This window comes from Manis pentadactyla, chromosome 14, assembly GCF_030020395.1.
Source record: "Manis pentadactyla isolate mManPen7 chromosome 14, mManPen7.hap1, whole genome shotgun sequence".
Taxonomy (NCBI): Eukaryota; Metazoa; Chordata; class Mammalia; order Pholidota; family Manidae; genus Manis; species Manis pentadactyla.
Window position 1 is genome coordinate 3,172,353 of NC_080032.1, and position 68,859 is coordinate 3,241,211.

The 68,859-nt window shown below is 59.7% G+C and overlaps 3 protein-coding genes across 5 annotated transcripts in view; all 3 read right to left on the minus strand.

Moving 5' to 3' along the window:
• The window catches only part of TBX1 (T-box transcription factor 1), an 11,151-nt gene extending 8,747 nt beyond the window's left edge, over nt 1-2,404 (minus strand). The window contains exon 1 of the mRNA XM_057491573.1: nt 1,914-2,404. Within this exon, the coding sequence (XP_057347556.1) occupies nt 1,914-2,260 (347 nt within the window). The 5' untranslated portion in view covers nt 2,261-2,404. The remainder of the gene's footprint in view (nt 1-1,913) is intronic.
• Nucleotides 2,405-28,149: 25,745 nt separating this feature from the next.
• On the minus strand, nt 28,150-29,380 carry GP1BB (glycoprotein Ib platelet subunit beta). The gene is made up of 2 exons (XM_057491367.1): nt 29,249-29,380; nt 28,150-29,041 (listed from the first exon to the last, which is right to left on the minus strand). The coding sequence occupies exons 1-2, from the start codon at nt 29,256-29,258 to the stop codon at nt 28,443-28,445; spliced, it is 609 nt and encodes a 202-aa protein (XP_057347350.1). The 5' UTR covers nt 29,259-29,380; the 3' UTR covers nt 28,150-28,442.
• Nucleotides 29,381-29,520: 140 nt separating this feature from the next.
• Nucleotides 29,521-38,007, minus strand: SEPTIN5 (septin 5). Of its 3 annotated transcripts, XM_057491364.1 has the most exons (12): nt 37,878-38,007; nt 37,733-37,743; nt 33,335-33,431; nt 33,143-33,229; nt 32,752-32,875; nt 32,510-32,644; nt 32,267-32,384; nt 32,046-32,147; nt 31,192-31,288; nt 30,965-31,100; nt 30,646-30,748; nt 29,521-30,551 (listed from the first exon to the last, which is right to left on the minus strand). In XM_057491364.1, exons 1-12 carry the CDS (start codon nt 37,918-37,920, stop codon nt 30,495-30,497), a joined length of 1,110 nt encoding a protein of 369 aa, XP_057347347.1. In that variant the 5' UTR covers nt 37,921-38,007; the 3' UTR covers nt 29,521-30,494. The 3 variants fall into 3 exon arrangements, with proteins under 3 accessions (XP_057347347.1, XP_057347348.1, XP_057347346.1); XM_057491365.1 differs by lacking the exon at nt 37,733-37,743 and having other exon boundaries at nt 37,878-37,972; XM_057491363.1 differs by lacking the exons at nt 37,733-37,743; nt 37,878-38,007 and adding an exon at nt 34,031-34,338.
• Nucleotides 38,008-68,859: the final 30,852 nt, after the last annotated feature.

A 68,859-nucleotide genomic window follows, 5' to 3' on the forward strand; every position in this document is an offset into this window, starting at 1 on the left:
ACAGACTGGCTCTGGGGCCTAAGGCCTAGGACACAGCAGGAGGCCAGGTGTGCATGCGGGCAGTGCTGTGTGAGCCCCTCCCCACCTCCCAGGCCGCCGCAGTTGTGGACTGTGGAGGGGAAGGGGGACTGTTGCCAGGGCAGCTCTCGGCCTTGAGTGACCATGACAGTGACAGTGACCTGTGGGCCACAGGGCAGGTCTGGGGACGAGTGGGGGGCGTGACCATCCGGGCTCCAGGCCCCTGTCCCAGGAGGAGCTGCTGCAGCTGGGAGGCGGCGGGGGTGGGGGTGGGGGGCAGGTTGTGGTAGTTTTGCAGGAGGCATGCCCGGTGCTGGCCATCCACACCTAGAGAGGCCTGGGCCCTGCGGGCTATGCCTGGGGCCCTGGGAGGCATGGGAGGGGCTCCCCCATATGCTTGTGCATTATCTGGGGTGCACGTGGGGGTGCTGGTGGTTGTGTCCTGTGCACCTGGGGCAGCCTGCCATGATACCAGGGCACACACCTTGAGGGCAGCTCCCAGATGTTGAGTCTGAGAGCAGTTCCAAAGTTGAGAAGAGAGAAGTGAAAGTGAAAAGCTCTGTGGCTCCTTGGATCGGCCTGGGCGCTGCCTTAAGGCCCCAGGCCCTCTCTGTCTGGGGCCGTGGAGGGCGGAGCAGTGGTCCTCCCAGCCCCTCAGCAACCCTTCATGCTGGAGCTGGGACCCCAGCAGCCTGGCTGGTGGGCAAAGGCAGAGGACTGTGGGGTGGGCAAGCCCTGATGGATGAGAGGGGCGCTCGGAAGAGGTGAGAGGGCCCACCAGGCCGCTCCGATGCCGCACGGCGACCCGCGCTCCATCCGCTGCGCATACTCACCCTGGCGATTGCAGAACCCCCCGACCCCACTGCTCAATGCCCGGGCCCTCCTGCAGCCCTCGACCGCTGAGGCTCAGAGCGGCCCGATGCCCTCGAAGCGCGGGGCTGCCCGAGCCTCCAGCCAGCAGCGGAGTCTCTGCCTTCACTGCCCAGCGGGACTGCGCTCCTGGGACCCTCCCCCGGCCCCTGGGACGGCGCCGCCTTCTCGCCCGACGCTTCGCAGCGCCCCGCCACCCCGCGACCGCCCGCCGCCGCCCCAGCCCGCCTGCCAGCCCGCAGCACGGAGGGTGCGCGCCCGCCCGGCGGCCCGGCGCCCCGCACAGCCCGGCCCGCAGGCGCACGCCGCGCCGCAGCCCGAGGGAAGGCTTCCTGGAGCTGCACCTGGACCCGGCGCGGCTCCCTTCCGCCTCGCTCCCCCTGCCGGCCGCGCCTCTGTTACCGCGAGGGAGGAGGCCTGGCTGGGCGGCGGCCTGCGCGCACCAGGAGGGCTGGGCACGGCCCGGGGCCTGGAGCCGCGCGGGCTCTGCTCCTCAGAGTGCGGGGCGCGGCCGGGGTCTGGGCTGCGCGGTCAGCGCCTCTGTCTGGGACGCAGAGAGAAGACCAGACTCGCATTTTGCCGCGTCGGCCGGCTGCAAGCTGGGGGCCACAAGGGGTCCATTTACAGCCCTAGAAACGAGGCTGGACTCTCATTGGCAGCGGCAGCCGGGCACAGGAGGGGGACCGAAGCCTGGCCGAGGGCAGGAGGTGGGAGGGGTGGGACGGGGCCGAGGCGCGGCCAGCCGTTGGCGGGGACACAGCCTCGCCCTCGGGACCCTGAGCGGGATACCACGCGGGCGCGCACTGCGCCCCGGCACCGTCGGGGAGAGCCTTGGGTGCCGGGGACCACTCGCCCCCGCCCCCTTCTACCGCACCAGCACCTTGAATGTTCCGCTTGAGAAGCCCTATTTCTGATGTTTTCTCCCCTGACCGTGGAGAGCCGTCGCTGCCTCGCTGCTGCCCCAGCTCCGCCCCCCTAGAGCGCGCCTGGCCCTCCCAGGGGAGCCGTGGGGACGGGCCCCTCACCTTCCATCCACTGTAGAGGCGCATCCGCAGCGCTGCACCCACCGCTCAGAATTCACTCCGCTCGTCTCCGTTTTCAGCCCTGGAAGGCCCTGCAAAACCTTGTGCTTCTCTGGCGGCGCAAAGCCCACGGATTCTCGAGACAAGTAAGTGCTCCTCGAGGTGAGGTGCACACCCGGGAAACCCCCCTTTGGGGGCAAGTGTGCACATGGGTGGGTATGTACTGGAGGCCTACAGGATGCGAGTGTGTGCTCAGGGAACCCTCCCCTAGGACTCAGAGTAGGAGCCAGGCAGCAACGAGCAGCATCCCCCACGGGCTCAGAGAGGGGCTGGGCTTTTCTCGACCCCATTACCTCGTATCAGGATTGATTATCGGGGATCTGCCTCCAGCGTCTGCGTAGACGCGGCCTCAGTGGTGGAAGGTCCCACACCAGGTGCATCCTCCCCCTGTCTTTCTGCCCCAGTCAGCAGCTCCCCCTGGACCTGGAGGCTGGAAGGCTGGCCTTCGGGGCCCAGCGGCGGGGGTGGATGGGAGGAAAGCCACCTTCCCTGGAGCCAGAGAGGCGGGCGAGCCACAGAGGCCCCGTCCTCCCCTCTCGGCTCCGCCCCATCTCTTGGCTTTAGCGCACTGCAGGGCCTTTGCACAGTACCCCGCCCCTTGGGAGTGCCCCACCGTTCCTCCTCTGTTGAAGGTGCTTGGAACTATGATGTGGATGAACTCGACTTTCTGGATGGCCCTAGTGGATAAGCAGCAATCCCAGCCCTGGAGGCAGGCAGGTGGGGACCACTGTGCCATCATCACTGTCCTCAGGGTGGCTGAGCTGCCCAGGTCACCAGCTGCCCAGGCGGGAGAGAAACCGCACAGCATGGTGGAGCAGGCACGGTCCCTGCTGGGTCTGTATCAAAGCCAGGGTGGCACAATTTGCCAGCCCCACATGGGGCACCACTGGCCTGAACACAGTCTGTGCACACACTGGGTTTGCAAACCCTCGGTGGGAACTGGGGGCTTGCAGGGGCTTGCCTGTGGCTAAAGGGGCAGAAGCAATTTCCCTGGCCTGGCACCTGCCATGCACATCTCATGATCTCTTGTGATACTGCTCTGCAGGGATTGAAGAAAGAGGGGACCCTTCTCCCCAGCTTGGGGTCTCAATGTGCCTGGGAGAGCAGCGGCTCTGTTGGCCCCTAATTGCCCCCTGGACCTCCTTTGCCATGACCTCCCCCCCTAATGAAGCAGAAGCCCTTACTAGCACCCCCCAAGCCTCCTCCTCGGGGGCCAGGCCCTTACCCAAACCTCCTGCAGGGCAGTGTCTGTGCTCAGCCCTGAGTTCTGTGGCTGTGGCAGACAGCAGGCAGGAACCCTGCCTGGGAGCCCCTGGGCACACAGCAGGGTTCATGTGAGGGGGACTAGAGGCTCTGAGAGGATGCCCCAGTGACCCCACCAAGCAGACCTGATGGAATTCTTGCAAAGGCCCAGGAGTGCACAACAGCCTGGTGTGTGCACTGCAGCGGCTTGGAGAGGACGTGGGGTGAGGCGAGCCGACGCATGGTCAAGGAGGGGCCTGCCCCTCAGCTCTCAAGAGGCATCACCTGAGACCCGCTTGTCCCAGCCCCACCTGCCTCCTGGTCCCAGGGCAGAGCCTGCTGCCTCTCTGGAGTGCCGGTGCCTGGCCCTGAGTGCTGGCGACTGAAGGATGGACAAAGGGAAATGGAGCTGCTGAGAGGGGTGGACACGTGAGGGGTGACAGAGGGGAGAAGGCAGGAAGAGGGGCACGTGAGCCCTGTGACACCGGCTCCTCAGAGCTGGCAGGGGAAGGGCCAGGGCCCAGGCAGCTGTGGGCGGCCAGGTCACAGCCTCCTGTCTGCCCCAGCTGAGTCACACCGCGTCACTGTGGGTGCCGGCCTCCAGTAGGACAGAGTGGGTCATGGTGAGAGGGATGGCCGGGCCGGATGGGACTGTCAGCTCAGCCTGGGGGACAGCACCCCTACCCCCACACCAGGGCCCCCTGCGGGCTGGAAGTTCCCACAACTCCAGAACAAACAAACAGACAGACCAACTCACAGCCAGGCTCCAGGCCCCTCTCCGATTTCTGAGCCTGTTGATTTAGCTGCCCACTTGACAGGGGGACCCAGCCACATGGGGAGCCGCTGTCCATCTGTCTATCTATCTACTGGTCACACTAGTCCGTCCACCCCACATGCCATCAGGCAGAGGTGGGGCTCAAAGACTCAGGTGACCTACATTCAGGCTGCACACTGGGACCTGAGGAAACCAGCTCCACTGGTCCCCTGGCTTTTTCTTTGTGGCCAGGGCAGGAGGACCCACACTCTCCAGGGAGAGGGACAGACCCCAAAAGCTCTCAGGGTATGTTGACTGAGAGTGAGTGGCCAGAAGATGGACACCTGCAGACCTCTGCTAGGACCCTCTAGAGCTGCCGGCTGGGTACTGGTGCCAGCTGCCATGAACCCACATGACACCCACACCATTGCACACTTGTAAGCATGGACATAAGTACACATGTGTGCACACCCACATGCATAGACGAACACACAAATGAATGTGCACACACCTGAGCATACCACACACATGAGTGTGGGCACATGTATGCATGCACACACTGAACACAGACACACCTAGAAGCATGGGCATGCACACACATGCACACTGGAGACACACATGAGCAGGAGCACACATGCTCACACTGTGCATGTACACAGACACTGGCATGGGCCAGAGTACACATACCAGCATGTGCAAAACACACACAAGGTCGTGCATGTGTCTGCAGGTACCTCCCTCACGTGGCCACCGTGACAAGTCTTCAGTGTCGATGACACTCATTTTAGTAACTCAAGTTCACCTTAGATTTACTTGACTTAGATGAGGTCCATGTGAAGCCTCAGGTGACACATGATGAAGGAAAAATAAAATATCTCAGTCTACTCTTGTTGGGTCATTTGCTGAAGGTGACAGACTCAGGTGATGTCCCGGGGGGAGGACCGATGGTTGGGTGGTGCCTGGACACTGGGTGCAGGAAGTCTCCCACACAAGGTCGCTCAACAGGGACCCCTCCTGGTGAAGTCACCTGGGAAGTCACTCTACGCTCAGACCCCCAACGCTGACTTGTGCCTGGTGGGTAAGATGAGCCCTGGGGAGCTCTGAGAAGTAAGGAACTGGGACAGGGCCAGAAGCAATGAAGAATGTCTGCTGAGCCAGTGAATTGCCATTGTTAGCAGGTCCCAGTGAGGACGTGCTCCCCATAGTCACTGGATATGTGTGTTTCCCTTTGAAGATGCTTAGAGCATCTAGGATGACTGGGTATATCTGACTTGGAATTTCCATTAAATACTTAAGATAGCAGAGAAATTCAAGTTGTCCATGGATTCACTGTGACAGCAAAGTGGGACCACAGGGAGCAGTTCTTATAAAAATCTGGCCCAAGTGTGGTGGAGGACTGGCTGCCCCAGGGTCCCTCTCCTGTCACTCTGCTCCCTGGCAGAGCCCCAGGGCTGCTGCATGGCCCCTGTTAGCCCAGGCACGGTGCTCCTGTGCCCACTGCCCCAGCAGGCCCACCTGGGCTCTCCTCTGCCTGCTGTGACCTGGGGCTGAGGACAGGAGGCAGGTAGACTAGGAAGCCTGGGGCAGGTGGCTGGGAAGCCGCTGTCACATCAGAGTCAGTGTGAATGCAGAATAGTGTGACAGGCAAGGCCCCAGCCTAGGAGTCCCCTGACGAAGGCCGGCATCCCATGGACAGATGTGAGGCTGAGGCTGGGGAGATCAGGAGAGGCAGGCAGCCCTGCCAGGTGGGCAACCCCCAGTGGGCCTTCTGACCTGCCTGGTCCCTTGCCTTCCAGAGGAAGGAGCTTCTGGGCAAAGGTGGGGATAACACTTTGGAGGCCTTGATTCCTTCGGGCAGGCTTCCCTGTGCCCTCGGCCCTTGGTAGCAGGGCAGAACCAGGAGTGACTCTGTTGCCATGTGCTGGGACCAGGTGTGACCCTCACCCAGCGGTGTTCTGTGTCCGGGACAACCCTGGCCTCTCCGAGCCTCAGTGTTTCTGTCTGAGAAATAGGGGGAACACTAGAGGCCCCACAGAGCGGCATACGCTCGAGAGTCGATGTCAGCTCTGGAACGCGGCCCCTCAGCTGATGCCACTGTTGCTGCTGCTCGGGCCTCCTGGGCTGCCCCCGACCCCAGCTGGCTCTCCAGGACTGCGGATAGGGCAGCTGTTGCTTCTGTACTCCTGTGGGGCCCCCGGGTCTGGCCTGGGGTTCAGTGGGGCAGGGCCAGGGGTCCTGGCTGTGCCCCCAGGAAGCCCCGTTACGCACACTCTGCCCAGCTTCCTTACCTGACCTAGGTGCCCAGACTCAGCCTCAGTTTCCCTGTGTCTGCAAGCACCGCCCAGCCCCACCACAGCTGGACAAATCCTGTCCCTTCTCCAGGGCTCTGCTGAACCAGGTTGGAATTTCTCAGAAGCAAACAAACAGGCGAGTTTAGAGTTGCGGTTTTCAGAGCTCAGATTCCTCCTGTCCGTCTGTCTTAGCCAGCGTCAGGCCCGTGGCAGCTGATCCCCAGGCCGCAGGCTGCAGGGCCAGAGGTGGGGGGCCTGTGCTCAGAGCCTGCCGTCCATCCCCGAGGCACTGGCCCTCCCGTTCCTTCTGAGACCCCAGAGGATGGCAGGAGGCCTGCTCCCACCAGAAAGGATGCTGGGCCTGGTGGGGCGAGGCAGGACACGAGCAGGTCCTCCGTGGGGACGGTGGCCGCTGACCCTGTCCTTCCCAGCTGCATCAGGCAGGGCTGGGGGGCTACAGCCGAGGAGGACTGGAGGGGTTGGAGGATCCTCCACTGGGGGGTCCCCAGGCGGCCAGCACAGAGGCAGAGGCATGGGGGCCGCGTGGGAACGTGGGGGTGGCCAGGCGGCGGGAGGGCACCTCAAGGGGCCCGCGGGGCTAGGAGGGAGGGCCGGGGCGAGGGGAGGGGCTGGAGGGGGCTCTCGCCAGGTGGTCTTAATCTCCTCAGTGAAATAGGAGTCCTGGGGGCGGGCGGGGAGGCGGGAGCCTGAGACAGCTGTGGGGAGGGGAGGGGGCCTGACCGCCCCGAGGCCCCCCAGGCCGGGAGCCCCTGCCTGCGGGCAGCTCCCTGAGTCCGTGCTGGGGCAACCAGGCCGAGGCCCCCCCCCCCCACCCCGGTTCTTCCACCCACCCCTCCCCCCGCCCACTCAGCCGCCGGGGCCCAGGGGGTCTGTCCCGCTCTGTGTGTGTGGGGGGAGGCTGGCCCTTCCTGCTGTCTAGGCGGCCACTGGGCCTGGGTGGGGCAGGGCTGGCTCAGTTCTGCCTCTCCTGAAGCCCCCTGACCTGGGCGCCCACTGACCCACTGGCTGTGGATGGCAATGCCAGCTGGGGGCAGAGAGGAGAAGGGACGGGCCCTTGGCCGTGGACCCTCAGCTTCTCCCGGCCAAGCCAGCGCTGGAACCAGGTGGGAAGGGGGCCTCTGGGTGGCTCTTCTCTTCTGCCCACCAAGGGGCCCCCCAGAGACGGGGAAACTGAGGCCGAGATGGCGTGGGTGACCCTGGCCGCCAGGCAGTGGGGACAGGACGGGGCGTGGGTAGCATGGAGGCGCCGGCTGCCGCAGCCTGCTAAGTGGGTACTTGGCACCAGCTGTGCTGGGCGGACAGACAGACGGATGCGAGCTTTCCCTGGAGTCCCAAAGCCAACCAGCCCCTCCCTCCGGTGTTTGCCAGGACTAATGCACCCGGCAGCCCCGTGCTGGGAGGGGTGTGGGCGGGCGCCGGGCTGTCTAGGGCCTCCCCGGCATGGCCAGGCCCCAGGGCCGGTGTGTCCGAGGTGCCCACCGGAGAAGTCAAGGCAGCCCCCGAGCAAAGCCAGCGTGGAGCGGGAGCACCTGGGGCTTCCTTGGGCCAGCCTGGCTTTCCTTCCAACTCCCTGGCAGGCCCCTCTCCTGACTGCCAGGCTGCCTGGATGCTGGCCCCCGACTGGGTCCCTGGCCATGGGTCCCTTCTCCCTGGCTCTGTGCCACAGTTCTGCCCCCTAACAATCAGACCCATCTCAGGACTGCACCCCTTTGTGCCCTGCTGCGCTGCCTCCGCCCGGTGCTGAGGCCTGTTGGGGAGGCAGATGGCCCTCAGCCCACGGCATTTGCCGGGCCTGTCCCTGTTCTCTTCCTGGGCATCGGGGGGCAGGAAGGGAGTGAGGAGGCCAGCCTGGCTTGTGTGTGGGCGCGGCAGTGAGCAGCGAGGCAGGACCATGCCATCCGGGGGTGTGGCATCGAGTGTCCATGGGGAGGTGGCCTGTGAGGGGGGCCAGGCATCCGCAGGGGAAGGTGCGGCTGGTCCCCGAGAGCTGCTCTCGCGGCCTCAGCTGTCCTACCCCCCAGAGCACCTCCCGCCCATCTCTGCACGTTCAAGACAGGATTTTATTAGTCACTCACGCCTTCGAGGGGATCCGGGCAGATCCTTTCCTGACATGGGGAAGCCCAGCCAGTCTTACCTCAGAGGCCAGTACTTTTCAGTATAGGAAGATAGAATATGGTGATATCCTGCCCATGCCTGTGGGTTGTCCCGGGGCAGAGGAAGCAGCCCAGGTCTAAGGGAAGAAAGTTTGGAAAGGGAGGTGTTGCTCACAGATGAGGAGCCATGTGATTGTCAGGCTGCCTGGGGCATAAGCAAAAGGGGTGGCCATCGGGGAAGGTAGGAGGGCAGCGGTGTGTGTTGGCAGCGGTTGGCGCAGGGCCTAGGGGGGCACTCAGCAGCAGGGACTGAATCTTGGGGCATTTTGCTGACTCCAGCTTTGGTCTTCTGGTTTTGCTTCCTGCCACGAGGCCCCTACAGATGCTCAGTCTGAATCTGTTCTCTGCGCAGTGTCCGCTCTGGGAGCAGAGCCCAACCAGCTGTGGCGTGGATACTGTGGACTTCGGAGCTCGCTTCCCTTGTCCACACCCAGCAGCAGCCTGGGGCTCTCCTTGGTAGGCCAGGATGGGGGCAGTGAGGAGGGACCGCGGTATGGCTCAGGGGACAAGAGCAGAGATCTGGGGCTGCACTGGTGAGGTACACCCCAGCTCCACCCACGGGGCCTCAGTGGGTGGGGAGGTTACGAGAAGCAGTCAGTGATTGTTGGGTGCATAGCACCTTGTCAATAAATTATACCTGTTATGTACACACATCACGAAGCAACAGCGGTCACTGTGTAGAAGCTGAGGACACTGCCCTGGGGTCTGGTCACTGCCGTCTTGGCATGGCATGTCACCTCCTCCATTCTACATATGCTGTCTCTCTTAATGTGGCCCCAGGTGTCCCTGGCTCTAATCTTGACGCTGGACATCTCCAAATAGTGCCCAGGCCCTTCCAGACCTCCTGTCAGCCCCCTGACCCCCACCAGTTGGCCTACGGCCTGGACTCAGCCCCAGAGTAGCTTCCCAAAGCCAGTATGGACAGCCAGCATCAAGCATCTTGGATTTCTGACAAAGACCCACCACCTGGTGGCAGCGGACACCTGAGTCCACCCCACCCAGTGGCAAGGGGCAGGGGTGAGTGACCTGGCTGGAGCCAGCTGCCATACAAACAGCCAGAAAATCCCAGCACCCTCTGCCGTGGCGCCAGGAGGGAGGCTGAGGCAGAGCAGGGCAAAGCTTCCAGCACCAGTGGGAGGCCTTGTCTGCCCAGGGGTCCTGCCACACCCCATCCTGGCCCTGCCCTGATGCCCCGCACACCTCCGCTGTCCACCCGCCCGCCCAGGCAGAAAATGGCTGTTTCCTCCAGCCCTTGCCCCAGGGAGCGACACGGAGCTGGCAAAACAAACAGGCCGTTTCTCCTGTGGCTGCTGGCTGGTGATGGATGGCCAGAGGGGCTGGCCTTGCTGACGGACGAGCGCCCATCATGTGTGGGCTGGGGCGGGGGCCCGAGGGGGCCCCGGACCCAGCACAGATTCACCCTTGGGAGCCCTGGTGCCATCCTTCTCCACCCTGAGACCCTCCTGGGCCAGAGACCCAGAGAGGCTGAGACCTGAGCTGGTCAGTGCCCCCAGCCTCAGTCTCCCCATCCAAGTGGTGGGGATCATAGTCTAGGATCCCATTATGGGTGGCAGGTGAGCTAATGTACCTGAGGGTGGGGTCCTCCATGGCCCTCCAAGGCTCCTACTTATCGCCCAGAGGGCAAGAAACGCCCTCTCTCCAAGGCCTTCTGCACTGAGAGAGCTGAGGTCCTTCCTCAGCACGGGTGTGGGCAGGCATGGGCGCTAGGGCCTCTGCAGCCCCAGCCACCCAGCAGAGCCTGAGCAGGCCATGTGGGGCCTGGTGCCCAGTCGAGAAGAAAAAGCCCTGGAGGGACCAGGTTCCTGAGCTCAGGGAAGCATCAGGAGGGCACACCAGGAGGGGCTGAGGTGTGGGCAAAGCTGGGCAGTAGGCCTGGCCTTGGGGGCCTGACGGGGTCTGGACCCACTGCGCTGACCCAGGCGGCCCCTGGTGTCCCCTGCCGTGTCATCCCAGCTCCAGCCGTCACTGGCAGCGCCTCTGTCTGTCAGGGCAGGGAGTGTCCTGTGTGCGGACAGACTGGGGAGGGTCCTGGCTGAGGGGGCGCAGGCCCCGGCTGGGGTGGGCCCTGCTGGCCGCCTGACCCTGCCCCCCCGCCTGATGGAGAATCCCGGCGGGCAGGGCCAGGCGTCCCAATGGCGCTGATGGGCCACAGCAGCCATGGCAGGCGTGCCTCCTGCCCAGGCAGGCCCAGAGGCCTCACCGCCGGCCACCTGCAGGGCCTGAGGGACACCAGTTCCCAAACCCGAGTCCTGCAGCTCAGGCCACCCAGCTGGTGACCGGCTGCAGGAGAAGGGGCACTGTGGCCAGGCCTCTGACCCCCCAGCCATCCAGCCCCACCAGGAACATGTCTGGCCGAGAGGAAGCTTCTGAGACCCCCACTTCCTGAACCTCAGAGCAGGCTGGGCCGGGGCCGCCCACTTCCCTCCAGAGCCGCCAGCCCTGCCCTCAAATACTCCAGGCCTGGGCCCACAGGCCCCAGCTGCGCGTTTCCTGGGGTGGAGGGAGGAGGTGGCCAGGAGACTTGCCCTGATCTGGGTGGGCAGGAAGCCCCACCGAACGGGCGTGAGGACCTGGAGGGTGGGGGCCGGGCAGAAGGTGGGGCAGGGCAGGCCCAGCCCTGGAGATGGGGTGCACACAGAGCAGGGTCATGGCCCTTCCGTGAGACCCCGTGGGGCCAGGCTACCCGCTGGCTCAAGGCCGGCCCTGTGGTTGCCAGACGGGCCCACATCTGCTGTGGCCAGGGGGACGCTCTGATTTAGCCACCCATTTCCATCGCCATGTTGAGGACAACTGAGGTCACGGTTCCCCACTGAGATGGACTGCGGGCGCAGCAGGTGATGCCAGGGCTGGGCGTCTGAGAGGTCAGTGGGCAGGGGCTCGGTGCTCCGGGTGGAGGAGCTCAGGCCCTCAAGTCCGGCAAGTTCGGGCTGTGCCTCCGGGGCTGCAGAGGCTGAGACCTCCCTGCCCCTCTGCACGGCTGGGGCAGGAAGTCTGGGTCTGCCTGGGCTGGCAGGATCGGGGGCAGGACCAGGGCTCACGAGGGGCAGGAAGTGGCCCTGGGCTCCAGTAGGGATGGGGCGGCCTCCGAGGGGCTGTTTCCTCCCTGGGAACATCCTGCCTGGGCAGCAGCGGGGAAGAGGGATCCAGTCTGGCAGGCAGGAAGGCCGGGGGCTCAGCACCCCCTCGGCAGGGTCCCAGGGAGTCCCGGGGGGAATGACCTCACGGAGGCCCGCGCCTCTGGATCCGGAAGGCTGGCTGGGCATCCCACCCCTGCCCTGGAGCTTCCAGCACCGGGAGCCTATCCTTCCGTGGCCAGGAGCGCCCACCCTCAGTTCCCCATGTGGACTGTGACCTGAGCCCACACCTCCAGCCTGAACGCAGCTATGAACAGAAGGCCAGGAGCCGAGGAAAGGGCCCCGAAGGCAGCAACCTGCACTTCAGAGCTCAACCCGAGCCCTCCAGCTGGACCCGGGCAGACGGCCCAGCTCCGGGCCCCAGGAGGGGGTCAGCAGCCCAGTGCCCCGCCAACCCCATGGCCTAAATATAACCCGAGCAGGCGCCTGGCCGGGAATAGAGACCTCTGTCAGCCCCTGGCAGGTGTGGTGGGGGGAAGGTCAGCATGATTGGCAGGGGTGCTGGCTGGGCGGGCAGCCAGACACGGGTCATGTGAGTGTCCGGTGGCAAGGCCCAAGGGTGGGCCAGTGTGTCCTTACAGGACAGCTGAGGGTCCAGCCCTGGGCCCTGCCCTCACTGTCGCTGCGGGTCTGAGGGTGCTTCCAGCACCGGCCGTGTGGCTGAGGCCCCACGTGGTCCCACCTGGCCCCGCAGCCGCGATCCATCTGGTCATCTGGGGGCCCTGAGTAGATGCCTGGAATGCTGTCTGACCCTGCCCACTGTCCCTCCCTCCAGTGCCCCTGCAAGGTTCTTCCGTTGCTCTGCTGCCCCATCCTGCCCCGTATGCTTATCCTTGTGCCACCCCCCAGAACCCTTCGACTCCAGGTGGTTCACAGACAAGTAGCCCAGCGGGTGGAGCCCGACTCCAGTGTCCCCCAGAGACCCTTCCAGACCTCGCCTCCTGTCCCAGCCTCAAGCTGACCCTGAGCTGTCAGGTGAGGTCCCCCCGGGCAGCACATCACTGGAGTCAGGGCTCTAATGCAGGCAGGTGGGGCTCAGGTGAGGACAGAACCCCTGCCCCCCCACCCCCCACTCAGCTGCCCTCCCAGTCCGGGGTCCCGAGTGCCGCCCCAGCCTGTCCCCCAGCCCAGCTCTGCATCCCCCTGCTGGGAGAGTCCTGGCCGCCCCTGTCTGTGGAGAGGAGACTGTCCGGCTGAGAACCTGCAAACGTACTGACAGGCACCAAGCAGCGTGGCAGAGACGGGGCCTCCCCCGCCTTCCACTGGGGTGATTCCAGTTACTTGAATCCAAACCAACAGTTTCTCCCCGACCCACCTGATTAAGATCAGGTGCAAAGGGCTTGGGGCAGGACTGGCAGGGGCAGGACTGGGGAGGTCAGGCGCCCCAGGGCTCCCATGGTCTGGCCGACCCTCAGAGGGGCACGGAGAGGGCAGGGGCAGGTAGAGGGGAGAGTGGATACCCACCTGCCCCGCACACTGGGGTGTTTGTTGATTGGATAAGCAGATGTTTATTCAGCATCCACCACATGCCCAACACATGCCCCATGACACACGCTGCCATCTCAGAGGTCAGAACCCCAGAACCCTGGGCTCTAGGAGGGAGTGTTGGGTCTGGGGACTCTGTCTGAAAAGGAAGTGGGGGAAGCAGCCATTCCCCCCAGCGCTTTCTCCCTGTAGCCCCCTGGCTGGGGTTTCTGGCCCAGTTCACAAGCGCCTAGTGACAGGAAGCCCACTCCTCAGAGGTACCAGGACAGTGGGCCTTGCAGCCCCTGCTCTGCAAGCTGGCAGCTAGGAAGCCCATCCTGGGGGTGAGCAGGGCCCGTGCAGGGTGGGGGGCAGGCAGGGGCCGCCGGGGGGCGCTGGGGGCCAGCTGCCGAGTGTGGGCCGTGCTCTGTAGCCCCTGCCCAGCCACCCCGACCCTGACCTAGGGAAGGGGGGCCGAGGTCCACGGTCCTGCCTGGGATGAGCGTGGTGGAGGCTGCAGTGTGGGCTTGTTTGTTTTTCATCTAGTTTTTCTGGTTTGGAGCCTGGGTGCCCAAGCCGGGCTCGGGCCTGGGAATGGGTGGGAGGAAGGGACCCTGGCCAGCGTGTGGCTGAGCACAGTGATCAGGCCTGGGTGTGAGGCCCTCCCTGGGCCTGCCTCCCTGCCACTGCCCTATCCAGACCTGCCCTCACCTGTGGACAGGCGGGTGAGCTCCCCCAGGGCGGCCCACGTGGGCTTCCAGGAGGAGGCCTGGTCCTGACCCCATCTGCTTCCATCCTCTGGCCCCATCACAGGCCAGGGAGGGGACGCAGGTGCAGCCTCAGTGGGCAGAGAGTCAGGGGTGGGGTGGGTTCCCAGGGACCATCTGGCATTGGTCCTTGGCCCCTGGCCTCCTTTGCAGAGGCCTGAGTAGCAGGCTCTGTGCGTGGGGACAGCAGGGACAGCAGGCGGCGGGCCTCAGAGCACTTGCTGGTCACACAGCATCTGCCCGCCTCTGGTTTAAAGCCAGGCTCCGCTGCCTCCTCCTGGCACCCGGGGCTCCTCTGTGCCTCCGAGGGTCCGCGGGGGTCTCCCTCCCCTCTCCCCTCTCCCCTCTCACCCCAGCCGCCCCAAATGCCTGGGGCACCCTCCCCTCTCCTCCAGTCCAGTTCTGCCCACGTGGTCTTCTCCCAGATCGTCGTGGGGACCCTGAGCCCAAGGAACGGCTGAGTGCGATCTGAGCGCTAAGGGGCGGTGGGGGGAGTGGTGAGTGGGTGCTGGCTGTGACCACCAAGGCGGCGGGGGCTTCTGGGCAGCTTGGCTTCCTGCGAGGGGCCACTCTGCAGCCCTCAGCCCCTGGTGGGCACTGTTTCTCAGCCCCCCAGCCTGATGGGGCCTGCAAGGCTGAGGCCCTGAGCTTCTGGCTGGATGAGGGGCTGTGGGTGCATCTGTGTCCATGAAGTGGTGTCCACCAGGGGTGCCGCTCACAGCTGCTCCCAGAAGCTGCGCTTCCTCTGGGCAGCCCACCCTCTTCTCCCTCTGATCATTCGGTCAGGGCACCCTGGGCTCCTCGCCTACTTGACACTCACTGTCCCCGTTTCAGAGCTGGGAAGACTGAGACACAGTATGCGTCCAGGCTTGGCAATGACAGTGGCCTCTCCAGTGAGATGAGTGGCAAGGCCAGATTTGGAACTGCCCAACAGGATGGCAGGCAGACCCCCAGGGAGCACAAGGCACAGAGTTCCCTGTCAGGGGGGCGGGGGACCTGCAGCTGGTGATGGAGCTGAGGGTATGTGTGCCATTCCAGGGCTCGTGGGTAAGGCCCCAGTGGGTTTTGAAGGTTCATAGGAGTTCACCAGGGCAGAAAAGGCCATGAGAAGCAGAGTGTGGTCGGGTGGGGGACACCCAGGTCCCAGAGGCAGGATGCTGGGATTCACACCGGGCTGTCCAGAGCTCCATCACTCCCTCCCTACGCCTGGAGGCTCCTGGGGGCTGGGGAAGGGTTCCCCAACTGTGTAGGGCAGACGGGGCCATGGGCTGGCTGTGTGACCTTGGAAGGGCTTCCCCTCTCTGGGCCTCAGTTGCCCATCTGTAGAAGGGTGGATATGGCCCCTGAGGAGGCTCTCAGCTCTGATAGGTTTGCTAGTTTGGGGGTGGGGTTATGTCCCAGCCCCACCAACTGAGGCCAGACCAGGGACTTAGCCACAGGCGCTTTGAGGTCTGGTGGCCCAGCTGGCTGGGGTCATTAGGATGGCTCGCCCTGGAAGAATCCCCAGAACACCTGCCCCCTGGCTCCCCTCACACTTCCAGCTGGGCCTGGGCTGGCCTAACCCCCAAACATTTCTTAGAGATTAGGCCCTAATTCCTGTCTGCCCCAGCGGGACCCCAGCTTTCCTGCCCTGTGCTGTCCACCTGGTCCTTCTACCCATGGTGCTCTAGCCTCCAAGGCCCTGGGAAGCTCCCAGAAGGAAAATAGCTCCATTGAGACCCCATCCCTGGGGGGTGCCTGGTGCCTGGGCCTGGCCCCTGCCAGCCCTGCTCAGCTTGAGGCAAACTTCAGGCCTCTTTGTCCTTCGCGGGTAGGCAGCCCCTTCTGATGTTGAGGCGAATAAACCCTGTCAGGTTGCTTTTTTGTTAAGCCAGTTTCAGCACACGAATCCCCTTTCTCACACTTGCGTCCCAGTCAGACATCGCCAGTCCATCCCAGATCACCTGCTCCATGGACTGGGAAGCTTCAGGCTCCTTGGCCCTGCATTCCTGGTGGCCTCTGCACGTGGGCTCACTCACCCTGATGGCGGCAGGGAGGGTGGTCTGGTAGCATTCTTGGGCTCCTGAATCAGCCCTAGAGGGGTTCAGGGCTCCCAACAGCCCTCACATGGTGCTGGAGACTAGAGGGACCAGCAGTGTGTGAGCTGACATCAGCTGACACCCACCCTTGGTGCTGAAGCTGCTCCTGGCTCTAACCCCTTGAGGGGTTCCTGCCGTGTTACCTCTGCTGTTACCAGAGACTTTGGCCCAGGGAGGGGCAGGGTTGGCTCATGGGCAAGGGTGGGAGGGGCCGGCCCTGCCCCCACGAGGCCTGGGCGGGCGCCTTGGCCCAGCCTGGGCTCCAGAAACATTTGCTTTAAGTCTTAAAATATCAGGTTCCTGCATCACGGGGTTTCCCTGGGGGCTGCCAGGCAGGCGGGAGGGATTTCAGGAGAAAGAAGACTCCCCCGCGGCTCCCCCACCTCCAGCAGCCTCGGCCTGCCCCTTGGCCTCAGATGAAGCCAGCCGCGTGTCTGGGGGCAGCCGGCTGGTCCCCTGCTCCCCTGCTCTGGGGGAACCCCCAGTTGGCCACACCAAACCCCACCTCTCTAGAGCCCCTTGGCCTCCTCAGAACACTGGGGGGACGGAGGACAGGCCCTGATGGCAGGCCTTCTCCAGCCACACAGTGAGCCTTTCACGCGTGACAGTGGGGATGTGAACCCCGCCCGGGTGTCCGGCCCTGCGGCAGATTCAGGAGGAACCTTGAAAAGACGACGATGCCGCCTTGGTGCTGCGCCCAGCATTCAGGGTGGCTTCCCAGGGACAGGAACACCTGCATGGGGCCTTGAAGAGTGAGAAGGAGTTTTAGGGTGGGCCTGGTGGGGAAGGCCCCCTGGACAGAAGGACCAGCCTGTGCAGAAGGGCCAGCCTGGTATAGGCTTGTGCCAGGATCATGGTTAGAGAGGAGGTTCCTTGGGGGTGGGGCCCTAAGAGGCCTCAAACAGGCTGGAGAGGTGGTTGGCCAGGCTGCCAGGGGAGGATGGGGTGGGTTTGGGTGACTCTGGTGCTCAGAGCAGGCTTTGGGACCTGCTGCTGGGGAGGCAGGAGAGCCCTCCTGGACAGCCAGTTCTGCACTCACTATGAAGGTAGCTCCCTCCTGCCCTCTGCTGCCCTGGGGACCACCACCCAGGCAGCCCCCACAGCCCGCCTACTCCCCCACAGGCAGACCACCGGCCTTGGCCTGGGGGACCAGCCTCGGTGCGAGCGGGAATTGGAGCCAGGCAGCAACAGCTGGCCCGGCTCGAGCGTCCCCCAGGGGCCACCGCCTTCATTCCCAGGCCCCCATCTCAGCCCGTTCCCAGGCTGCACCCCCCCCCCAAAAAACACGCTGCGAGGGATGTGGTCAGATGAGGCTCCGAGGAGACCACCGGCTGGGAGATCTCACCTAACCCCTGGCTACTGGGAAGCAGGACCTCGCGCTCCGGCTGGGCGCCCAGCACGGCCCCCTCCCCGTCCTTCTGCTGGTGCGCAGGGGGGCTCAATCTCCCTGCAGGAATACAGACTCTGGGTGGGTGGAAAATCGCCAGGGCACTTGTGCCAGCCAGCGGGGCTGCGAGACCCCCAGCAGCTCGCAGAGCCACCGCACGCACATCTGCGTAGGTGCAGAAACCTTCTGTTCCGTGGCTGCAGGCCTTCCTGGTAGCGCCAGTGGGGTCAGCATGCTCCCTTGCCTCCCAGGCCGTGTCTCTGCCCTCACACCCCACCCCGAGCCCCGCACGGCCTTGGGTACCACTCCCTGCGACTGGGGCAGTGAATGCCCGTGGGCCTGTGGTGCCCTCCAGAAGACTGGCAGGGGCACGTCTCCCACTTTACAGGCAGTGACAGCAAGGCTCAGCCGTGAGGGTGGGAGGGATGCCCTGTGGCTCATCGGCTGAGGCTGCCACGTGACCTGGAGCGGTGGGGGCGGCCAGGGATCCGCCCTGAGATGCGCGCGGCCGGGGCGAGGGCAGAGGCTGGCGCAGCCCCCGCAGCCACGAGGCACCGCCGTGTGTCTCCGAGGGGCGGAGAGGGGCAGCCTGCAGGATGGGGAGGTCGTTGGCACCCTTGAAACCCAAGCCGGCAGCGGCTCTGGGAATGGGCGTCTGACCCCTCTGCGGCCCCCAGGATCCCGGGGAAAATCCTCGAGGCCAAGTTAATACCAAGACCAATTTTTATTTCAACAAAGTTAATTCTCAACAATGTGACACTGAGGGAGAGGGATTTTCCTGCCTGGGGAGGAGGGGGCTGGGGTCCGGATGTGGCGCCGCCCCTCCCCTCCCCCAGCTGTCCCCATGCCCCCGGGGACACAACCAGGGACAGAGCTTCGGGATCCCCCCAGGTACCCCCCATCCTAGCTCAGCTTCCTCAGGCCGCAGTGCCCTCCCTCCCTCCCTGCCTCCCTGGCCCCCTGGCCCCTGAGGTGGTTGAAGGCGCCAAGCCCCCCACCTTCCTTATCTCCTCGCTAAGGGCTGGTGCAACCCCTGTGACCTGGGCAGAAGGTTCTCTGAGGGACAAAGGAGCCCGTGTCCCTCGGGTCACACAAACCTAGTGAACCCCTGACTTGCACCCTTCCGACTGTGCGGCTGGCCCGGACTCGACTGGCCCAGGGTGCCGCGGGGCTGTGGAGAGGAGCAGGGGCCTGGGGGCAGAGGGTGCCCCCACTTGCCCCAACCTGTGCCCACCTCCAGGAGCCCCGAGGGGAGAGGAAGGGAGGGGCTAGGGCCTCAGGGGGCTTGGACCCACCTCGCTGCCCCTGGGGCCAGACCGGAACTGCTCCCCAGCAGGATAATCGATGGTCTGGGGGCCTCAGCTGCGGCGGGAGGGCTGGAAGCCCTGTCAGAAATGTCTTCGGATGAAGGCCACATGCGCTGCCCTGCCTTCCCTCTGAAGGGGCCGCTCTTTCGCCCTCACCCTGGCTCCTGGGCCTTCCAAATGAGGCACCCACTACCCTGTGTTCCACAGAGGGGAGGCAGGCCTGCTTGGGCAAGCACCCCTTTACACAAAGCCCAGCCTGTGCCCAGTGCCTGCGGCCCCCGCCCCCACCCCTGGCACAGCAGAGGGAGGCCTGTGATTGGGCGGGCGGCACTAGCTGCAGGGCCAGGGCACTAGGGCACGGAGACCAGTGCGCACACAGGTTAGAGGTTCAGGGCTGACTGGGGCTGCCCGCCCTGGCCCCTGGGCTTTACTCTGGGGATGCTGCCTCATGGCAGGGGTGGGGGCCCAAGGGCACCCTACGACAGGCCAAAGTCAAACCAGATGGGCTGGGGGCCCTGTGGGGCAGGCGGGCCATTCGTCACCGTTATCTGCCCCGCCGCCAAAATCACAAACACATTTTTAAGTGAAGGACTGGCTGCCATTGGCCTGCGGGCCCTGATGCTGCCCAGCTGTGGCCACACTGGGCGGGGGTTGGGGTGGGGAAAGGTATAGAGAGGGGATGTGGGGGGCCCACAAATGGATGGCCTGAGGGAGGGGTGCCTGCTGACCCTGAGGTACCCCCCAAGGCTGCCCTGGAGGCTGAGCCAAAGCCGAGACCCCCACCGTCTGGTATCTGTGGCCTCCCTGCTGGAACCCTTCAGGGCCTGCAGGCCCTGGGCACCCCTGCCTCCTGCCTTCCTCCCAGGGCCTTGGCACCACAGAGCCACCCTCTTACCCATACACTGACCCCAAGCCATGCACCGGGGCTCCAGGTCGGGGTGTGCCCCCCGCGTGGGGCTGGCCGCTCAGTGGTCGCTCCGCAGGATGGGTCAGGGGCAAGGCCAGGAGTGGCAGAGACAGAAAGAGCGGCAAGTGATGAGAGAGATGGGAGGGTGAGCCTGGTGCCTGCCACCAGAGCCCCACCGTCCGTGTCACCACGAAGCCAGCCCAGCCTCGGTGGCATGGTCCTGCCTCCCTTGTGCCGTGGCCTGGTCACAGGGCACAGCCAGGGCCTGTCCTCTAGGGCGTCAGGTGAGGGCGGGGCTGGGCTCCATCTGGCCACCACTCTGGGAGCCAATGCGGGTCCTACCGGGCACCCTGGACCGCTGGGCAGGCCCAGGGGGGTGGGGGGCGCCGGCAGAAATGGCCTGTGACGGGGGTGGGCGTCCCAGGCGGGAAAGCAAACAGTGTCAGCGGCTAATGAGCGGGAACCGGGCCTGGGGCTGAGGGCTGGGGAGGGGCAGGGCCATCGCTCATCCTGACAGGCGGGCGGCAAGGGGGGGCCTGGAGACCAGAGATGGGGGGAGCATGAGAGCCGGCAGAGGGTCCCCTGGAGACCCGACCCCACACACAGACAGACGGACGGACAGGGGGAGGCAGCCGGCCCAGCCCACGGCTGGCTGCCATCCCAGCCGTGGCCCCAGGGGACCTGACTTGCTCCCTTGTGTCCCCTGCTGGACGGGGCGGCCGCCCTCTCCCCCGACAGACTTCACAGGACAAAGGAGGCTGTCCAGGAATGGGGGCTGGGCCTGGGACCCTCGTGCTGCATGCCAGGGAGCAGGAATCTGGGGTGTGAGGCCTGCCCTTCCCAGGGCCTCGGTGTCCCCATCTTTACAAGGCTCAGGCAGGCAGGCGGGTTCTGGGGCGCCTTGTCTGCCCTGACCGCCCGCCGCCAACGTTCCCCCCTCTGTGTGCAGCCCCAGGTGCCTCAGGCATCTGCCGCAAGAGGCCCCCCCAAGCCTCCCTGCCTCCAACAGGCCTGGCTGTGTGCGTGGGAGGTGCTGCAACACCCAGGGGAGCGGCCCCTCCAGTACCGCACATTAAAGCTGCTGCTCCACTTTGTAGCTGGGAAGATGGAGGGGCAGAGTGGGAGGGCAGAGATTGGTCAGACATAAGTCTGAGCACTTGGCCTCCATGTCTCTGGCAGGTCAGAAGCCCATGTCCCCAGCCCTCACCCAAGCGGAGCCCAGACTCCCCGCCTGACGTCTGACCCAAGTGCCCTTAAATCGCAGGGCTTCTGAGCAGGCGGGAGCTCGGGGGCACTCCAGAGTCCCTCGTGGTCCGGTCCTGGCCGAGTAGCCTTTAGGCATCTGCCTGTGGGGTGTCCAGGCCCCTGTCCTGCCTCAGCTGGGAGGGAGGGGCAGCCATAAATTCACACCGCCAGCCGCCCGCGGGATAAATGTGTCATCGGCTGCACGATTTACGAGCACACCCCTGGCCTGAAAGGCAGAGAAAACAAGCCTCTGTGTACACATGGCATGGCAGGCAGGGACGGGCGGCTGCCGGGGGGCACGCAGGGGCACGGGGGGCCAGCAGGACACGTGCACATGGGAGGTGTGGGGACGTGGATGTGGGGGTATGGTATCACAGACACACGGATATGTGGGGACACACCGCTCCCATACAGTGAGGTGTCGTCTCTGACATACCGACAAACACACATACATGCAGAGGTGTGATCACACACACATCGGAAGGTGGTGTGGCATGCTCAGGGCTGCTCGATGTGTGTGCCACTCAGAAGCATGTGTGACTGGCCTCGTGCTGGACCCACCCTGGAGGTGTGCTCTCTCCCACGACCTCGGAGGAATCAGACCCAGGGACGAGAAGATGGAAAGCTCTTGGGACTCGCATGTGCGTTTATGCGTATGCGTGTGCGTGTGCGGGGGTGCAGTCTCCCTCATCTCCAGACAGCCCACGAGGAGGACTGTGGTGGAGGGGACCTGGATGGTGGTGCCTCAGTTACATTTGGGTCCCACCTGCTTCGAGGCAAGCCTGTCTCAGAGGCCCAGGAGCACCAGGCGGCTGTGGCCCCACCAGTCCAGCCACTGAGCACAGCTGGACGCCAGAGCCAAGGGAGCAAGTCCCTGCCCACTGCTGTGCCCACTGCCTGCCTTCCCACTGGGACCCTGTGGGGCAATCTCAGGCTTGCACCTCTGCAGGCACTAACTTCGGTCACCTGCCGGGACCAGCCCGGGGGCAGCAGCCCAGCTCTGAGAGCGCTGGGAGGACCGAGGGAGAATTCAGGGGGGGCCAGGGAAGGGCTGGGGGAGGACTCTGGGAGACCCCAGGAGCAGAGGGAGGACTTGGGGGAAGAGTTGGGGAGGACTCTTCATGGCATCTGGGCTGGCAAGTCCCTGGGAGCTTCACGGGCCCGAGGCTGCAGGTTGGCCGTAGCTGTCGACGCCCTCGCAGTGCTGCACCCACAGGTGACCTGGACCCACTCGTGCTCCAGTCACTTCTGTCGGACTCACTGCAAAAGGCTCAGGACTGTGGTCCCTGAGAGGATTCTGGTGGCAGTGGGTCCCCAGCCCAGGCAGCAGGGGCTGATGACCCAGAGACCACTGTGGCAGAACCACACACCCCAGGTAAGGAGAGGTGGCATCACTGACCCCATCCTAGGGGTCGGAGCAGACACCCGGGGAGCTGAGTAGGGGCCTCCGAGACCGAGGGCTTCACAACGGGGACCTGCATATAGGCACCTCAGACTGGGGATCCCCAGGCAGAGACCTAAGACCAGGGCCCCGTAGAGAAGAGATCTGCAGAGCAGAAACCCCACATGAGGACCTGCAGCAGACAGACCCACACAGCAGGGAACCTCAGCAGGGACCCCCAGAGCAGGGCGCACCCAGGTGGCATTTTGTGCCAGGAGAGAACCAGGGCTCCCACAAACAGGTCTGTCCCTGTGAAAACGCCGATGGTCTCCTGCACTCCCCTGACATAAATGTCTCAGGATGGTGGCATCCGTGAGCTCTCGCTGCTCCTGGTCTGTATCACGAACGCTCCCCAGGGCCCTGCCCCCAGGCTGTGCTCCCACAGCTGGTGAGGCAGCCCAAGCACTGGAGAACCTTTAATGGGGACACAGGGGCACAGGCAGGCATGCCAGGACAGGCGGCTGTCAGGGGCGCCCCCCGCCCCCCGGCCCTGCCCAGACAGAAGCCCTTTCCTCGGTATCTGCAAAGACTGGCTGGAATCCCTCAAGAGCATCTTTAAATAAACAAAGCACAGAGAAAAGCCAACTCCCAAATACAAGTCCCATCAACATAGATTTTCACGCAGACGCACGCAGAGCTTGGCCTTCGGGCCTCCCACGAGCACCTCCGCAAAGCCCTGCCCAGGTCCAGGAGTCCTTCACCCCATCTCCTCGGACCCCCAGCCCAGGCTGCAGCCTCCCTCTCAGGGTTTGGCATGCCAGGCCTGTCCACACATGCGGGCAAGAGAAGCAGCTACCACAGGGAGCCTCCACTTCATCTGGGACCTGTGCACCCACACCCTGGGCGACGTCCATCAGGTGAAGCTTGAAGGAGCCCTCAAGCTCCTCCCAGCTCTGAGGGTTCCTTTACCACACTGGGGGCACAGTGACCTTGTGGGGCTGGCTCCAGGGTCCTGTGTGACTGGGACAGTGGCAGAGAGGGCAGCACCTGGGCAGTGCAGGGCCCAGCAGTCTGGTCCCTGTCATTGAAGGTGTCCTCCCCTCCCCCAACCATCACTGCGAGGGTCTGTCTGGCCCAGAGCCTCTCGATTTGTCTGACGTGGTTAACCAGGGCAGGGCGGGCCCCAGAGACGCCAATAGTGTAGGTAGCTGGCCAGTTCCCCCAGGCTGGCCCCATCAGGAGGGATGGGGGCTTCTGCTGGGTAGAGATCTGTGGACAAAGGAACCTGAATCCCCAACCCTCCCCCATGCAGCTGGTGGCCCCCAGATCCAGATGCACACTTGTGGGAACAATGGTGAGAGTGCATGGTCACTGGGTGGATATTCATGATGGACGGTGGCCCGCACCATGCCCTTGGCACCCTCCCTCGGCAACACATTCTGTGCCTTCCCCTAGGAGGTGTCTTCTGGCAGCACAGTTCTATACCCCCAGTCTGGACTGTCCCCAGTAGGTCCTTCCAGAACCCCTTCAGCACACTGGTCAGTGTCCCAGGGCAAGGGTGGGCTCAGGAGGTGACAAGGTCTAGACCAGCCCACTGGACACTCAGTGCTTCTTGCAGACACACTTCCAAGAGCTCAGAAGGTCCTCCAAGACAAAGAAGGCCCATCCCTGCCCCTGCCCCTGCCCCTGCTCTAGAGATTTCATGGTGGGTATTTGTTTCCTTGTGGACAGGTGGCGTTATCGGACAGCCCGAGGAGTTGTCTGTGGGACAGACCTCGGGCAGGGGTTGGGGTCTGGGCATGGGGAAGCTGAGTGTACCCTGAAGGTCCTGGGGGTAGTCCCCTGGGCTCCCTCCAGCCTTGCCCACCAAGTACTGCTCCCACTCAAGGTGGTCCTTACACCTGTGAAGGGGTCCCCACCTGGCCCATCTCTCAGCACCCCGTGGGGGAGGGGCACGGTGGCAGGAAAGCAGGGTGGACGGAGGGACAGACAGCATTTCCCCTGGGGCAGAAGGGACCCCCTGTGGGGCTTCACTGTGGAGGACCACTGAGCCAGTTCCTGTGGGGTGAGCCCATGGGGTCTCCTGACGGGATGGGACTTAACTCCCTGCAGACATTTCCTGTCTGTGAACAGAGAAAACGAGGGCGGCAAGGGTGTGCATCCAGTGTAGATGGCCCTGGGTGTGGACGGCTACAGGCATCTGCCTGTGCTGGGGAGAAACAGAGGTGGGGGCCGGGTATCCCCCAAGGGCTGCTTAAGGAGTGAGGGACACAGCTAAGGCCAGGCCCAATCACAGGGACCAGTGACCCCAAAGGCCCCCTTCAGCCTGGGGGGGAGTAGGGGAGTGCTCCGAGAGAGCCCCCTGCTGATTTAGGGGCCTTGGGGGACAGGAGTCAGGACTGCCGGGCCGTGCTCCCTCCCGCCTCCCCCTCCCTGTTGGGGGTCAGTGGGGTGTGGTGGCTCTCAGCCGGTTTCCAGATGGGCCTGGTGGAGACCCTGAGTGGAGGGCCCTGGTGGGGGTCAGCTGGCCAGGCACAGCTGCCTGGTCCCTTTGGTTGTCCCTGGGTCTGCAGGCAGTCTCTGTTCATCTCGGGCGCTGTCTCTGTCACACGCAGCCCCCCTTTCCCATGGCGGCCTGGCTGGGTGGGGGCGGGGGCTGGTGATTTATCGCCCGTTGCCTGTCTTCTATCGGAAACGCCGGGGGTGGGCGCAGACGGTGCGGTGAGCTATGGGCCCCCAGGGCCCCGCCACCCACCCCAATGTTGTTGCTCTGTCTGGGCGGCCGGTGCGCCCCCCGCCCCCCAATACAGCCAGGGCCTCGGACCCCCAGACCTTCCCAGGGCCTCGTCCCCGCCAGTAAGGGGTCGGCCCCCACCCAGGCTTCCCCTCACCTCCCCGGGCCGTTGGGGAGGTGGCGGAGCCTCTGCCCCACTTCTCTGGGGCGCCCGCCCCTCCGCCCCCGGCCCGCCGCCCGGGCGGGAGCGGCCGCGGCGCACACAGCAGGGGCTCAATAAGTGTTTACGGAGCAAACAGGCGGCGGGAGGGCGGAGGGCGCACCTGGGCTGACCCCGTGTCCGCCGGGCGGAAGGGGTCCCTTATCTTCCCGGTTGACGGGCTGTCAGCGAGCCGGGCAAGGAGGGGAGAAGAGCGGAGGAGCGTCTGTCAGCGGCCGCCCGCGAGGAGGGGTGCGTCTGCCCGGCCCCTCGACCACCCACCCCCGCCAGCCCGGGCCTCCGCAGCCCGGCGCCCCCCTCGGCCGCGCCCCGCCCCGTGAGGCCTTTCCCGCAGGCCGCGAGCGCCCTCTGGTGTCCCCTCGCGGTCGCGGCGCGCTGGGGAGAACGGGCGCGGGCTGGGGCGGCAGGTTCAGAGCCCGCAGCGCACACCCATTTCACAGATGAGGACACGGAGCCTCCCGGTGGGAGGTCGCGGCCGTGCGGCTCTGCCCAGCCTCGCTCTATGCAACCTTTTGACCAGTCACCCACTCACTAGCTGGCTGCGCAAAGGCTGCGGGTGTAGCTGGAGCCGCGGGGTGGGCCTCAGGGGCACAGGCCTGGACACGATCTTGCACCTTGTGTCGGTCAGAGCAGGGCCGGGAAGCTGCCCGCAGAAGACACTCTTGAGTGAGGGCTTGAGTGGTGAGGACACAGTTACCAGGAAGGGCGCGCCCAGCGGGGGCCCGGCAGGGTGAAGTGGGGTGCCCCGGGAGCTGGGCCTCGATGGAAGGCTGAGGGTCCTGAGAGCCCAGGGAGGCTGGGTAGCAGCGTGGTCAGAGGAGCCCTGAACCAGCCAGTCTGGGGGCTGGGCAGAGCCCCCCGTCCCCTCCCCCAACCTGTGCCCAGCCAGAAGGATTCTGAAGCCCCCAAGGGGAAGAGCCATCCGTAGGGAAGGGCCGCTGGGGCAGGTGAGTTGTCCTAGAGGTGGAGGACAACTCCGGGTGGAGGGGCCCAGTAGGCCCCTGAGCTGGGGGGAGGGGTGTACCCTCCGCCTCGCACACAGGGCCATTCAGGGGCACTGAGCTGGGACTGTCCACTTCCCCACGCTCCTTGGAGGCTGAGGCCCCAGGGTCAGTGCAGGGCAGGTCAGCTCAGGGTCAGGAGTTGGAACTGGGGTCTCCCAGGCAGCCCCAAAATGGCCAGCCAGTGAGGACAGTCCCGCACCCCTGCTGTGGTCCGTACCTTAGCAGGCACCAGACTAAACAACATAACAGGCGAAAGGGAAGGGGGCTTCCTGGAACAACCATGGGGTTCAGCTGCTGCACCCTCTCGTGGGCAGGAAGTCCTTTTTTAGGTCTAACCACACTGTGGTGCCAGCCTCTTTCCTCCATCAGAGAAGCTCCAGCTGCTTCCACAGCTCCAGCCCTGTAGAGCCGCCATGCCCACCCTCTCAGCTGGATGCGGGCCCGCATGCCCTCCAGCCTGTGGGCAGGGGTGGTGGACCTGGGCTCCTGCTGACCACTCCCCACAGCCCCTGCTGGGGCCTCATCCCACTGCCCAGGGGGCCTCCTTCTCTTAAGTTGGAGTCACCTGGGACCCCCAGAATGTTTCTCTTGGGCCCTGCGTTTGTCTCTCAAAAGCCTCAACGAGGAGGAACAGAGAGCGGGTCACAGGAGCCTGGTCTAGGCTCAGCTCCCAGTGTAGCTATGGAGTCAGTTCAGGCCAGCAGGGAGACCCCTCTCTGGTAACTGGTTTCCTCTTCTGAAAAGTAGAGGGGACACCCCCTTTCTGCACCACACTGGGATAGAGTTGGGGGGTTGCCTGTATGCCCTGCTGACAATGACCATTACCTTGGACCCACACCAGGGGTCCTGGGGGGCCTGGGCCGTCTGCTGGGGAGGACAGGGTAGCCGCTCATTTGTACATCCCGATGTGGTAATAAGGCTGGACAGTTGGCCTGAGTCTACAATGGGCCGGATGCCCCTTACCTGCCCACAAAGGAGGGGGTGGCCCCTGCCTCATGTCTGACCGGCAGCCCTGAGATAGCATCAGCCCAAGCGGACGGCCATCCATCTTATCCCACAAAGGCCAGGACAAAGGCTGTGTCAGCAGCAGCCTCCCCGACCCGGTCAGTGGGGGCCAGGGCCTTCCTGTGCCAGGCGGCCAGGGCCAAGGCCTGAGGGTCCTGTTTGCGGCCTATAGAGAGCAGCCTTCATTATTCATGGGGCCACAGTTAGGGCCGGAGCAGGACCCCAGTGGCGAGGAGGGTTTCGGCCCCTCATTCAGGCACCCCGGGGCCCTCGTTGGCAGCCTGTGCTGCGCTGGGCACCAGGGAGGGGTTCCATGCCCTGGGTGCTGAGGGTGGGATGGGGAGGACCTAGAGACACAGGGCCCAGAGGAGTGCCTGGCCCATCTGGACAGCCAGAGATGTCTTCCCCGTGGGAGTGGTGGCCCATGGAGGATGGGCACCCCTGACACCCACTCACCCCTGCAGGGACCTTCTCTGGACCTCCCCTCACAGGGCTAGTGTCTCTGCACCCCGTAGCCCCCTGCGGGCTGAGCTTCGCACTCAGATGCCCAGGGAGTTCCAGGTGCTCATCCCCAATTCATCCTTGGTAGCCCTGCCAACATGGCATAGTCCTGCCACCGGGGAAACCTCACACTCTGAACTGGCCTCAGAGCCACTTCACGGCCCCTCGCTAACCTGGAAGCTGCCATGCCTGGCATCCTCTCTCTCAAGTGCACTGTCCTGCTGTGTCCTCCATGTCTCCACATTGCCTTCACTATACACAGGGCCCTCACTTCCCTTGCGGCGTCTGCCCCTGTGTCCTCACTGTCCCATGTCCCCTCCCCCCAGTGTCCTTGCTGTACCCACAGCATCCTCACCACCCTACAGTATGGGTACTATCCTTTGGGTTCCTCTCTGTCTTCACACTTAACTTCCATGAGTCAAGGGGAGTTGACTCCCTGACTTTATGTGCCTGGAGGTTATTTTGGGTGTATGAATGTGTGCCCGTGTCCCCTTGAACCGTCTCCCAGGGCTTTGCAAGCTTGGGGAAAGAAATCCCGGGTCTCGTGCTGCAGAGGCCGGTCAGATGGGGAGAAGGGTTTATTCCGCGCTGGAGTTTGGCGTGGCGGCTCCGCAGGGTGTGGGCGGCAGTTGGCCCCCGGACCTGCCGGAGCGTCTGGGGCGTCACCTGGCCTGGCTAGCGGTGGGCGTGCAGCAAGCAGCCGGGCCCACATGCACCGGGGCCTGCAGGGGGTGGCGTGGTCTGGGGGATTGTGCCTGGGCGGCGGATGAGAACGGTCCAGTTAGGGCGAGGGCTCCTTGGGGCGGGGACCTGCAGAGTTGGCCGGCCCGTGTCGCCCAGCGCCAGTCCGCTCCTCTCACGACTCGCTGGCTCCGGCCGGCTCCGCCACCAGCGGGGAGGTCAGCGACAACGAATGCGCGGAGCGGGCGCGGAGCCTCCGCAGGCGGCACAGCAGCAGCGCCAGGAGCAGGGCGTGCAGCAGCCCGAGGCCGAGTAGCAGGAGCTGCGCCCCCAGCGCCCCCCAGCAGAGCGCGCCGTGCGCACACGCGGCGCGCAGCTCGTCCTCCGCCAGGTAGGGCAGCAGGCGGCCGCGCAGCGCAGGGGGCGCGGCGCAGCGCAGGTCGCGGTAGGGCGCTCGCTCGGGCCGGCCGGCCAGCCAGGCGCGAAGCGGCACCAGGTGGCAGTCGCAGCGCCAGGGGTTGGCGCCCAGGTGCGCGGCGCGCAGTACGGGCAGCGCGTCCAGCAGCCCGGGCGGCAGCGCCGTCAGGTTGTTTCCCGTCAGCACCAGCTCGGTAGTGTCCGGCGGGAAGGCGGCCGGCAGCGTGGCCCACGTGAGCCCGCGGCGCCCGCAGTCCACGCGTGTCCCCGCGCAGCCACACGGCGTGGGGCAGCCCTCGGCCGGGCGGCTCGGCGGCGCAAGCAGAAGGAGCAGCAGGCTCAGCGCCGCTCGCGGCCCTGGAAGAGCGTCGCCGTGAGCCCGCAGGCCTGCGGAGCACCCCAAGGGGCGCTTGGACGCCTAGCGCGCCGGACCCCACTGCCCCCACCCCCCACCCCCAGCACCCCACACAATGCGGGACGTCCTCTGCGAGGCTCCTCCTCCCGCAGCCCAAACGACTGCGGCGCCCTCCAGCCCAGTCAGGCCCGGCGGCACCCCAAACTCACCGGGGCCCATGGCGACAGGATGGTGGCCGTGGTTGCTCTGGAGCGCCAGGCGTCGGCCAGAGAGCCGGGCGGCAAGGCGGCCCGCCCCGCCCCCGCCAGGCCCCCGCGCGCCGGCGGGCGGACCGCAGCGCAGCCGCCTGCCAGAAATAACCCCGAGGCCGAGCGGAGCCGCGCTGCGGCCGCAGATAGCGCGCTATCACCCGCGCCAGCCAGCCTGCCAGCCCGCCAGGCTTCCGCCCTGCGCGCTTCCAGGGACACTCGGACACCGCGGCGACGTTCACCAACACTGTTCTCCTGTCACCGGGACAGGAGGCGGCATTCACAACTGAACAAAACTGGAGAATGGGGTTTGGGGAAAGGGATCATGCGGGTGGAGAGATGGGGCCAAGGGCTAGGGAACCCAGGGCGACCGTCCTGCCAGGGGGAAGGGACACAGGGACCTCCAGCGACAGGCAGGGAGTGGCAGTCTATGGGTAAGAGTTTGCCAAGTTGCCCACTGCCCGCTGTCCTGGAGCCCTCAGGCCAGGCCACTGCCATGGGGGAGGAGCATGGGCGGTCGCAGGCCTCCCGGCCTTAGAGGTCCTCACTGCCCACAGCCAGCCGGCCTCCTTAGGTCTAGAGGGACCCAAAGCACTTCGGCTGCCCACCCAGCCTGCTGAGCTACGCAGTGGTGACAGGGCAGAGGGGTGAGGAGGTAAGGAAGGGCCGGGCCTACCTCCGCCAAAGTAAGGTCCCCACATATGCTGGGCGGCCTGTGGAGGCAGGCACATGAGGGCTGCCAGGTCTGCTCGGCAGCACTGGGGTGGGGTCTAAGCCCGGGGTCCTGGGGGCCTGCTCCTCTCTGCCTTGGTGCACCCTCCCTCCCCGAGTAGGGACTGGAGTCTAAGCATGTGAACTTCTGGGGTAGGGGTAGATCTCAGAAGTCACTCCCAGCCCAGCCACTGCCCCCCAAGGCCAGAGGGCCCAGCTGTACGTGGTGTTGTCAGGCCCCCCGGAAGCAGGTACAAATGAGGGAGGAATTGGTGCTGAGAATAAATTAGGGGTGGCTGGGGGCTGTGACCCTGCGTTTCCAGGTCAGGGCAGGAACAGTCTGGGTCTGGACCATTCTGGGATTGGGGCTCTGTCCAGGCCTGTAGGGGATCCAGATGAATCCAGGGTTGAGTCCAGGCCAGTTAGGGTCCAGGGGTGGGAAGGGCCAGCCTGCAAACTGGCAGTGTATCCATGGCAACATGGAGCTGGGGCGGAGTCACTGGTCCTGCATCTGCTGCTTCATCTTCTGCAACATCTCCTGCATGCGCCTTAGCTGGGGGGTGTGGAGGGGGGGTAGGGACAAGGGAGAGATGAGAAACGCCACGGGAGGGGCCTGCCCCCCTGCGCCTCCCCCAGGCCCCACCCACCTCCTCGTCCTTCATCCTGATGAGCTTCTCCGTCTCAGCATCCGGGGTGGGCAGTGGCAGGATGGGGATGGGGCTCTCCATACGGTTGTCCTGTGTCAGTTTGCTGAGGGGTGGACAAGAGGGATGGGGCTGCTGGGAGGTTCAGCCGACGCTAGCAAGGCCCTGCCTTCCTGAGCTCCCACGGGTCTGGGCTGGCTCTGGGTAGACAAGGTACTACTAGGCACTGATTTGGGGGTTGGAGCAAGGTTCAGGTCTGGGTGGGTGGAGACGGGGCTGGGGCGACATGGTGCATGATGGGGGCCTGGGGAGGGCAGCTCACCTGGTCATCTGCTGGATGCAGTGTGCACGGTAGTTCTCGTAGTGCACATCGCACGTCACGTCCTTGAGGTCATGCATGTGCGTTCGGATGAGCATGTTGCGCAGCTTCACAAAGTCGCAGTGCGCCTGGTTCTCCACTGTGGGGCAGGAGCAGGGTGGTGGGTGGGGTGCTGGTCCCTGGGAGCCTTCCCAGCCGCTGGCCATGCCACACCCCATGCCGGAACTCACCCTCCACGATCCCCCAGGGGTACAGTCGCCCCCGGACCCGCTGCCCCTTGGCCTCCACCACCGTGTTGCTGCCGATAACAGCGAAGGGTGCGCTCTCCTGGGGAGGGGCAGGTGCAAGGGCTCACGCCTGGGCACTATGAGTGCTGCTTGGTGGTTGGACAGGGGCGTGGGCACTGAGCACCTGGTCAGCTCCTCCCCAAAGAGATTCTGGTGGCTCCCTCTGCTCCCTTCTTGCCCCTGTGGTGCCCCTGAAGCCACGACTGGTAAACCTTACTCCCTACGGCCCTTGCAAGGCTGTGCCCAACCAGGCACACCCTCGCCTTCTGATACCCCCCATCAAGAGCTGCTCTGTCTAGCTACCTGGCCCTTCCCCTCCCCAGGGCTGAGCCCTGCTTCCTGCTAGTGATGCCCCTGCTGACTGGGTGGGGCCAGGGGCCCCACTCTGCTCCTTGCCTGGTGGCACATGTCCAGTGGCTTGGTCACCACCACTTTAGCCTCCAGGGCACCCCAACCACCACCAGAATTCTGGGATCCAGGACATGCCTATGGCCAATAGGCCGGGCCCTTCAGCTGGTGACCCATGGGGAGAACAATGGGGAGCAGAGCTGGGGGGAGGCCCTGGTTGGCAGCTGTGCCTTTGTGTCCTGGCAAGGGCTCCATGACCCATGGGAACCATGTGAGGCCCAACTACACGAGCCCGCTGGGAACAGGGCAGCCCTAGCCCCCTGAAGGGGCTCTACTGCCCAGACACAAGACCCTTGGCCCCCACCAAGCTGGACCTGGGCACTTGGCCCTCTGGGCCCATATGAATTGGCCCCCAATTCCCTCCCCTGCCCAACGGGCTGCATGTACACCTTCAGCTCCCGATCCTGCTGCTTGAAGTCCTCATCTTCGTCTGAGTCACACTCAGGAAACTGGTACACGTGGATCCCAAACTTGTCAATCTCCTCCCGAATCTGCGGCAGGGAAAGAGCCATTAGGTTGGAGGGCTGGCAGAACCCCCGGGCGCGGCGTGGTGGCACCCGGGGTCTGCACACCTGGTGCTCTCGGCCCCAGAGCCCTGGGCCAGGCTCACCCGCTCCTTCAGCTTCCGGATCTCGCTGGGGACGAGACAGTCCGCTTTGGCGATGAGGGGAACAATGTTCACCTTCTCGTGCAGAGCCTTCATGAAGCCCACGTCCACGGGCCGCAGCCTACCAAGGTGTGGCAAGGGCATGATGGGTGGTAGGATGCAGGGAGAGGCTGGGGCTGGGCTGGGGGGTGGCTGTGTGGCCATGGTGGAGACCCGCGGGAGGGCAGCCCCAGGACAGCCGCGTACCCGTGCCCGAAGGGGGAGATGAAGTACAGGCAGCAGTGCACCCTGTTGTCTTGGATGTTCTTGCGGTTGAGGCCGCTCTCATCCCGGAAGTACTGCTCAAACTGCTGGTCCACATAGTCGGTGATGGGCTTCCAGCTGCAGGCAGGAGGTTGCATGAGGCCAGGCCTCGAGGGCGGCCTGCCAGTCTGCGGCAGGTCCCATCAGCCTGGGCAGAGATCATTCCCCAGCCGGGCCTCGCTCACCACTGAGAGTTGTTGACAGCATCCCCAAAGCCGGGCGTGTCCACAATGGTGAGCTTCAGCTTGACCCCCTTCTCCTCGATGTCCACTGTGTGCTTCAGGATCTCTACTGTCTGGCTGATGCGCTCTGTGGGGTGGGGGGCCTTGTTTGGAGAGGTCTCTCTGACCCTCACCCCCACCAGGCAGCCAGGACCCTGGGTCTCCTTCATCCTACTGTTCCGGCCCTGGCCATGAGGCCTGACTGTGGTTTGGGCCACTCCTCCGGGACCCTGAACAGGAGCCCCATGCTATGGGGAGAGAGGAGCAGGGCCTGGACCTGGAAGGGCACCCTGTGAGGGGGGTCACACCGCAGGGGATGGGGAAGCCATGCCAGGGCTGCATGGGGCCCACTCACCCTCAGCACTAAGCAGCTTCCGGTCCTTGTACAAGTCGGTCAGGAAGAGGCTGTGGACCAGTGTGGACTTCCCCAGGCCCGACTCACCTGCCCATAGGAAAGTGAAAGAGCTGGGTTAAGGCCGAGGCCCCCAAAACAGAGCCTGGCCAGCCAGTGGCCCCAGCCACCCACCTGGGAGCCTGGCCCACTCACCAGCTACCATGAGTGTGAAATCAAAGCCCTTCTTCACGGACTTTCGGTGCACCTGGTTGGGCAGTGTGGCGAAGCCCACGTATTGCTTGTCGATATCCTGGAGGCAGGGGCAGGACAGGTCAGGGGCCTGCCAAGGCCCCTGGGGCAGCCTGATGCCCTATCTCCTACCAGCAGAGGACAGAGTCCTCCAAGTAGCATGTTTCAATGGCAGGAACAGGGTGAGGGCTCGTGGGCAAAGGTCTGGTGGTGGGAAGGCAGGTCAGAGGTGGCAGGTGAAGGCACGCATGCCCCAGCCTCCGCGAGGAGCTCTGCAGCGACCCGCGTGTGTGTGTGGATGGGGACGTCAGGCCTGAGCAGGTACAGGTGGGCCCTCTCCTGGCTGGTGAGCAGTGGGCACCAGATCCCTTAGACACGCCCAAGGCCCTACATAGGCTGGAGAAGCTCCAGGGCCTCAATACTCACCCCTCCAGAGGGTGGGAGGCCCCATCTGGCCCAGATCCAGCCGCGGGGGTGGCTGGCTCTAGCAACCGAGCAGGAGCAGCGGCTATTTATAGACAGCTGTGCTGAGTCGCTCCGCCAACCCGCCCCGCAGACCCTGGCCCCGCAGCCCTCCTCACTGCCCCGCAGCCCTCTGAGGCCCCGCCCCCGCGGGCGCACACACTCTGACCCACATTCCACTCTCCCCTCCACACACACCTTAAGCCTCCTCTGGGCTTGGGTCCGAGGGGACAACAGCTGCTCCACCAGGCGGTCCTGGGGTGCTGCCAGCGAGTCCATGGCAGAGAACCCCTAGACTCTGCCTGCTGCGTGGGGGCCTCAGACCCCGTCAGGCTCCAAAGCCAGGCGTTCTCCAGGGACTTACGCGCGGTAGTGCCTTGAAGCCCTGTTCTAGCCCCGATTTACGGATGTGGGAACTGACGACTGGCGAGGGGACGTTGCCCACCCGGGATGCCACCGACCCGGGAGGCCTTGCAAGCCATCCTCCTGCCGCTGCGGACCGGCCCGCGGCGCGTGTCGCAGCCACAGGCAGGCCGTGCTCCCACCGAACCGGAGGCGGGGCTTCGCCGGCGCTCGCGGGGTGGGGCAGAGACCGCCCTGCCCGCGCTGTCGCCGGGAAACAGTCGCCTGGAAATTGGGCCGCGGGCGGAGCCACTGGAAAGCTGCTGCGGAGGGCCGGGCTGAGCACAGGCGCGTGGGCTGGTGCGCCGCTGCGCAGACGGGGACCCCCGCCGCCCGACCTGCGGCCTCGACCCAGGCATCCCGACGCCCCGAGTGGCCGCTGCAGGGAGGCCGGTGCCTCCCGCGGGCCCCGGGTCTGTAACTGCCGCGCGTCCCACTCCCCAGAGGCGTGGCGCGGCTTCCGCCCGCCAGGGGGCGCCGGAGGACGCTCCCGGGACCCACACGGGAGCCCGCCGGGTTCACCCCTTCTCTCCTTACAGACTCCGCCCGAAAATCTCCTGGCGGTGTCACGGCGCCCCCAGCTGCCCACGGACGCACCCCCACCTCGTGTGTGTGTTTGGAGGACTCGTGGTCCCCGAGACACGTGGGAACGAGGCGGGGAACAGCCCCCTCCCCAGCCTGGACCATCCCCAGGCCCGCGGAGCCTTCCGTGGGGCGGGGGCGGGGGGCTGCGGACAGAGCACCGGACACTCGCCCACCCCACCCGCCCTACCTCTGGCAACTTGGAAGCTGCGGCCAGCGCTCTGCCCCACACACCAACCCGCCATCTGTGCGTCCCCACCGCTGTCTCCAGACAGCCATTGCCAGCAGAAGGGGGCACCGAATGGGCCCCCTTTCCCATCAGGTGCTCGCTCTCTGAGCTCCCCAGCGCTTACTCCGACCCACAGGGCTGGGTGCGGGGAATGGAGAGCTCCAGCCATCTTAGCTCTGACCCCCTGGGACGACAAACTCTTCCTGCCCCTCCCCGTGCCCCGCCCCCAGAATCAACTAGAGCCGGCGGGGCAGGGGGAGGCCTGAAAAGGAGCCGGGGAGTGTGTGGGGGTGTATGAAAAGATGCACACCCTGCATTGTGTGTGTCAGGAGGGATGGGCAGCCCCCCAGCTGCCTGGGGGACAGGGGGGCCCCACCTAGACACCCCTCCTGGCTCCCCTGGTTATTATGCGACCTCCGTCCACGCTCCCGATGCTGCCTGTGGGGCCTGGAGGCTGCTGGCACCTGGAGCAGAGGAGTGGGCCCACGGCTGGGCACAGGAGAGCCCTTCATCCAGAGGAGAGTGTGGGGAGCAAGGGGAAGCCCCCAGGGCCCCAGCTCTCCAGGCCTACTCCCTAGTCCTTTCTTGGGGAAAGCGTCCTCTTGACCCAGCCCTCTGCCCTGCTGACCTGCAGGAGGCCTCTGTCCAGCCCAACCTCCACCGGTGGGTCCACTGTAGGTACAGCCCCTCAGCCCAGCTGCCGCGCAGACAGGCTGGCATCTCAGGCCCAGGACACCTCCAGGAAGACAGACAGACCCAGAGCTGGGTCTCGGGCTGAGGAGCCTCGGCGTTCCACAGCCTGGTGTCTGAACGAGCCTGCGGCCCACAGACGGCCTCGGTCTCCTCATTGGTGAAGGCACAGCCTCTAGGGAGGCCCAGGTCAGGAGGGCAAGTCTCCCTCCCAGCCCCCAATCTGCCTGCCCTATCACCAGCCTCCACCAGACAGGGCCTGTGGATTCCCTGGGGGAGCCCCAAGAAAGGGGCCCTGCCACCCCCTTTCCCTGGCTTCTGCAGCAAAACAAATACTCCTCAGGGCTTTCTGAGCCCCAGACACAGCTGTGCCCGCCTCCTCCCAGCGCCTGAGACTCTCGAGGCACGTCCATTCTTAGAATCACCAGAGTCAGCTCAGGAAGCAGCCTCCAGAGCCAAGAGAGCCCCCCTCACCCCCTCAGCCAGGAAGGGGGGTCACAGGAGGGGTGCGCAGAGGGCCATCAGAGCTCTCCCACCCCCTTTCGCCCAGGGCAGACAGGGTGAAGCTCAGTGACACCAACAATGGGAGCAGCGAAGCCACCATGTGCTTCCGGCCCCCCAGACCCATGGAGAGCCTACCCCAAACACCTGGCTTCCTGGCCCTGCCCCCAGGGCTCTCCTCTCTGCTGTACAATGCCCTGTCCCTCTGGTCCTAGGGGCAGGGGAGGGTGAGGCTGGCTCCAAGCTAACCTGGAAAGATGGGCAGGCACAGGCCTGAAGGGGCTCACACCCCTGGAGGGGGTCCCTGGGTGGTACTGGGCAGCCAGCTGCCAGGCCCATTGACTCCAGGTACCTGCAGGCTCCTGAGAAGCTGTGGGGCTGCTCTCCTAGCCTGCGCTCCCTCTCTCCCTCAAACAATAGCCTGGTAGCGCGTGTCCCTGAAGCTCAGGCATTGTCTGACCGGCCTCGGTGTACTGGGAGGCAGCTCTGGTCCGGCTCCCCTTAGGAGCCCTCCCTGCTCAGGTGAAGTTGATGGGCTCGTCCCCATCAGTCTCACCTATCCCAGTGTGGGGCGCGTCCCTGCTGGGAGAGTGGCCCCCTTCTGGGCCACTAATGGCCTGCTTGCTACACCCCAGACCGGAACTTTGGGTTCCACCCAGCATCCACCCCGTGTGTGAGCCTCCATCCCCAAGGGCTGCCAAGGGCACCCTGGTGCCAAAGTGGGGCCCTCTTTTGGTCCCCAGACACGGCTGTGCTCAAGTCAGAGAGGGCACCAGCAGAGATGCCCAGAGCCGCCAGCCCACCTGATTACCCACCCCCACTGCACTCTTGGGGTCCCCCAGCTCTGTTTAACCCCAACCTCAGGTGAGTTTCACAGCGAATGTCCAAACCAGTCTCCTGTGGGGTCCTGCATTCCCAGAGGGTGGGGACCACACCAGCTCCTTCCAGAAGCCACAGGCCTATTTGTCCCCACTAGGTTGGAAGACCCGTGCTGGGCACGAGGATGACTCAGACGAGGAGGCCCTAGAAGCTCCCAGTCTGGGAAGCAGACCTGGCCACAGAGCCACCCGCTCAAGTCGGTGTGCGGAAAGAAGGGATGCAAGAGATGGAGGGTGGGGTGGGGCTGCTCAGGGTCTCTCTGCTGGCTGGTGGATGCAGACCCCTGGCCCAGCTTGTGGCCTGCTGTGACCGTGGCCACACTCAGGACTCCCTCAGCACACGGCACAAGGCCAGGTCAGGAAGGAGATGCTGGCGCTGGACCAGTGGGAAAGTGGCACTCAGCCCAGCCCCCGTCCTGGGAGGGATGCGCGGCCGTGCCGTGAGGGTCAGGCGGGAGGCGGCAGGGCGCCCACCCCTCCCTCCGCAGCCCAGGCGCGGCGGCACTGCCCGGGCTGACAGTCGGTTATCGCGACAGGGCAGGATGACGGCCGGCGGGGGCGGGGTCGCGCCTGGGCCGCAGCGGTGACAGCGGCCGGCGAGCGGCGGCGCGCACGTACCTGCTTGTCCTCTGCGGGGTCGGGTCGGGGCGGTCGGGGGCCAGATCGCGGCGGGCGGGCGGGGGAGAGACGGAGAGACACGGTGAGAGGCGGGCGGGCGGGCGGGCGGCGGGGACAAAGGCTTGCGGGCGGGCGCCGGGCTCACCTGGGGTGGCCAGCTGGCTCCTGTACCGCAGGCCGGTGCTCATGGTGGCCGCCGGCGGAGGCCGTGCGGGCGGGGCGCGGAGACGAGCGGCGGAGGCCGAGGCCGGGCTGCGGGGTGACCGGCCCTCCGCGCCGCCGCCGCCGCCCGCCCCGCCCGAGCGCCCGACAGCCAATCGGCGCCCGCCGCGCCCACGCGCGACCCGGCGCGGCCGGCGGGGGCGGGGGCGGAGACCGAGACGCCCCCTAGGCCCCCGCGCCCGCCGCCGGCCGCGCCCGGGACCCGGGCGACGTCCGCGCCGCTCTCGCCCACCGCGCCCACTGCCTGGCCGGGTGCCCTTGCTCTCTCTCCCTGCCCAGGCCGGGACCCTGACTCCCGCGCCCCGGAGGACCCCCGGTCCGTGCCTGGGCCACTACATCATTCCGCGGGGCGCCTCTGTAAAGCCTGCCCCCCTGGGGGTCTCGCTGCCTCGCCGGCCCCTGCACGCTCCGCCTGCTCGAGGTCGGTGGCTGCCCCCTCCTCACCTCCTCACCACGGCTGTGGGAAGCGCCCGCCTGGGGAGTCCTGCGCCTGAACAGGGCAGGGAAGGTGGTGGTCACTGCCCGGAAGGGCGGGAGGGCCCGCGCCCCAGCACCCCTCCTGCAGCCTGCCCAGTGCCGTGCACACACTCCCTGGAGGGAGACACACCTGGGCAAGCGGCAGGGTCCCAGCCCCTGGGCGGTTGTCCCACCTCTCTTGATCTGGCTTTATTTTCCTGGGCTTCTGTGTGAGGAGTAACTGGGCTAGCATCTGGGACAGGACTGGCCCTCCCTGTGAGGCCTGCCCACCCCCCTGCTCCCCTCCTCCCATCCTGGCTCTGCAGACCCCCAGGCAGACCTCTTACCACCTGGCAAGGGCAGCAGGGGGAAGGCCTCCAGGGCTGGCACTGTGAGAGCAGGGCTGGGGCCTGCACCCCATTCACAGATGGGGAAGCTGAGGCCCCAGACGTCTGGTGAGCTGGCGGGGCTCACAAGCATGAGTGTCTCCAGTCCTCTGTGTTGCTAGCATGCTCCCAGGTCCCCTCAGCCTGGACCTCCTGGGACTGCGCCCAGGTGGCACATCTGGAGTCTTCAGTCCTCCGAAAGAGACAGTCGGGTCTGGGGTCATCAGCTCTGCAGGCATCAGCCCCCCTTGGAGAGCCTGCTGCAGCCCCAACAGGCCGGAAACGCCCGTCTCTCCCCAGCCCTTGGCCTGTCCTCTGGCCCTCGGGCTCCTCCGTCTCAGGATCCCCAGCACCTGGCGCAGAGCTGGGTTCTCCCCATGTGAGACAGGCAGGTGAGCAGTTCCATGGCTCTGCCAAATCCTGGCTCCCTCTCTCTTGGCACCTCTGCTGGTCCGGAACTATGACGAGTGTGGGGACCCTGCCCTTCTCTAAACCCTCACCCAAAGCCTCAGGACCAGATGTGTTTGGAATTCAGAGTTCTCCCTATATCTCATGCATTATGTGACACCTCATTCGAGTCTGGGCTGCACCTCCTCATCAAACTCAAGATTTTTGTAGTGAAACACAACTGTTCACATGAACTGGAATAAATAAAGACCATAATAATTGGCTGCACATCAGTTTAGGGCTGGAATTACCATCAAGGTCTGAAACCCTTTAAGTTTCAGAGCTTTTGGGGAATTTGGAATTGAGGAGAAAGGCAGGGAGGGGACAGTAGAAGTGATAGGCAGGATTTCTGAGCCTATCAGCCCTCAGGCACTTGGTGGGAATCCTGTCTTGGGGACCTTGAGCTTTGCAAAATGACACTTGGGTGTTTAGCATGCACTGACCCATGCAAACCTGTGCTTGGGACACAGGAGGAGAGACAGGAACCTGTCCTCAATGGGGCAGACACGACACTGCAGAGGGCCGGGACAGCACTGGCCTACTTGGAGCTTGGGGGGAGGCGGCTCCAGGCTGTCCTGGGTCAGGCCTTGAGGGGCGTGGACTGCAGGTCAAGGGCATAGCTCCAGTAGGGGGTGGGAGGTGCATATGTACAAGAATCATCTGTTTTAAAACAATTCTGGAAATGGGAGGCAAAACGGATGAGGTGTATCGTGTAAGCGTGATCATTTTTATTCAGGTAAGTGCACTTCAAAAGGTTGTATACAGAAATGTTGGATCAGAAACCAGAGTTTTAGGTCTGCAGAGCCAGCGTGGAGCTGATGGGAAGAGGACTGGAGCCACTCCCCGGAAGGAGAAGCCGAGGGCAGGCTGGTCAGTGCCTCCTGTGAAGTGCCTGAGGGCCGCCAGAGGCTGCTGGCCTGGGACGGAGACGCAGGGGCTGTGTCTCCAACTGGGGCTTTGGGCACTCATGACCTTACATTCACGAGACGGCCCTGAACCCTCCCAGACACACAGCTGCTGCCCACTGTCCAGTTGGGAGATCGGTGGGCTGACAGCGCCCACTGCCTAACAGACAAAGCATCTGGGACATTTCTGAAGCCAGGAAAATGGGCCTTAAGGGCACCGGCCAGCAGCTTCATAGGATGTGCCCCGAGTTCTCCCAGGTGACACCCCTGGAATGGCCCAGGCCAAACCCTCATGCTCCTGTCCCTTGAACAGCACAGCTCTGGGGGACGTGTAACATTGGGAAGGGGCCAGGTTGGCAGGGCCTGGCTGGACATACCATGTCCACCTACGTAAGGGGCTGTGGCCTCCCGGAGTGGGATCGGAGGCTGCTTCCCGGCAGGTAGAGGACGAGTGGCTGTGCTGCAGAAGTACACGAAACACTCCGGAGTGGAAAGAAGCACTACTTTTTAATTCATAAGAAAGAGAAGTTAATGAGTGAAAAATAAATTACACCCAGAAAAAATCTGTTCAACCAACTTGGGCTACAAATAGCTTGTTGCTTTCCAGAAAAAAACCCTTTTAGTTAAGGAATTCTCAGAGGGCTTGCTTACCCCTGCTGTGTCTCCCTCCCTGTCACCACAGACTCGGGGGCGTCTCTGTGGTCACACAGGACAGGGGATGGAAGGCGCCTGTGGGGAGACAGCCTCAGAGTAAACCACAGTGACGGTGATGGAGGCGGGTGTCAGCTGGTGCAGGTACTGCAGTTCCAAGATCTCCAGGTGGATGTCAGGTGCAGCAGGAGCCACCAACGACAGTGTCCATCCCAGGGTGGCACAGAGGCTGAGCTGGGTGCAGTCGGTTAGATGCCCAAGACCCTCTTGCAGGGGAATCGGCGGGGGGGAGCCTGCTGTGTCACACAGGACCATGCAGTTCAGACCGTGTCCCTGAGGCAAGGGTCACCAGGGGAAGACAAGGAATGCACGTCCCTTTATCTGCGTGGAAACACCACAAAGAAGGGCCAAATGCATTGCTCAAAACGCCTATTTAATCCACCGGAGAAAAATCCCTAACATGAAATGAAAACCTTACCTGCCTTCGTACATCAGGACAGCACACCGCAGACCGCGGGTGGCTGGAGACAGTGGTGTCACCACGGCCCAGCACTCATCAGCAGCCGGGAAGGACACAGACCCAGTCTTCCCTTCATGGCATAAGGTGGCCCAGAAGCCAGGAGCCCTGGGATGCCTGCCCTGCAGAAGCCCTGACTATGCCCAGGCCGGCAGCTCCTGGGACCCTCCCTTTGGGGAACGTCGGAGGCCCAAAGTCAGCCTCAAGGCTGTGATTCACGCAGCCCACCTGACTGGCTACTAGAGGCCACTCCCAGGCATCTGTCGTTGGGCACAGGACCAGTGTGTGCAGCAGGCCAGATCAGGCTCGGGAAGCACCAGGGAGGGCCTGCTGCTCAGGGCTGCTCCCGGGAGCACCCCGCCCCGACCTGCTCCGCCAGCTTCCACACCCAGCCTCCCCTGCTCCCTCCTGCGCCATGTCCCCCAGCTTCTGGCTTGGGGGACTGTATCCCAGTGTCCCATGTCTCCCTCCTGAGTCCCCTGCTCCTCAGTGTGCAATTCAGGGGACACGGAGAGGGCCTGGGGCCAGGGTCAGGTGGTCTCTCCTTTCCTGCCGGCCAAGCCTCAGCTTCCCCGTCTCAGAGGGTAGTTCCCTGGTCTGCCCAGAGGCGAGTCACTTCCCTGAAGCTGAGCAGGACACTGGGCTCTCTGCCAGCGCTCTGCAGATGCAGCCTCTCTGGGGCAGCCCTGCAGCGTGCTGGCAAGGGGAGTGCTGTGCTGCGCACACACCAGGAGGCGGTGGTTCCCGGTGTGCTGAGACTGAATGGCGGAGCCCAGGACTGCTGGGCCCAGGGCTCACTCTGCAGAGGGGTGTGCCCTGCTCCCAGCCCGGCCAGGCAGCTCTCACCTGAGCTCCAGGGGCCCGCCTGACGCCTGCCTCTGTCTGCTTCGGGCATTGCCCGTCTGTTGCCCTGGCTCCGTCGAAACCGTCCCCGGTGCTGGGGGCTCCCAGTCGGGGGGAACAGCTCTGTACACCAGCTTGCCACTCCTACCCTGCCCTTGCCTCTGTCCCGCAGCCCTGGGCCTCCGTGTGCCTCTGCCAGGACTGCCCTTCCCTACTCTGGTGACCCTGGGGAGCCTCCTGCCACCCACTGAGGGGCAGCCAGCTCTGGGGCATCAGTCTCACCCGCATGGGAAATGTGTGCGTAGGGAGGACCTTTTGGAGCACATTTCTCCTTATTCCCCTGTCGGCAAATATAAGGAGGGAGTCACGGTGTGCAGCCGTCCTCACCAACTGGAGACAGGCTGGGTAAAGCGCGGGGGAACAGAGTCAAGAATAAAGTAGCATCTGTATGCGGCAGCTGGTGACTACACTTATCAGCGTTACCATCTCGTGATAACTGCTGAATCACTACGTTGTGTACCTGGAACCAGTGTAATATTGGATATCAATTATACTTCAATTAAAAAACAAAAAGGAGTTGCCAGCAGCTGCCCCTGCCAGGAGGGCGCTGCCTGGCCCATTAAGGCCGCCTGTGTTACAGGGGACAGAGCACGGTTCCAAACGGGGCAGAGCCGAGGCCCACATCGCATCTCCCATTCACTGGGCAGCTGGAGGAGGGCTACAAAGGCTGCCTGTGCTCAGAGGCAGTGAGCCCTGCCGGCACAGTGCAGCGGGTGCCCCTCCCCAGCGAGGTCAGTAGGGGGCGGCACAAGCCTCCAGCCCTGTCGGAGGAGGCAGTCCCCAGAAGGGGTCTGGGAGGGGACGCAGAGAGCAGGCCAGGGGAGCGGGGAGTGGCAGGGTGCAGCGAGGCTGGGGTGTGAGAGCTGCCTGACCCCACCCGGGAGCCAAAGGGGTGCGCATAGGGCGAGGGGGAGGGGCTGGGCAGGACCCCTCCCCCAAAGTGCCCTGGCACCTCTGAGACTCTGCTCTCTACTGCACCTCTGTGAGTTCATGAAAGGTAAAAGGTGGGAACAGGAAGTGGTGCCCACACTGAGATTCTCCCAGAGGCATGCATGCATTTCAGAAATCCCAGGGGGACCTGCACTTGCGAAAGGCAGAGTGCGGAGCTGCCGCACCAGTGAGCCGGAGCAAGCAGGCGGGCAGCCCAGGGAAGCTCACACCCCTGCCCGTGACCTGGCACTCTCTTTGCCAGAGAAGGTTGGGCCCCAAGGCCGGCTCCAGCTTCCCACCGCACCCCCACAGCCCCGCTCTCTGGTCGGCCATGGCCATGTGCGCATCAGGCCAGAGACAGATCAGGAAATGCCCCCGGAACAGATGGGATGCGGTGAGAGTGCTGGCCCCATGGCCCAGCCACGCAGGCTAGGCCCCTTGGTGGCCTGGGCACCTGCCCTGCCCCTGGCCCCACCCAGAGAGGGTGTGGTAGGTTCACAGTGCAACCGCCAGTTAATTGCCTATCACACCCAGGTGAGAAGGTGGCCAGAGCCCACAGCGGGTATCCTTCAGCTGGCTCCAAGGCCTCTGGTAACTGGCCATGCCTGGTGAAGACAAGGAGGGGATCTCCTTTGCCCCCTCTTTGTGGTGCAGGCCACCGGGGATTTCTCTGCCTACCCCAGGCACACATGCCACTGCGGCAGGGGCCGAGCGGGTGGGTAGGGGTTGAGGGGTCCATCGTGATGCCTGGGTGAAGGCTTCTGCTCCCTCCTCCACAGCAAGGGCAGAGGCTCCGCCCTTCTCTCTGCTCCCAGGCAGCCTCAGCCCCCATCGGGCATTTGCTGCACACCCACTGCAGGCCACAGCCACACAGGGCCCGCGGGAGGGGCTCCCAGCTGACCCACAACCATACACCAGGATGCGTCCAAACTCCTTCCACTGGACGGGCCCCAACGTCTGAAGATCCATGGCCGGCCAGGGCCGGCTGGCAACACACACGTGCGGCAGGGCCTTACGTTCTCCAGCCGAAGCTCTCCTGGCCTGTGCGAAGTTGGCGCCTCCCTGGTCCTAAGGCTTTTGCAGGCAAGTAGGGCCCCTCGACATCACTCGTGTCTCCAAATAGCAGGTAGGAGGCACAGGGCTCTGCCGTGAAGCCTGAGCACACAGGCCAGCATCTCTTTGGGCTGGCTGGTCAGTTCCCATCAGAGAAGCGTCCCCAGGGTACATTTGGGAGCTGGACCTGGGGACCCCCAAGTAGGACCTCGTAGGAAAAAGGAATGACTGGGACTCGCTCCCCTCTCTCAAACTCTTGCCAAAGGCTCATTTGTGCAGCCATGACTCTTTACAGCCACCCACAGGTGCCAGCATGTTCCGGGGTGGGTCATGCCCCATGTGCTCGCCCGCGTGTGGCCTCCTTGGCAGGACACACCACTGATGTGCTAAACCGGTCCTCTCTCTGGAGCTTCCCAGGCAGCTGCAGGCCGCAGGCACAGGGCACCATGTAGGCACCTCTTGTCTGCACCACGGCTGCCAGCCCTGCCCAGCGACATCACGGGAGCACAGGGAGAAGAAAGTGCTGGGTCCCACCCTCCTTCCCCGGTTTCACACGCCATAGGCCCCCAGGAAGTTCTGACCACAGGCCAGGAGAGAGGGGCTGGGCCATGAGCACTGGGCACAGGGCCAGAGACAGATCGGAAAATGTCCCCAGAATAGATGACACCAGGCCAGATGCTCCAGGGGCCCCTGGAGCAGGATGGAGGGGCCCCGGCAGGCGCTGGTCAAGTCAGGGCCCAGGAAGGCAAAGGGCGACGTGCACCCTGGGCTGCTGTGGGCCTGTCTCCCCGCTTGCAGGCTGCTGGGAGCAGGGCTGGCATGGCAGGTTCGGGCCTTGCTGCTGGGACGGCCTCAGAGGCTCTGCCACACCCCTGCCCAGGGACTGGGTCCATAATACCCGTAACAGACACCAGTCTAAGCAGGGGTCCAGCCAGAGCACCTCTGAGTCCTGGGGTCCCCTGCTCAAGGTCAAGGGCCCAGCCCTCCTGAGGTCTGGAGCAGTCCTGCCTCAGTTTCCCCATCTGTGCCCAGGGGTACTGTTTAGTCCACACCTAGTCCTGGAGATTATTTTGAGGATCAAAAAGAGAGACCATCAACAACGAGAAGACAACCTAATCCAAAAATGGGCAAAGACATTGAACTGACATATCTCCCAAGAGAAGCCGGCCAGAGATGGTAGCTGAGGATTCCTGAGACCCCAGGCTCACCACCCCCGGCTGCATGCTGGCCTCCTGTGGGCCTCCCTGTGTCCGGCCTGGGCCTCAGGCTGCAGTCCTGTCTGCTGAGCCCCGGCACCGCCTGCCACCTCTCTCCTCTTCCGGGCTTGGCAAGAGCCTTTGCCCCCTCCCATCTGGAGACCCGCTTCGGCGAGGACCCCCTTGTGAAGGGCCACGTGCACCTCACCTCCCACCCTGGCACAGCAAGTGTCCCCATCAGGCCAAGGGGGAGAGCCAGAGTGAGGGCCTTTCACAGACAGGAAGGCCAGGATGGAGACTGTCAGACACGGAGACCTGACAGGGACCCTGTTTGAGGGAGGGACACAGGCGGGGGCTCCTGGAACCCCAGAGGAGACAAGTGTGACAGGAGGCGGGGAGACCACGGAGGGAGAGGCACCGGCAGTGGTGGTCTTGGTGCTGGAGTGGAGACCAGGGGCGGCATTCCAGGCCTTTCTAAATAACACCCAGAGCTCAAGGAGGTTCCAGAGGGGGAATGGGCGGCGGCCCAGGAGGAGGGTTGTGAGAACAAGGACCTCCAAGTGTCAAGTGTCGGCTGATTGCGTCGGTACCTAGGAGATGAAGAGCAGCAGCCAGAGTTAGGGGAACGCCGTGAGTGAAGCCCCCGCAGCCTCCTCCTAGGCCCAGGGCTGTGCCTCCTCTGGTCTGCAGGGTGCTGCTGTGGAGAGGGTGCTTTGGGGATCAGACACACCACCTGGGATCTTCCCCATCCACACGCAGCCACTGGAGAAGTGCCCTGGGGGCAGCAAATGGGACAGTAGCGTCTGCCCTCTTGCAGGACTACAGCCACCTGGCCACCTGGCCTTGTCCCAGGCGCAGAGAGTGTCTCTGATAAACGATGCCTTTTGAGACTCAGGTAACAGAGAGGCACACGGATGCCGCACATGTGGGGTGGGGAACAGACAAAGGCTGCTTGTAGGATGTCAGAGCCTTGGACCCTGAGGCTCTGCTGGGAGGGCCAAATCTTTGTTTGGACATATATTTCTTTTTCTTCTGGGCACATAATTAGGAGTAGAATGGCTGAATCCTGTAGGTGTATGTTTAACTTCACAAGAAACCACCCAGCTCTTTCCACAGTGGTTTTAGCATTTTACTCCCTCCCCAGCATGTGACAACTCCAGTTGTGTTGCATCCTTGCCACCACTTATTAGTGTCATTTTTGTTTTAGCCATTCTAATGGCTGTATACAGGTATCTTACTGCTGTTTTCATTTGTATTTCCCTGAGGACTAACGATGCTGACCATCTCGTCAGTGTTTATGGGCCATTTGATCGTCTTTTGTGAAAGATCTATTTGAATAATTTGCCTGTTTTTAAATTGGATTATTGACATACGGGAGTGTTCTTTCATGGGGTCAGGGTACAAGTCCATGTCCAGTGATATGTTCATTGCAAGTATTTTTTCCCAGATAATGGCTTTTCATTTTCTTAATGGTATCTTTTGGGAAACACATGTTGATAATTTTGATACATTCTAATTTATCAGATTTTTATATTTCATGCTTTTTTTTTTTTGGCCTTTCCAAGAAGTTATTGCCTGCTTACTCCAAGGTCATGAATATAATTTCCTCTATTTCTTCCAGAATCTTTATGGTTTCAGTGATATGTTTAGGCCTCTATGATCCATCTTGAACTAATTTTCATGTATGGTGTTCGGTGGAAGTCCAAGTTCATTCTGTCCCTCCCCCAGTTTATCCAATAGTCCTAGCAGCATTTGTTAATAAAATTTGGCATTCCCCATTGAATTGTCATGACACCTTTGATGAAAATCAAGGCTTTGGTTACATATTGTGGCTCTCTCCCAACTCCCAATTCTGTTCTAAAATGATTACCTGTTGCTTCATAATTTAGGGGCTTAAATAGCTAATTTATCCATTTTATTATCTGTGATAGTTTCTGTGGGTCACAAATCTAGGAGGGCGCAGATGGATGTTCTGTGACTGCAGGCAGAGAATGCCTGGACCCTGAGTGGCTGGCTGGGCACCTCCCTTTCAATGAAGGGCTTCTTCATATCATCCTGCAGGGGGCTAGCCTGGAATCCTTAAAACATGGGGCTTCCAGGCTCCAAGCACAAGTGTTCCAGTACCCAGGGCAGGTGCTGCCAAGTCTTTTGTGACCCAGCCTTAGAAGTTGTGCAACATGATTTTTGCTGTAATGTATCACATATAGCCTTACATGTGGGATGGAAGACAATCTCTTGGCCATCTTTGAAAAATGCCATCTGTAAAATATCATCTTCTTTGGTCGATCTTTTATCTCCCTGTTCTGCAGACTGGATGATCTGTAGTGATCTGTCTCTGGCCAGCAGTACGGGGTGGACTGGAGCGGGCGGCAGGGAGAGGCCCCCACTGAGGGGAGTGACAGTGGAGGCCTGCGGGACCAGGGCAGTGGAGGGGAGTGGAGCCACTGAGGTGTGTGGTCAGAGGGAGGGGCAGGGGTGTGTGTGTCTCGACCCCAATGTGCCTCTGAGACATCGTGCTGAGTACATGAGCCCGGACCCCACTGGAGATGCGTCCAGGGGTGAAGGCTGTGGAGTGGGTGGGTGATGGGCTTGGACAGAGGAGGAAAGCTGGGCAGCGTGCTGCCTATAGATCCGGGCGGCTGTGCTGAAACCCTAGCCTGCGGCCTGCCCTGCTCTGACTCAGGAAGAAAGCCCCACACTAGCATGTTTGACTTGGCCAGGGTTCACATGGGGGACGTCAGAGCTGCACACGGCCGGCTCCGGCTCCGGGGAGGTGCTGAGCGCGCCTGTGCATTGCATGCTGCCTGCTGCCCGCTGCCCGCTGCACCAGCCAGCTGTGGGGCGGGGGGCCGGGCTGCGTCTGCATGCCTGGCTGGTTCTCTCCAAGGCATCAGCACCAGTGGGGCTTACAGAGTCTGACCATCTCAGGGATTTTCCTGCATCGACAGCCCCCTTCCCTACTCACGGATCCAAGAAGACCCCTATGAAATCATGCTGACAGAAGGTCAAGCTGCTCCAAATTGGCCCGGCTGCCTTCAGTGAACTCCCAGCACCTTGGGTCCAATCCAGGGGTAGAGAGCGGGTCTGGGACCACTGGGCCCTGGACCTCCAGTGGCCCCTTGGCTGCACCATCCCTTGCTTCCCTTGTGCTGCCTGCCCCCATCTCCCGGAAGCTGGCTCTCCTTGCCCCCTCAGCCCACTGACTCTCCTGCATGCGCTGCTGTGTCACGGCTTGTTTTTTGGTATGTGTCAGTGTCCCCCTCACATGAATCACCCCCAAGAGCAGGACGCTGGCCATCTTGCTTACGTGGCTTCCCCAGGCACAGCGCACAGACCCACGGTGGAGGGGAGAGACCAGTCTCCCAGACACCCAGCCAAGGGGCCTCTTGATCTTTGTTTGCACTTCCTGCATCGCGAGGAGGCGAGTTTGGTATGGAGTGACACCTGTAGCAAAGCAGCCTGTGAGGGAGGCTGCAGCCCCCCGGCTCGGGCAAGAGCTGGCGCTCCCGGGTCCTTGCCCACAGCTGCAGACCCCTGTGCTGGCCACCCACTTGCCCGCAGTTCATAAAAGTGGAGGAGGTGCCGTGCGGTCACCGGGCCCATGGAGGACAGCCCAGCGCCTGCCCCGGGCTTTCTTGCCTGACAGGCAAATAAAACCTCGCAGCCACACTGTCTGTCCGTCTCTCCCTCACCCTCTGTATCTGGTCTGTCAGCACGTCCTGCTGCTCCCACTCCCCACACGTGGTCAGGATGTGCCCACCTTGCCCCTTTACCAACTGCGTGATCTGCTCGGGCCGCTGTAACAAATACCACAGACGTGGCCGCGTAGACGTCACCGTTCATCACCGCCATCCATCCCCAGGATCCTTTTCACCATGTGAAACTGAAACCCTGTCCCCACTAAGCAGTGACTCCCCATTTCCGCCCCCCAGTCCCTGGCACCCACCATTCTGCTCTCTGCCTATGAACTCGGTGACTCCAGAGACCCCATATCAGTCGAATCAGACGGTAACTGCCCTTGTGTGTCCGGCTTGTTTTGCTGAGGGTCCTAATGTCCTCAGGATCCATCCTGTGAGCATCTGCTCCCTTTCCAAGGCTGAGTGATTTCCCCGGGTATGTACGCATCATGTTTGTTCACCGGGAGTAGCTGTTGTGATCCTTGTGCACTTCTTGACCCAGGGCCCATGTGGACCTGTCACTGAGCGAGGTTCCAGGGAACAAGATGCACACCCCTAAAGAAAATTCAACCATTCACGGAGCTTCCCTAAGTAGGTGAGACAGCTGACGATCAAAATAAAGTCCGCCCTGCAGTGTGTATGTACCGAGGTAAGGAGGGCCGTCGGAGGCCAAGGAGGAGGGAGGCAGGCCCGGGGCGGGGGGCATGGTGTGTGGGCCCCAGAGGGGGTGCGGGTGTGTGTGGAAGGCCGAGGGCTGTGTGTGGGGGGGTGGGCACTCCAGTTCTTGCTCTGGCTGAGCCACCTGGGGCATTCTGAGGGCAGAAGGGGATGTGTTCTTAATTTCAAAAAAAAATTCAGGGCTATCACTCAGGCTTAAACAGGAAGGGCATCCTGACACCTGCTCAGCACTGGGGAGCCTGGGGGGCATGGTGCTCGGTGAGCTAAGCCAGACACAGATGGCTGCTGCCATCCGGTTCCCCTAACATGAGGCCCCGGGAGCCATCAGTCCCCTGGAGGCCAGGGTGGGCTGGTGGGCGCCGGGCGGGCAAGGGCTGTGGGCAGGGAGGGCTTAATGGGAGGAGGAGAAGTTCTAGGGACGGACGGGAGTGATGGCTGCACGATGTGAACGTGCTTCATGCCACTGAATTGTACCCTTAAAGATGCTTAGAATGGTGAACTTTGTTATTTATATTGTGCTACAATTAAACATCAGTAAATAATAAAAAACAGTCCAAGTATAGTCCCAGTTCTGCAGGATGATGGAGCCCGGCTGTGCAACACTGTACCCGTAGTTAACAGGACTGTAGAAGATTTGTTAAGAGAGTAGATGTCATGTTAAGCGTTCTTACAACAAGAAAAAAATAAACAGGAAGTGGCCGGCCTGTGGGCATAGCCTGCTGCTGTGTGTATGATAAACTGGCAGGCGAGGAAAGAATATGTTTGCTCCTGCATACATGTGCTTGGACATGCATAAAACATCCTGGAAGGACACCAAAAAGCTGCCCCATCCGAGGGGATCCGAGGGCGTTGGGTGGGCAGATGGGATTCTCCACAAATGAACCCTTTTATGTTTCTGGAAGCTTGAATCTTGGGACTCTGTAACCTACTGGAAAAAGTTGAAAAAACAGATTGCTGAAGGAGGCCAAGCCGAAGAAAACAGCCAAAGCCCCAGGAAGGGACCAGGCCTCCCCACCCACTGCAGGGCACTCGCTGGGCAGGGAGGAGCCAGCCTGCCGGGGACCAAAGCTGGCTGCTTATGAGGACACAGCAATCTTGCCCTGCACAGAACCCGCGGGTGAACACTGGAAGCTCCTGTCCTGTAAGCAGCTGAGTAATGGTGACGAGTGTCTGCATACCAAGCCAGGTCAGTGGCCACGGAGGCCACTTTGTTTATTCTCCTCCACTTCCAACCTTGGGCACCTTCTGCTCAAGTCCAGCAGTGTGGTCGGCCTGGCCCCAGTGGTTAGACCAAAGGGACCAAACTTATTTACTTAGACTAAGGAATTCCAAGCAGCAGGCCACGCAGGAAAAACCCAGGAGTCATCCCGCCACCCCCACCCCGGCCCCTCTGGTGACGCGCAGAGCCAGGGCACAAACGCCCGGCAAAAAGCCGCGTCCGGGGCATGGCTGGGCCAGAGCCTCCACGCGGAGGATTTCCACAGGGGGGGGAGGGAAATGCAAGGGACAGAAAAGCCAGGGTTCGACGAAAGGCCATTGAAATCCATTTAGAGTGAAGTCAGGGATGTTAGCCAAGACACAACGTCTTGAAAAGAACACAGGCCACTTTATTTAGAATCTATAGCCCAGCAGCCCCAGCAGCCAGGCACTTACCTAGTGAAGGACAAATAATTAGGTATATTACTGGCTCCTATTTTTATTTTCACATTTGGGAACTTTCCAAATACAATGCTGGTTGGAGGGTTAGAATCAGGAGAAAATTCAATATTCAAACTAAGGAGTTGTTTTACAGCATCTGACAGATGAACAGACAGACCTCCATTAGCAAAATGAAGGGGAGATGAATTTTCCTAGCCTGGGTTTCCCCCAAGGTAGAATTTCTCACGTTTCCTCACCCAAATGTCAGCCGCCCCTGGTGCTTCAATAAGACAATTCCTTCTGGAAAATGAGCGGATTCTCTGGGGACAGAGGGACCAGTGCTGAGCAAGGTCAACCTTCAGGTGGGAAGGATGCGCAGGCACCCCCCACACCCTTATAATCACCAGAGCAGGGCTGGCCCCAGCCGGCTGAGCAGGGACAGGATGGGCAGGATGGAACCGCCCAACCTGTGCACACCTGGCTGCTGAGCCCTTGAGCGTGGCTGGTCCTGGTGCAGACGGACTGCGGGAACCACACACACTCAACCTTGTGAGCAACAGGGCGCAGGCATCACCAGTCATTTGCTTCTGTGGACTGACCGTTGAAATGATATTTTGGAGATATTAAGTTAAAAAGTATTAAATTTAATTGCACCTGTTTCTTTTTATTTTTTAAATGTGGCTCCTAGAAAATTTAACATTATATGCATGGCTAGCATTTCATTTCTACTGGATGGTATAGGTGTAGAAAGTTCAGATACAGACCCAGGCTCATTTGGAGATTCAGTATGTGACAAAGGCAGGGGAAAGGTGGGCTTTTAAAAATAAGTGACACAGGGTCAACCGGGAAGCCTTTTAGAAAAAGGTAAAATTAGATGCGTGCTTTACACCTTTACAAAGCTGAACTACAAATGGACCCGAGATCTCAGTGCAACAAAGGAGAGAGACCAGATTCTAGGGGAAAACATGGGTGGCTTCCTCTGCACGCCAGGTGCGCAGACTCAAAACCCCACAGGCAGTAAAAGAAAACATTCAATGACTTGATGGTCAAGGGAAGAAATATAGGACAAGGGGCAAAGGGTACAGATGATACACAACATGAAATATAAAAATGGCCTTAAACGTATGGCGAGGTGCTGAGGTTCAGTTGGGAAGCAGAAGAGCTCTCCGCCTGCCCTGAGACGGATGGTCCACATGCAGGTCATGGTTTGCAGCGGGCCGGTGGCGATGGGGGGGGTGCAGCCATGCCGGCACTGTTCTGTGTTAGGAGGACTAACGAGGTGACAAACACAGTGGTGGCAGAAGCGAGGGCCCTCCGGTGGGGGAGGGACGTGCTGCTGGGGGCCAGGAGGGGGTCACAGTGTGACCCAGGAGGCCATTCATTAGAGATCTGTCGAGGACCTAGCGACCCTGGTGAAAACGAGCACACCTCCTAGATCTTGGTGTCAAAGAAACATTCTGCTCTGAAGGAAGCCAGGGGAAGTGGCTGACTTCCAGGGCTGGGGCGGCCACAGGCTAAGCTCAGCCTGGAGCGAGGTGAGGTGGCAGAGGGCAGGGGGCTCTCAGGACAGAAGGGACGCGTCAGAGGACACGGGAGCCGTCTTCACGGACTCAAAGTGAGCAAAGACAGTGATGGGCATAACTCACCGAAAGTGAAACCTTGCAAGCCCACACTCATAGCGGAGAAATAAACGGGTGGGGGAGCCAACGGTTCTCCCTTGCAATAGAATGCCAGCCAATAAATGAGGAAAGAGTGAAGGAGTTAGAGAACTGTCACCTGCAACCACTCTAGTAATAAAAGACTCAGGCAGGAATCTCTGACAGGCGTTAGGAAACGGTGGGGCCGGAGGGCCTGGGGGCAGAGGTGCTTGCCCCGCCTCAGGGGTCCAGGAGGTCGTCTATCGCTGACACCAGGGGGACATCTGACAGACACCACCCAGGCCCAGGCACGTCCTGGGCTTTGGGGAAGGACTCAGTGTCGCTCATAATGCACAGCCGTACACAGCTCATCTGGAACAAATGGTCAGGCACCAAGCAAGGGACGTGCCAGAGAGCAGGTGGCCTGTGATCACAGGTGCCCATGTCAGGGACACAGGCAAGCCAAGGGGCCACTCCAGACACCTGAGTGCCAAATGCAGGGCATGGTCCTGGGAAGGGGAAAACGACTAGAAAGAACATAGGATGGCTAGTGTCAAAAAGACAGGAAATAACAGATGTTGACAAGGATGTGAAGAAGAGACAACCTCGTGCACCAGCTGGTGGGGACGGAAATGGAGGCAGCCCCTGTGGAAAGTAGTGCAGAGGGTCCTCAGAAAATTAAAATAGAACTAGCATAGGATTCAGCAATCCCATTTCCAGTATTTATCTTGAAAAGCTATCTGCACCCCCATGTTCACTGCAACATTATTTACAACAGCCAAGCTACAGAAGTAACTGAAGGGTCCATCAACAGATGAACGGACAAAGAGGTGGTGCATATACACAATGGAATGTTACTCAGTCATGAAAATGAACGCACTCTTTGTGACAACATGGGTAGACCTAGAGGGCATTACGCTAAATGAAATAAGTCAGAGAAAGAAAAATACTCTATGCTCTCTCTTCCCTGTGGAATCTTAAAAAAACAAGCTGAACTCATCAACACAGAGAAGAGATTGGTGGTTGCCCAGAGGCAGGGAGCTGGCGGGGACAAAACAGGAGCCAAAGAAAAAAAAAGTACTCGAGCTGTATGTCCTTGTCCTGTATGTACACTGAAGGTTCAGAGTGGAGAGAACGGATCCCCGAAAGGGTCTGTTGTTAGTAGTCATCACAGTGGTGGCCATGGGGCTATGCATACTTAGAGAGCAAGAAAGAAAATGAGAGAAAAGATAAACAGTTGGCAAATCGAGGGCAAGGGTTTAAGCAGCTCATCGTACTTTCCTTTTCCGTATGTTCCAGAACACCCCAGAGAGAGCCCGTGGCCACCAAGTGGGGAGGTCATGGCCCCGGGAGAGCAGAAGGGGCTGTTGGGAGGGGAGCACCGTGTCTGCCACACCCCTCATGGTCATCGGGGAGACACCCAGCCCTCTGCACACAGGCAGTGGGCAGGAAGGGGTGGAATCCTGAGGTCAGGGAGGGGCAGGTTGAGACTCAGCTCCGAGCTGCATCCCAGAGCACCCCCTAGTCTGGCACTTCTCCTGGGCCATGTCCCACGGCCAGGTTTCCACCCTGACCCTGAAGACATGGTGCCTCTGGCTCCGAACACCATGCTTAAGGACCAGGTCTTGACAGGACAAGACTGACCACAAGCTCCCACGCACATGTGGCAGGCTGTGCTTGGCTGGGGATCAGCAGTTAACCAGGATCAGCCCCTGTGACACAGCGAGGGGTGTCCCACCTGCATCTCAGCCATGTCTGCATGGCCACCTCCGGCACCTGGAGGAGCAGGATGGGACATGTACCTCCCACATGACAGCGGGATCTGTCCCCTGTCCTGGGGGATGAGCCCCGTCTGACCTCATGTCTTGCTGCAGTGTCTCCTGACCCCTTGCCCCACCAACAGAGCAACGTCACTGACCGCTCCGAGGCCCGGTCCTTCCTGCATGCTATAATACACTGGCCGCATTTCCCAGCGCGCTGGCAAAGCCTGCCTCCCAGCCAGAGGCCAAGGCCTGCAGGCAGAGCCATTGGGGACCTAGCACTGAGCCCAGAATGGCAGTTTGAGAAGCAGCTGCTGAGAGCAGGGCCATTGGGAGCCAAGCCGCCAGCATCAGGGGCTGCCTGATGCCTCGCACCCAGAAGGCTCAGACAGCACCCGAGGGGCTAGTTAAAGGGAGTGACGGCTGCTGGGCCTGGGGGAGGGCGGGAAGGCAGGGCTGGGATGGACGGCGTGCTGCAGCGTGAGGACAGAGGTGAAGCAACTCCAGCAGCGGTCCCCACTGAAGCTGGTCCTGCCGGGGTTTCCACACCCCCGGCTGTGACCCCAAATTGAAAGACAAACTGCACACTGAAGGGCACTGTCACTGTGACACCCGAGCCCTCCGGTCTCCTGCCAGATGCCGGTCCACCTAGCAAGCCCTAGCAGAGGTGCCGCTCCTGGGCCAGTCATCCACCCAGCTACTCGGGCGGGCGGCACGCAGGGTCACTAACAGGTCATGGCTGCAATTCTAACCCAGCTAGTGGGAGGGCCAGCCAGAGAGGTGGCCTGTCATGCTGTGCAGGACTGGGCTGCAAAGCTCCTGCCACCTCCCCAGATCCTGTGCCTAGGGCCAGCCACTTCCCCAGATGTGTGGACATACACAGTGTTGTGTCACAATCCATTTCTTTAGTAGGTGTGACACAAGAGGGGCCTGGCCTGAATCAAGGGCAGAAGATAAACTGCTGGTTGACTAGGATGTCCTTGTCCCAGGGGTGGGAGGGAGGGAGGTGCACAGGCTGCTGTGCCTCACCTGACCCCCTGTGCACCTGCGGGGAGCTCACAGGCCACACTACTGTGTGGCCCCGAGAAGGACAGACCCTGTCTTCAGGTCAGTCCTGCCAGGGGACCTGCTGGGCAGAGGCAAGCTTCATGGGGGCATGTATGTCACAGAGAGGAGGGGGCAGAGAGCAGAGCGTGAGGGGCTGCTGCGGTGGGAGGAAGAAGAGCTGCTCACAAGGATGTAAGCCCACGGCCCCGTCCCCAGACCCGTCCCCAGACGGTGGCTTAAACGCTTAAAAGATGCAATGTTTGGGTTCTGCACAAGAGCTCCTAATGGGGTCTCTGAGGGTGGTCCCAAACTCTAATCTTTTAAATGCAGATTCTGGCTTATTGCTGGACATGCAGTTAGGTGAACACCAGCCTTACAGTCTGCATGACTGAGATTTGTGCTGCATGATCCAAACTACACTTTACTACCTGTTCTGTACTTAAACATTTTTTAATCAAATATTTAATTTTTTGAGATAATTGTAGATTCACATGCTGTTGTAAGAAATAACACAGAGAGGAATGTTGCACTCTGTACCCGGTTACTCCTAACGGTAGCATCTTGCAAAATTGTCCTGTAACATTGCAACCCTTAAACCGACACCGCATGGTCAGGACACAGGACGTCGTCGTCACCACAAGGACCCCGCCTCGGCCCGTTTATTACCTTGCCCAGTTCCCTCCTGCCCCTTACTCCTGGCAACCACTAATCTGTTCTCTATTTTTATAATTTTGCCATTTCAACAATGCCATGTAAGTGGAAATGGAATCATGTAGTATGTCACCTTTCAGGGCCGGATTTTCCCTCCTGGCATAATTCTCTAGACTGTTGTTGCATCTTTTTTTTCTGCCACCAGTGTTGTGCAGTTTCCTGTGTCCAAATTCTGTATATGTTGTGTTAGATTTACACTGAAGTATTTCACCTTTTGAGCAATTTAAAATGGTATATTATTTTTAACTTCAGCATCTATGTGTTTATTGCTGGCATAAAGAAATAGTTACTTTTTTTGAATGTTTATACTGGGTGACCTTGCTAATCTCCCTTGTTACTTCTAGATGAGTTTTTTAGTAGATTCCTTGGGATTTTCTATGCAAACAACCATGTCATCTGCAAACAGGGGCATTTTTATGTCTTCTTTTCCTATCTGTATGCCTTTTATTTCCTTTTCTTGCTTTATTATACGGGCTAGAACTTCCAGCACTATGTTGAATAAGCATGGTGAGAGCAGACATCATTGCCTTAATTCCAACTTTGGAGGAAGAACATTAAGTCTTTCACCATTAAGTATATTGTCAACTATAGGTATTTTGTAGATGCTCTTTATCAAGCTGAAGAAATTACCCTTTTTTTCCTATTTTTAGGATTTTTATCATTAATGAGTGCTGAATTTTCTCAAGTGCTATTTCTGCATCAACTGACATGATCATGTAAGTTTTCTTTAGCCTGTCAATATGGTCAGTTACATTGATTGCTTTTTGAATATTGAACCAGCCCAGCATCCCAGGAATAAACCCCACTTGGTGAATAATTGTTTTTATGTATTGTGAGGTTATATTTGTTAATTTTGTTAAGTATCTGTGGGTCTGTATTCATGAGGGATACTGGTCTGTGTTTTTCTTTTCTGCACTGTCTTTGTCTGTTTTTGATATCAGGGTACTTCTAGCAGCGTAACACAAACTGGGAAGCGTTTCCTTCTCTCTTCTTTCCTGGAAGAGATTGTATAGAGGTGTTGTTAATTCTTCTTTAAAGGTTTTTTAGAATTCTCCATCGAAACTATATGGACCTGGAGATTTCACTTTGAAGTTTAAAAATTATGAACTCAATTTTCTTGGTAGGATTATTCAAATTATCTATTTCATACTGGGTAAGTTGTGGTAGTTTGTGTTTTTCAAAGGGCTTATTCATTTCATCTAAACTGTCAAATTTATGGGTATGGGTTATTTGTAGTACTCGCTTATCGTAGCTTTGATGTCTGCAGGTTCCTAGTCATGTCCCCTGTTTCATGCCTGATATTGGTAACTGGTGTGTCTTCTTTGTCAGAGCTGCTAGACCTTTGTCAATTTTTAAAATCTTTTCAAAGTACCAGCTCTTTCTTTGTTTTCTCTGTTATTTTTGTTTTCAATGTCATTGATTTCTGCTCTTATCTTCATTATTTTTCTTCTGTTTGTGTTGGGTTTATTTTATTCTTTTCCTAGCACCTGAGGTTTGAGCTTAGATTATTGATTTGAGATTTTAATGCATGCATTTAGTGCTGTGAATTCCCCCTTTCAGTCCTACATCTGTCCACGAGTTTTGACATGCTGTATTTCACTCTCATTCAGTTCAATGTGCTGTTGTTTTTTAACCTCCCTTGAGACTTCTACCCCATACATTATTTATGTGTGTATTTAGTTTCCAAGTGTTTGGAGATTTTCCTATTATTTTTTCTTTCTGTTATTGATTTCTAGCTTGGATCCATTGTGGTTGGAGAACCCACTCAGTATGATTTCACTTTTGAGAAGATCATTGAGATTTGTTCTATGGCCCAGGGTGTGGTTTACCTTGGTGTATCCTCCATGGACACTTCGCAAAAATGTATATTCCACTGTTGTTGGGACAAAATGTTCAGTAAGTGATAATTAGCTCTGTTTGGGTGATGGTGTTGAGTTCTTCGATTTCCTTGCTGATTTTCTTTCTAGATCTTCTATCAACTGTTAAGAGAGGAGTGTTGACATCTCCAACTATAATGGTGCATTTTACTATTTCTCCTTTTAGTTGTATCAGTTTTTGTTTTACATATTTTGCAGTTCTGTCATTTGGTGCATACATATTTAGGATTGCCATATGTTTTTGGTGGATAACCCTTTTATTATAATATGATGTCAGTCTCTGGTTCTGGTAATTTTCTTTGTCCTGAAGCCTACCTTATCTGATGTGAGTATAGCCACCTGTGTTTTCCTTTAATAAATGTTTGTATGAAGTATATTGGGATGAATTTCTTTTGGATAACATATAACTGAGGCATGTTTTAAAAATCAATCCTGCCAATCTCTGTCTTTTAATTGATGAATTTATACCATTCACATTTACTGTAATTTATTGTTATGTTAGGGCTTAATTCTGCTATTTCACTCTGCTTTGTTTTCTGTTTGTTCTCTCTATCTTTTGTTTGTTTTCTCTTTCCTGCCTTCCTGTGAGTTAAACATTTTTTTTTAGAATCCACTTGGATTTATCAGTAGTGTTTATGAGTGTATCATTTCTTTGATAAGCTTTTAAAAGTAGATGCTCTACATTATATGTGACTTACAAGAGTCTATTGTTACTGTCATTTTACCAATTTAAGTGAAATATAGGAAACTTACCTCTCTTTACATCCCTTTCCATTCTATTTATAATTGTCTTAAATCTTTCCTTTATCTGCATTTACAGCCTAGCCTAGCCATATTGTTAATTATCTTCTATCACCTCACAACTAGTTTAGATCCTCCTTTAGTTTTATTGAAAGAAAATAGAAACCCATGATTTGAAAAATAATTTATACCCATGATTAGACTTATTTACTTTCTTAACAGCAGTGTAAATTGCTCAGCCTACCCTAGCCTAGCCTGAACTTGAGAACTAAATGCTATTTCAGCTGCCCAGGCTCTGCTACTATGCAGCAGCCTGAGCTAAAATGCTAACCGAGAAATCAAGGGCAACATTGGCTAGTGAGACAACGCCCCGACGTGTGCCCTGACAGGGTGACTAGGAGGAGCACGCACCCCCACCGCGCGGCGTGGTCCTGATCCTGAGACCACGAACGGAGGGCGTCCTACAAAAGCCCGGAGCAGCTCGCCCCACGGGCACAGGCACGGGAGACAAGGGGAGGGCCCAGCCTTGTCAGAGACTGAAGAACACAGAGGGACCGACCTGAGCCCGGGGCAGAAAAGGGACATGAGTGCCAACGGTGAAAGGTGAGCCGAGCCTGCAGTGAACAGCGCGGAACCCGCGCACATGTCTGAGGTTTGAGAAATACGCTGTGGCCGGGCCCAGGGGCAGCTGGGGTGGGAATTCTCTCACTGTTTCCAGCTCTTCCCCAAGTCTAAAATTATCTCAGAATAATGAGGTTTCAAAAAATAAAATAAAATTACCAATTATTATTATTATTATTATTTTGACTGTCATGAAGCAAATTTTTTATACTCACAGATCCCTAGAAACAGGAAGCTGCCATGCCATGCTGGGGACTTATGGGGAAGCACCAGGGTTGGTCGGGAAGCAGAAAGATGGAGGGCATGGGCAGGGCCTTACTGTGGTTTCCATGGGAGAGGGCAAGGCAGGGCAGGGCAGGCAGGCTTAGGATTAGCTAGTTTGAATCATTTTAGCAGGCTCGGGGTAGAGGTTCTGTCTCTAGTTACCTGGGACTTGGCCCTGGGGGTGATCAGGGCAGAGGACTTCTGCCTCCTGGACTGAGAGAGCCAGATGGAGTTGTTCACAGCCCTGGGGTCCGGACTGGTTGGTTTGTATCTGAAAGGTGTGCCCCCGGATGAGTAGCTTGCATTGCTAAGAACTGGCTAGCCCAGCAATTCTGGTTGCAGTGCAATAGACCCTGGGGATGTTGCTGGGAATCACCGCCTCTAATAGCCACTGTCCCTTTCTTCTTATTAGCATAACCCTATTTTGCTTGGGATAGATTTTCAGCTAAAAATCTTAATTTATTAGGCTTCCTTGCAAGTAGGAGTGGCCATGGACATCTCTGGACAAGGAGATATAAGTGGAAGTCTACATGGTGGGACTTCCAAGAAGGGGACTTCCTGAGACAGGCTCAGTGCCATGTGTCTCCTGCCCTTTGTCCTTCCTCCTTGGTCTTGTCTCGAACGTGGATACACTGGAGCTGCCGGAGCCAAATGGCAGCCTTGGAGAAGTCAGTCACCTGCGGGCATGGACTAGGCCAAGCCTAGCCTAGCCTAGCCTAGCAAAATAAATAAATAATAAGCATAAAACTAATACGAAAAATTTTAGTGAGGAAGCATCTCTTTAAGAGATGTGAAAGGCTTTATTTTCTCAACTACTCAGATATCTATACGTTAAAATTAGTTATTGCTAGAAGAAATTAGTTCACATTAAAAAGTAGATTCAGATAAAAGCAGAATTGATTTTAACAGTGGCACTTAATACTTTACTTCCGAGTTACAAAAACAATGGGAAAGACTTGATAATTACCAAATTATTGTTAATTATCTTCTATCACCTCACAACTAGTTTAGATCCTCCTTTAGTTTTATTGAAAGAAAACAGAAACCCCTGATTTGAATAAGAATTTATACCCATTGATTAGACTCATTTACTTTCTTAACAGCTGGGTGAATTGCCCAGCCTAGCCTTGCCTTGCCTAAACTAGCCTAAACTAGGAGCTCAGGCATATGTGGGCACGGAAAATGCGGAGAAAACTCACAGAAAGAAAGCCTAGGCTAGCTTCTGAGTTCCCAGCTTCTATGGCTCCAGGGATGACATATTTGAGGCAAAAAGACCCTCCAGGGGACCCACCCCTGTGTTGTTTCTCAAGTTCTGAGGTCCCCAGCCAGTCTGCCTTTTCTCTCCACCTCCGAGGAGGAGGTGTTATACATGTTTCTTGTGTTCGTTATACATGTGACGTCCAGGGGTTTCAGCTGTACTCAGTGGGAAGAATAGGCAAAAGCACATCTATTCCATCTTCCCAGAAATGCAAGTCCCTGTATTTTTTTTTAAAGCAACTTCCCCTGGTGACTTACAGAGCCAGCTCAGCAAGGCTCTGCAGGTGGGCTTGGGGATTGTGACCTGGCCTGCTCTGGCTGCCTCTCCATCAGCATACCTGGGGGTCCCTGGTCCCTTAGGCAAGTGGGACAACAGAGAACTGCTTCTAGATCTGAGCTGAAAGTGTCTGCCAGGGCCTCAGGGATGGTCGGCCTAGGGGCTCCACTCTGGACTGGGAGGCAGGGCTCCTGGTCAGCAGCCTCCTGCAGGCCACACTGCCCCCTGCTGGCAGGGCCTGACCAGAACCGGGCTGGGGCCTGGCCAGAACTGCGTGCCCAGGGCTCGTGGGCCCAGGGCCCGTGGGCCGGGAGGCCTTTGGAGAGGACCTGGGGTGGAGCTGTGCGCAAACAAGTGTATGTACTTCCTAGGCACTCCCCATGGTTTCGTGGCACCTGGAGGACCCCCAGCCTCTCTTAGAGATGAGCTGCCCAATTCACCCCAGAAACTTCTCAAAACACGGAGTAGAGCTGAGGGCACCTCGCTGGGCATTCAGTGCAGCTGGGCCCAGAGAGAGGCGGCCAACCCCAGAGGCCGGATACCTGGGTGCTCTGTGACCACCCTTGGGGGCAGGGCCCCTCTCAGAGAGGGGCTCCTCCTCAGTAGCGTCCCCACTCAGGAGGTGGTGAGGCCGGGCCTGAGAAAGCCCACCTGCTCTGGGACCTGTGCAGACGCCTGAGGGAGGCCCAAGATCGCTCAGAAGGCCCCCTCACTGGTCCAGACAACTAGGAGCTCAGGCATATGTGGGCACGGAAAACGCGGAGAAAACTCACAGAAAGAAAACAGGACTGGTTAAATCACCATCGGAAGAAATGTTCCTCTCACTGATTTTTTTTGACCATCTTGGCCATTCTTAAGTGTCCAGTCATTGGCACTGAGCACATCACGTCGCTGTACAATCATCACCACCATCTCCAGATGAAAACCCTTTTCTTCCTCCCAAACTGACACTCTGTCCCCACTAACACCTCACCACTCCCATCCCCAGCCCCTGACGACCCCTACCCCACTCTGCCCCTGTGGGTCTGACTGTTCCAGGGGCCTCGTGTAGGTGGGACCAGACGGTATCTGTCCTGTGTCTGGCTTATCTCACCAAGCCTGACACCCTCAACGTCTGTCCACGCTGCCGTGTGTCCCGGAATGTCCTTCCCTTCCAAGGCTAATACGCATTGTGCGGCTCTAACACATTTTGCTTATCCATTTATGTCAGCGGACACATGGCGTATCTCCACCTTTTGGTTATTATGAATAAATGTCAGCATGAATGTGGATGTACGAGCATCTGTTTTAGTCCCTGCTTTCAGTTCTTTTGTGCATATACCCAGAAGTGGGATTGCTGATCAAGTAGCAACTTTATGTTTAATTTTTTAAGGTGCAACCATACCATTTCCCACAGAAGCTTTGTATTCCCACCAGCAACGCACAAGGATTCCAATTTCTCCAATTCCCACCAACACTCATGGTTATTATTTTTTATAACAGCTTTCCTAATGGGTATGAAATGGCCTCTCACTAACTCTTGAAGGTATCTTGATTTAACCAGTGTTGAGATTCTGGGCCCAACCACATTAGAAGAGTCTATTCCTTACAGTCAGTTCACCCAAGGACAGGCACTCTTTCCGCTCGATGCGGTCCTTTTGAGGACCGGTCGGTGCCTTGTCTGTGCCCCACCAAAGGCTCGTGCCTTTGACCTAGTAACTCCAGTTCAGGGATTCTAAGCCCAGAAAAATGACCCCACATGAACAAAGAGATGCCTGAGCTTCATAGTCTCTGAGGTGTTTTTCATGTGAACAGAGAAATGGTCATAACAGCCAGTCAAATTGGGACAACTGGCTCGCCATTTGGAAAAAATAAAGGTTCCAACCATTTGTCCCATAAAAACGTGAATTGCAGACTGAGTGAGGAGGCGCTCTGGGCCCACACAAAACTATTTGAACTATGAGAAGAAATGATCGGAACTTTGGGTTTCAACATAGCCGGGTTTATGCGGGCTCCATCCTTCATCCTCAGTAAGAGGACAGCAAAGAAATGCAGAAGGCAGACGATCTGGGTGGGAGGGGCTGGGAGGCAGGGCGGGGGTGGGTGCAGCGCCTGGGAGCTGTGGCCCCCGGGGAGGCGGCGCCCCCACAGATCACGGCCCCTGAGCAGGGCACGGCACGGGGAACGCCGCTGCCCCTGCCGCAGCTTCTCTGCGCCATCCGTGCTTTGCTTTCTCGTCCCTCCCTGTGCCCACTGACTCAGGGGGCACATTGCCAGGGGACAGCCCTGTTGTTCAGTAACAGTGAGCCCAGGACCCTAACCCTGGACAGTCACCAGGTGTAACTAATTCTTCAAACTCTAGCAAAGCCAAACAAACTATACCCAGACCAAAGGGTCATCTGAGGAAGAACCCCATCGGTCACAGGATGTACCCGACGTGTTTCCTGCATTAATAGAAACCCTTGTCTCATCCTGTGTTGCGGCTCAGGTGTGTGAACTCCAGGTTTTGGCAGCTGCTGTCCCCCCACGTGACCCAACAAGAGCAAGGGTCCCATGTGGCAGGCATCAGGGCGGCCACCACGGGCCTGACACACAACTGGCCGCCAGTGGGCAGGTCCGGACTGATGGCGTGCCCAGAAGACAACGGCCTGCCCTTCATCCGAGGGTGACCTGGGAGTGGCCAGGGCAGGGATGGCGCTGGTCCTGCTGGTATCCAGCTGTTAGGGGAACTGAGAATTGAAACAGAAGCCACGACTTGCAACGTACCCTGACTCCCAAAACAGGTGAACCGTGCCAGACCACGCCATGAGGGATCACCTTTCAAGGCCAGATCATTCGGAATCATGTCCTAAGATAAGCTGTTCCAGAGGTGTGAACGCTAGTGGCAAAATTCATACGTTGAAACCCCAATGCCTAGTGTGGTGGTGTCAGGAGGGGGACCCGTGCGACGTGCTCAGGTCATGAGAATGGAGCCCTCACGGCGGGGTCAGTGCCCTCATAAAGGCCCCGGAGGGCCACCTCGCCCCTCCCACCCTGTGAGGACGCCGCCAGGAGGCACAGCCGTGAGCCAGGAAGGGGGCCCACATCGAAGGCCGCCATGGTGGCATCTTGACCTCAGCCTTCCCAGCCTCCAGAGCTGAGAAATAAACTTCTGTTGTTTATCAGCCATTCTCTCACTCTGTTTCAGCAGCCTGCACAGATGGACACAGCCCTGGAGAAACAAACAGGGACCCCACATGAGCAAGTGTCCTAAAGCTAGGAGCACCCACTTACCGTTCCCGCACCCCGCAGGGCACGAGCACATTCAGCCCCTGCAGAGACATCCTATGAGCACGTCACTCCCACACTCGGAGCGTGTCCCTGTCCCTGTCCCTGTCCCTGGGGATGCCCCTTGGCGCTACACAGTGTGCAGGCTCCCTGTGACTAGAGCCTGTCCCTGCTGGTCTTGTCTGAGGGACATCAGTGCTGGGGAGCAACAAAAGAAAAATAAGAAAACACAGGAAAGTGGGTTAATGAACATAGCTTTGGGAAGCCATAATGAAAATACCCACACATTTTGATTACTCAAATACTTAAACTTCTCTGTGCCAGAAAACACCAAAACCAGTGTTACAGGAGACTTGATGGGCTGGCAGAAAATGCGTGGAACATCCACAGCGGGCAAAGCATCGGCACCAGAATCCATCAAGAATATTTCTTGGGTAGCAAGAAGTACCTAAACAAGACAATTCACACAATAAAGGAAGCACAAATGACCAATAAACATATTGCGAGAGAGTCCAGACTCAGCGGAACTAAACTGAAGTGACATGTTGGTCATACATCAGAATATTGAACGTCAGAAAGTTTGATAATATCAAGCAATAGCAAGGATGATGAGACGGCACCCAGATTCCCTGCTGGTAAGAGGGTAATCAGTACAGATGTGTTAGAGAGCGACACAGCGTTATTATTATTATTTTTTCCCCAAATGAATGTACCATTTTACCAGCACTATCTATTGAAAACAGCATTGTCTCCATTGAATTACCTGGGCACTTTAACTGAAAACCATTGACCTAATGTGTGTGTGTGTGTGTGTACACGCACTTACGCACATATGTACATATTTCCAGACTTATTATTCTGTTGATTTCTATTTCTAAAATTACAGCAGACTACTTGATTACTATATATTTCTATTAAGTCTTAAATCTAGGCAGATCAGCCCAACTTTGTTTTTTTTCAAAATATTTTTTGGCTATTCTATGACTTTGAATTTCTGTATCAATTTTAGCATCAGCTCATCAGTTTCAAAAAAAACCCAAGACAAATAAGCCTGGTGAGATTTTGACCGAAACTGCATCAAATGCGTAACTGAGCATGGGGAGAAGTGCTATCTCATGATATTGAGTCTTCCAATACATGAATTTGGTGTATATCTCCGTTTATTTTCTCTCAGAATTGTTTTATAGTTTTCATTGTACATGTTTTTCACATACTTCATTAAAAGTTCCTCACGTATGTATATTTTAGATGCTTTTATAAATGGTATTTTTAAATTTCCTTGTCCAATCGTTCACTGCTAACATATAGAAATAAAACTAATTTTCCATATTGACCCTGTATTTTGTGACTTAGCTTGATAAATAGTCTCGTAGATTTTTTTAAAGATGCCTTAGCAGGTCACATCATCTGCAAATCGAGCCTTCGCCCTTCCTTTCTGACCTGCCTGCCTTTCTGCGCTGGCTGAGGCCTCAGCACGGTGTTCAATAGAACTGGAGGGCCTGGGCATCGTCACCTGGCTTCTGTCACTCAGGAGAAAAGCCAACCTTTCCTTAGAATTACTCAGTAGTTGCTAAGTCTCAGCAACTATACTTAAGATTAAAGATCTTAATCATTTTCCCTCAAAGAAGCTGGTATACACTCATGAAATTTTGTATAATTTTCAGTGGGTTGACCCCCTTGAAGGCCATGTGTGTATTTTATTTAATTCTATGGACCCCAATTTATTTACTTATTTATTTAACACAGCATTATTAATATGAATAAAATGTTAACTGTGCATCTCCTGGGACCCAGCAGTTCTGCTTTCTGACTTTGCCCTACATGAAGACGCAGTGAGTGAAGAAACACACTGACCATGGTTGCTTTTAAGCACCAAATCTCCCTGGATGCAATCCGAATGCCCATGAACAGAGCGAGGCAAATGGAAGACAGTATGTCCACAGCTTCAACACCACGAAGCAACGGAAAGAATGTGTGTCAGCAACGTGCCAGCCATGGGAAGATACCAAAACATACTACTGAGTGGAAAACCAGTGAGCCACAGGTTGCCATCTGTAGTGGGATGCTGTTTATATAAAAAAAAAAAACACCAAACTGTATTATTATTAAATATATAAGAGTAGAAACACAGAGAAAAAGACCTAGAAGGACAAAGCTGATGGAAGCCTGCAGGGGCACCAGTCTGAGCGCCCTGTGTCACGAGAAAATGGTGTTGACACAATGTCACCTGTGGAAAAGCAGGCACAGAAAAAACCACACCCAGGACGTGGCCTCGCTCACGGGAGAGGATGCGCTCAGACCAGGGTGCACGTCACAATCACCCTTGAGCCACCCCAGGCCCCTCCCGCCCAGCTCTGCCCCAGGAGGCCCCAGCGGGGCAGGTCTGGGTGGGCCCTGGTGTGCCTGGGGACGCTCACCCCACCCATGGTCTGACTCACCCAGGCCAGCCCGTGGGCAGGGAGCCCGTGCCCTCTGGCTCCCCTCTGAGAGTCCTGCCGCTGGTGAGCTTCACTTTCATAATCAGATTGTAAAATGTTCTTTTAAAAGAGTCCCTCTGCTCTGGGCAGTGCCTGCGTGCTGGCTGCCAGGCCCTCGTCCCCACCCATGAGAGGCCTGGCTCCAGGCAAGAGGCCCCGATTTGCCTGCTCCTGGGAGCTGGGGTGGGGGGCACCTCCTCAGGAATCTAAGTACTCTGAAGGAATCCGCACATGTTTTTGATACCAAAGTCTTGAAATAGGACTTTGCCCACATCCTGTCAACAGGAAGCTCCTTTGCTCTTTCAACAAGAATGCCTGGGTGCCTACTGCATGCCACACGCCCTGACCAGCTTTTTAATACTAAACCTGTCCAATCTAAAAACGTCGCAGAATGGCACTGCGGTCACCGTGATCCCCATATCGAAGAGGAGGATGTAGAGGCGAGAAAGGTTAAAGGGGCCCCTGGAGGGCTCTGTGTCAGGACCTCCCCCCCCGAAAGTGCCACTGCCACACCCATGAGGTGAAGGTTCACATCAGCAGCGGGCAGGACCTCGTCACCTCCTGTGGTAGATGCACCTGCGGTGGCCCCACAGCCACGACCCATGGCCAGTGTGAGCCCAGCCCTCACGTGACCTTCTCACCAGCAGGATAACCAGCAGAAGGCAGCAGCACTGAGGATGCTGCTCTGGAGCCAGGCCACAGGAGACCCGGGGTCTCCACCTTGTCGGCTCTGATGAAGCAAAGCTGTGCTGGGGACCCCCACGTGGCCTGGGACTGAGGGTGGCCCAGGTTGGCGGCCCCAGGTGCGGGTGCCGTCAAACACCGCATGGTGGGCTTGGAAGGGGATGCCGAGGAGCCTCTGGTCAGCCCCGCAGACACGCGACTGCAGCCTTGGGGGGTCGCTGAGCAGAGCACCCGAGTAAGTGGATTCCTGGCCTGTTGAAACTGAGATCATAAATGTGGGCTGTTCTAAGCTGTTACATTTGTGGTGACGTGTTCCGCAGCATTCAGCAGTGAATAACCAGTGCACCTCCCGGGTCAGTGATGGTCGGGGTGCCTCGCCTGTGTCTTGCTTGCATCCAGTTCCAGCATGTGGAGGGGGGGACACCCTCCAGCTGGGAGGGGCAGGGCCATGGCCCCCCTTGTCCTGCCTGGATCAGCCACCAAGTTTGGCCCTTTTAACCTTTCTATTCGCTCTCACAGAGCAAGAGCAGGAGGAAGAAGAAATAACGGGAGGGGAAAGCCCGTTTCCTCAGTCTGTTCGTGCTTCTGTTTGAAACTTAAATGACAAAAATAGACGTCCCATTCAGTGTCCTGGACAAGCTGGGGAGGAAGGCTGGGGGTGGGACAGAGTTCGTGTTAGGCTGCAGACACGCCGGCCGCGGCAGGATGTTCCCACGGAGCTGGCTGCATTTGTTAGAAATACCTTCAATTCCAAAAATTACAAAGAGTGCAACTAATCCTGTTCATCAAAGCCAAGAAAAACACACCCAAGTCAAACACAATGTATGGCTGAAAGAGAGGAATTTCCACTAAGAGGGGGTGCATGCCGC

Bases quoted from the DNA above. Each gene is read 5' to 3' on its own strand.
- SEPTIN5 (XM_057491363.1), bottom strand. From the start codon at position 34,111: ATGGACTCGCTGGCAGCACCCCAGGACCGCCTGGTGGAGCAGCTGTTG. The intron at 32,645-32,751 runs GTGAGCGAGGCC...TCCTGCCTGCAG, and splicing joins GCTGTCAACAACTCTCAGTG to CTGGAAGCCCATCACCGACT. The intron at 30,552-30,645 runs GTGGGTGGGGCC...CACACCCCCCAG, and splicing joins TCAGGATGAAGGACGAGGAG to CTAAGGCGCATGCAGGAGAT.